The 72,089-nt window shown below is 41.8% G+C and overlaps 2 protein-coding genes across 6 annotated transcripts in view; both read left to right on the top strand.

Annotated features, from left to right (window-relative positions):
* CDC14A (cell division cycle 14A) overlaps positions 1–15,683 on the top strand; it is a 189,698-nt gene extending 174,015 nt beyond the window's left edge. For all 3 annotated transcript variants that reach the window (XM_070077983.1, XM_070077980.1, XM_070077981.1), the window contains one exon: positions 13,229–15,683. In XM_070077983.1, coding sequence (XP_069934084.1) covers positions 13,229–13,397 — 169 coding nt within the window. In that variant the 3' untranslated portion in view covers positions 13,398–15,683. The remainder of the gene's footprint in view (positions 1–13,228) is intronic.
* A 24,295-nt stretch (positions 15,684–39,978) lies between these two features.
* On the top strand, positions 39,979–44,584 carry GPR88 (G protein-coupled receptor 88). Of its 3 annotated transcripts, none has more exons than XM_070076935.1 (2): positions 39,979–41,050; positions 41,428–44,584. In XM_070076935.1, exon 2 carries the CDS (start codon positions 41,500–41,502, stop codon positions 42,652–42,654), a length of 1,155 nt encoding a protein of 384 aa, XP_069933036.1. In that variant the 5' UTR covers positions 39,979–41,050; positions 41,428–41,499; the 3' UTR covers positions 42,655–44,584. The 3 variants fall into 3 exon arrangements, with proteins under 3 accessions (XP_069933036.1, XP_008263043.1, XP_008263040.1); XM_008264821.4 differs by having other exon boundaries at positions 39,980–40,992; positions 41,424–44,584; XM_008264818.4 differs by having other exon boundaries at positions 39,980–41,050; positions 41,424–44,584.
* Positions 44,585–72,089: the final 27,505 nt, after the last annotated feature.

Raw genomic sequence — 72,089 nt, 5'->3', positions numbered from 1 at the left:
ACATAAATGATGGTGTGCCTGTGTTCAGCTAAACTTTGTTGACAAAAATAGATGACAGGCTGAATTTGGACGATGGGCTGGTATCTGGGGACCCCATGCTTTAATGTATCGCCAGACAGTTGATATCAACACCCCTTTTTCCTGTTCAGAAATCATCAGTGATCCTCTAATAGTAGAACCTTAATCCTGAATTACTCTGCTGAGCTTCACGCCTCTGTACTGTGTTCCCCTATTGTATCTTTGCATCTACATTTACCGTGTCTATCCCTCAACATGTATCCCCTTGTCCTCTTCTTATACCCTGCTCTCACATACTCGCTTTGGGGAAGTCCTTTCTTGGAAGCTCTGGCCCTCCTCATAAATTTCTCATCTGTAAAAACGTGTATGGCTTTCTGTCTCCATTATGCAGCTTTCCTTGATAAATTGAACCTGCCCAATGGAAAAAGAGGAAAACATTTCTTAAAAAATATTTATTTATTTATTTAGTATTTGAAAGGAAGAGAGACAGGCAGAGAGGGATTTTCTATGTTCTGACTCACTCCCCAAATGTCAGCACCAGCCAGGCCTGGGCCAGGCCAAAACCAGGAGCCTGGAACTCAATCCAGGTCTCCCACATGGGTTTTAGGGACCTGATTACTGGAGCCATCACCTGCTGTCTTCCATGTGTAGTAGCAGGAAGCAGGACTGGAAGGGTAGCCGGGACTTGAACCCAGGCATTTTGGTATGGGTTGAGATGTATCTCAAGAGGTGTCTTAACCCTGGCACAAAACACCCATTCCAGGAAAACCTTTATTGTCTTCTGTTCCCATCATGATGAATATTTAATAACTAATTTTATCAGCATGTAGTATTGCAATTATATACCCAAACATTTATATTTGTTTACATATATCCATGTACCAGACTTGTTTCCAAATTTTAGGCTTTCTTTGTGTAGACATTTCATTAAGTTTATTTATATTTCCTTGTGTCTTTTGCTTGTTTTTTTGTTTTCATTTTTAAAGCTTTATTTATATATGTATTTGAAAGGCAGAAACGCAACACATGGGTTGAGAGAGAGAGAGAGAGAGAGAGAGAGAGAGAGAGATCTTTCATCCATTGGTTTATTCCCCAAATGGCTGCAACAACTATGTCTGAGCCTGGCCAAAGTCAGGAGCCAGGAACTCCATCCTGGTCTCCCATATGGGTGGCCCAAGATGTTGGGCCAAGTCCTCTGCTGCCTCCACAGGAGCATTAGCAGGTAGCTGGATTGGAAGCAAAGCAGCCTGGACTTGCACTGGCTGTCTGATATGAGATGTTGGCATCACAAATGGTGGCTTAACCCACTGTGCCATAATGCCAGCCCCTGGTTCATGGTTTCTAACATAGTATTAGACATAGAAGGGAATTAAAAATTTAAATACTCATATATATAAAGTTTAAAGGAAAATTCAAGTTAAATATCATGTGCTTCTTCCTCTACCATAGCATTCTTATTCCATAGTTGAAATTGACTTTAATAGTATTCTCTGACCCAATGCTAGTAGCTGTTTTTACACCTGGCGGCTTGTTAGTGTTACTCTTTGGTTATTAAGACACTGAGGATAAGTTCTCTGTGTCACATTTGGCCAGTATCAGAACAGCTTTGATAAGCCTATGAATGGGTTAAGTTCAATTGAGTTCTAACATAAAGAGTAATATGTGTTTTTTTTTTTTTTTAAAAAGATTTATTTATTTATTTGAAAGGCAGAGTTACAGAGAGGCAGAGGCAGAGGTAGAGAGAGAGAGGTCTTCTATCTGCTGGTTCACTCCCCAGGTGGCTGCAGCGGCAGGAGCTGTGCCAATCCTAAGCCAGGAGCCAGGAGTCTCCTCCGGGTCTCCCAATCAGGTGCAGGGGCCCAAGGACTTGAGCCATCTTTCACTGCTTTCCTAGGCCACAGCAGAGAGCTGTATCAGAAGTGGAGCAGCTGGGACCCGAACTGGCACCATATAGGATTTGGGCCCTGCAGGTGGTGGCTTTACTGGCTATGCCACAGCACCACTCCCCAATATGTATATTTTAAGGAATTTTGGTCCTTAAAGTAGAACTTGAAATATGATCAGAATATTAGCTCTCAGCTCTGTACAATAGCCAGTTTAATGAAAATCTACTGAGTGATTGGCATGTGCATCAAACCGTGCTTCATTTTCACCTTAGAATGTTAGTGGTGACAGGATTGCACTTATTGTTTGAGCATCCATTCCCAGTAAAATGCTGTTTTCCAGTGGCATGTAATAGCTTTTTCTGATTTAAATGTGGCAAAGTTTCCCTTTACCCATTTTAAAAGCTCTCCTCTTTTCTTAATTTTAAATATTACTAATATTTAAATTATTTGATTAATAGATTTAATTAATACCTAATTAAAGCTTAAATATTATATTTAGCTTTGATGGCAAAGATTAGTATTAGATTTCTTTTTGTTGTATATTGAAATTTCTGTGCTCTTTTCATCTAATAATATAAAGAATATGGATATTGAACCACATCTTTGGAATTCATTCAATATTGCTATTCTTTTGTTCCCTACCCAAGGGTAGTTGGAAATGTTATTTGACAACACATCAAATAGTTCTGATGACTGCATGGTTCAAGTGATGACTTTAAATCTGTGTATGTGATATTTATATATATGTAGTCTTTACAGTCTGTACTTTGCTGTAATTTAAGTTTTCAGTGTCAAATAGTTTACATTAATTTCTGTACAAAGCCTATCAGCTATTTTTGGCTTTCCATTTTAAACAAAATTTGCTTTAAACGATAAAGTCAATCAGAAATATATAACAGGTAAGAATTGGTTTATATTCTCAAATGCAATGGGGCTGTTAATTAGTTTGTTCAATTGTATACCTTCTTTCCTATATAATACCAATAATATTGTAGGTCAATGGAAGAGTGCTGTTTTGGTATTAAGCTTGTCCTCTGCCCCATCCCCCCTTTTTTGGCCAGGAGTGAAAGAAAGTGCTTTTTATCTATGTATAAAAAGCTGTCCAATTTAAAAAAGTGCTTAATCTTTACATGAGTGTCTGTTGAGCTCACAGTGTTTTAGTGGGGCGAGGTAAGACAAAGATGAGCAAGCCACTGTTTCAGCAGTGTGAAGGCTGCACGAAGACATACTCTGGCCTAATTGTTCTTCGGCTGTCAGTTCTGTCTTGCCACAATGTAGGCTGCATCTCTGCGGCCTGCCATGCAAGACCTTAAGGAGGCTTTTGAGCCCAACTATTCTTACCCTTTTCCCTTTACTCCTGGGCATGAACCTTCTGCTGCTGTCCAGCAGTTTCTTATGTCCTTGACAAGCCTTGCTCCTCCAGCTCTATCCTTCACTTACAAGCCATTTCCCAGCCTGGTCTACCCTCCCTCTTCCCTTCTCAGACTCCTCATCTGGAGTTGGCCTACATCCTGCTTCCCCCTCTGTGAAGCCTTCCTTGACCTCAACTGACCGTAATAATCCCAATGTTTTCTCAAAGTCATCCTGCCTGCTTTGGTCGTTTGGTCTTCATCATCCTCACATTGAAGGTTATGAATGTAAGCCTTGCATAGCTCCTGAATTGGTCGGGAAAGCTGAGATTAGCAACATGAAGTTAGAAAACAAAGTCTTTGATTTTTGCTATCTCCCTAGCATCAAATTCTGGGCTATGCTTACCTCTTTGATTGTGGATTTAGTTATTCCATACTTTCATCTAGTATTGAATAGGTTATTTATTTCATCTAAAAGTCTGAAAGTCACTGTGTATACGTAAGATCTTTAATGTAGAAAGCTAGATTTTCATTGCAGCTTTCTCTTACACACAGACATGCATACATGTGGATGTATATGCATGTGCAGACAAGCCCAGACACCACATGGGCATTACTGGTAAGATGGTTGGATTTGCCCCTGATGAAAGGGGCAAATGAAAGTCTTTGGTAAATGAAAAGGCTCTCCTGGATAGTGAATAGTGTATCCCATTCAGTGGCTGGTACATGTGGGAGATAACTATTTTGTCTATACAAGCAAAGAGTTCCCTGTCTTGGGCTGTCTTGTGAGTTCCTTTGCCAGCTGTTATGAAAAAATTCAGTAAATCAAAAGTGAAAATTGAGAAGTATCCATTTGAAAGTGAGCAAATGAAGCTGATCCGTTCCAGCCCAATTCCTCTCGTTTATGCTTTAAGTATGAATTGCTTACTCTCGGGTGCCAAATCTTCACAGTGAGGATGCACTGGCTGTGTTTGGACTTATTCGATGCTCTGCTCCAACTTGCCTCCCTTTTCAACACACCATCAATGACATGAGGATCTTCTCACCTTCATTCCTGGAGGATCTTTGCTTATACGTTTTAGCTATCAGCTACTGCCAACATTCTGGACAACTTGAATTCATCACCATCATCTTCAACCATTTATTGAGTCCCTCCTATGTGCCAGGCGTTTTATTAGGTACTTGTACATTATCTTATTTATCTAACCCACAGTTGACAGATGAGGACATCAGGATCCAGAGACAGTAACTTGTCCAAGGGGTCTTACAACTGCTATGTTTGGAACTTTCTTAACACTAGGGATCTTTATTTTTATTCACTTAGAAATCTACTTAATAGACCTTCTTATGGCTTAAAGCATGGTTTCTTTTTTTTAGAAAATATTTATTTACTTGAAAGGGAGAGTTACAGAGAGGGATCAAGATCATTTGCTAGTTCACTCTCCAAATACTTGCCACAGCCACAATTCGGCCATGCTGAAACTAGAAGCCAGGAACTCTTATCTGGACCTCCCACATGAGTGGCAGGAGCACAAGTACTTGGCCACTGCTTCCCAGGCACATTAGTAGGAAGCTGGGCTTAGAAGCAAAGTAGCCTTGAATCAGCACTCCAGTATGGGATGTGGGCATCCCAAGCAGTGGCTTAACGTACTGCACCAAAATGCCTGTGCCCCATGCTCTGATACTAGAATCCTACAAAGCTCTTTGAGTATTATCTCCTAATTCTGCTCCTTGATCCCTTTCTTTAAAAACACTTTTTTTAAACCTGAGATTTTTAATTTTACTTGTTAAGATTCATTTGTTTCTTTGAAAGGCAGAGCAACACAGAGAGGGAGAGGGAGAAGAGGAGCAGGAGGGGGAGGGAGAGGGGGAGGGGAGAGGGAGGGGGACGGAGAGGGAGAGAGAGAAATTGATCCATCTTCCATCCACTGGTTGACTCCCTAAAGGACCACAGCAGCCAGGGCTGGGCCAGGCTGAAGCTAGGAGCCAGAGACTCCATTCTAGTTTTTCACAGGGTGGGAGGGGCCCTAGCAGTGCTTGGGGATCCTTTGCTGCCTTCCCAGGCCCATTAGCAGGGAGCTGGATAGGAAGCAAGTAGCCAGGACTCAAACTGGCACTCTGAAATCGGATGCTGGTGTGGCAAGTGGCAGCTTAAGCCGCTGAGCCACAGTGCTGGCTGGTCCTTCATCCTCTTCTGATCCCTGCCTGTTTCCTGAGCCTCTTCAGTTTACTTCTTTCTTTCTGTAGCTTGTTATAGTTTTTTTTTTTTTTTTTTTTTTTTTTTTGCTTCCTTTTCTGAATATTTGAAGCTCCGCTTGGATATGTCTTTAAATTAGTGGTCCCCACATGTCAGTCAGTTCAGCCATCTCGTGTATCTGTCCCTCATCTCTTCTAAGCACTATTGAAAAAAATACCATTGACTGCATTTCAAATGTGTTGCTAATTTACCTGGCCCTTCAGCACTCCTGATTGACTTATCTTTTTTGTTGCTCTTTCTCTTCCCCACACTACAATCAGTACAGTCCCTTCTGAGCTCCAGAGTCACTTGACCTTGCCTTGAGATCTGTTGTGAACGTAGTTTTCAGAAATTATTTCTAATTCTTTTCTTTGCTACCTCAAAAGCTTATTTGCATCTGGAGTCATCCTTTTTTCCTTCCCTTTTGGATAAAAAGAAACCCTATTATTTCCCAATGATGCCTCCATCTACCTGTAATTTGTTCCCAAACCAGTTGTCTACCTACTTCCTTCGTCTTCTGCCTTCTGTCTCTTCCCCTCCGCTTGCCTGTCTCCTCTCCTGCAACCATGCACATTCACACCAGGATGGCTGGTGGGGAATGGGGAGGCGTCTTCTCTCAGTCCACCTCTCTCATCTCCCTGTGCTCCTTTGTTCTGTACCTGGATGTGGTCCCCATTCTGGCCTACGGTCTCTCCCATGTTTACCACTGATGTCTCTAAGTCCAGATCTGATGGTCTCTTTTTGGTCATCATCTTTCTTAGGCTTTCTGCAGCATTTGACAATATTGCTCACTCCTTTTCCTGTAATTTTCTTCCCGTCTGATTTTGGAGTATTTTTTCCCCCTTAAATTATTATCAATTTTCCTCTGCCTGCCCCTTATAGCGGCTCTCCTCAGCTCTGAGCTCGGCCCCCTTACCTCTCTGGTAATCTGCACATTATGTCTACACTCTCAACTTCTTGAGAGCATTCCTTAGGATGGAGAAAATACATTTAAAAAAATTTTTTTTTCCAACTCTGTGTTTCTCTTTGGTTTCCTGGTTCCCTAATCCCACTTTGCTCATCCTATCATCCAAGGTAGACATTCAGAATCGTCTTTGAAAGTAAGCCTGCCTTTCAGTTCATTTTCTGTCACTCTGTTCTCACCCTTGCTGCCCTAATTGAGAACCTCACGATCTATTGTATAGCCCTTTTCATTTTCTCCCTGTCTTAGGTTTCTCTTGTCTTTGATCTCTCTCCTATACTGCTGAACATTCTCATCTGTGGCATTGTTCAGAGCTCCACTGCGCTCCCAGCATCAAGTCTGGATCCCTGGGCTTACAGTTCATGGCTCTTCCCTGTTGGACTGTGTACCTCCCTGCCTGCCTTCTCTCAGGCAGCTCTACCTGGCATCCTGCCCATGTGTTTCTCCAAGAGTGCCATGCTCTGCCTGGAACCTCACCCCTGCCAAACAAGTTTACTCCACTTTTCTTCCTTGCTCTGCTTGGTGTTGTATTTCCTGGCCCAGCTCAATAATTATCTTTCTGATAGAGCATTTGGGATCCATCCAGGGAGAATGTCTTTTGCTTCTTACTTCTTATAGGACTTTATTCATACCTCTGCCACTCTCGTATTTATAGACAGTTGCATGTGATGCTTTGTCTCCTCTTATCTTTTTTCCTGAGGTTCTATAGTGTAAGTGCCTAATACATATTTATTGCACCAGATCTTGGAGAACATGTCTGAATTCATGAATGCCAAGCTGCGTGCTTAGGAGCCCATGCATCATAGCGTATGAAGCACTCACCAAAAGCAAACTGAGTTTTCAGCTTTGACTTTAATATACAGTAATCTGGAAGTTGTATATTTTTCTGGAACTTTGCCTTTAGTAAAATAAGAGAAAATAAATTTAAACTGAGCTTGCATCAATATAATTTTGGTGTTCAGATGAACTGAAAACACTCATGTAATGGTTGGCTGAGTCAAACTGGGTGTCAACAATCTGTCATGTAACAATTGAGCTCTTTGTGATTGTTGAAAAGCACACATTAAATTCCCCCAGAAAAAAAGACTGTCTTAACAAGCATGTAGGAAGGTGAAAGAATATTTTCCATAGCATTTTAATTAAGCAAAATTGGCTTGTTAGATTTTGGGGCATCTGAAATTCATAGAGAACTCTATAGAAAAATGTGAACACCCTTTTAAAGCAGATTTTTATCATAAACCTTAGCCTTTTTGGGTTAACATGATGCCAGTTATACCTTAGCCAGCTATGTTTTGTCTAATGTTATTGAAGAAGTATGTAGTATATTAACAGAGGCTAATAATTTCAGTATTTCACATTTGTAGAAACATATTTCAGTGCACATATTTTGTGTATTAATTCTTAGGCAGTACCCTAACTTTATTCATACCTCTGCCACTCTCGTATTTATAGACAGTTGCATGTGATGCTTTGTCTCCTTTTATCTTTTTTCCTGAGGTTCTATAGTGTAAGTACCTAATACATATTTATTGCACCAGAACTTGGAAACTCTATTGTAAAAAGCATAAAGAGACAAAGAATATAGAAATTATAGGTAAATTAATATTTATTGATTATTATATTTGTTCATTAAAACTTAAAAGATTAGATTTATATATAAAATAGTGTATTGCCAAGCATAGGTTTTTTTCTGTAATCATGCCTACACAAGCCATTTTTTAGGTGCTTTTTTGCTTCTATGGTTGAACTCAAACTGAGTATAACTAATTGACTATATTTTCTTCTCCTAAGGACTTGGGAAAATGGGGAAATATGGGAAAGAAAAAGTCACTGTGGCAAAAGTCCATGAAGATTTTAAGCCAGGATTTTGACCAAGTAGGAAGCTAACATTCCATATCATCAGGCCCTTTTATTGAAGTATTCAAATTTTAAGCTACTGCATCATTCATTTACTGGCAAGGATCTGAATCTGTCATTGTTTACAAATTGCTGTTTTTGATAGTCAACTTGCATTTATTAACCATCTGTATCAATATTAACTATCTGTACCACCTTTTCCTACCATGATTAGGTAACGGGGCTGTTTCAAAAAGAAACACCTTAAGAATAGCTAAATTTTTAAAGTTAATACTTAACATCTGCCAAAACACATTAGTAGAAGATTTCCAGAACAGAACAAATTGTCTTGATCTCCTTACCTTATACTGTGTTTTATGTCAAATCTGCTTTCATGGAGGTATAAAATTTTGGAGGGCTACAAGTGTGAACCAATTTCATCATTATTTTCTAGGTTGAATATTGTTGCATTGTTACTTTTATGGTATTCGTATCATAATAATATTATATACTCATAACAAACTTGATTTGGTTTAATTCATTATAAATCCCTGGAACTTACTGTCCAGATGAACTGGAATATTGTATTTGAGAAATTAAAATCTCTTAGTTATATAAAAAAGTACTAATGTAAAATTATATTTATACCTCAGTCTCACTTTCTTCATAATCATCTTGATTATAATTGCTATTATATTTTGTATTTCAGATGCATTAGGTATTATCTTTTCATTATGGTAACAACAAAAACATTAGCCAAGCAGAATTAAAATTTTAATTAATCAAATATTCTTATAAAAATTTCTTTTTGAGAATATTTCTGAAAAGTCTTTTGGTTCTGATAAAAATAATTTTAAATTATATATTTTCTTTAACAAGTATACATTATGAATTTAATATTTCTTTATTCACTCAGGATCATGTCCTGCCTGAGATCATAATTTGGCCATGTCAGGTTGATAGAGAATGTTGGACTACATACGTGATGATCACTGGCCAAATGCCAGATGTCCTGAAACCTTGTTCTGTGATGGCCAAGGATTTGGGTTTCAGAGCTAGACTACTGGGGTTCAAATTCCAGCTCCACCAATTCCTAGTTGCTTGATCTTGGTCAGATTATCATTTTATACCTCAATTTTCCCATCTATAAAATGGGTTGTCTATAATATATATAAATAAGATATTTTGAACTATACCTACCATATAGAAAGTACTCATTAAATCTTAAAATCATTGATCTACCAAGTAATATATCTAATTTAGTAAGAACTCCAGATGGTTTTGCTCCAGTTAATCCATTTTTCAAATAGGAAAATCAGCAGTAATAACAATATTGTTTATGGAATAGAGAATTTCTTTTTTACTATAAAAATTAAAAATGCTAATAATTGGGTACCAACTTTTTTGAGATATTAATTTCATGGTACATGGACATTTGGAAAACGTTTTATATGGTTGGTAGATATACCTATGACAGCAAACAGAGCATGAAGTTGTGTGTTTTAGGATGTGTGTTAGGTCAAGCCAGAGATGAAGGAGGCTTATCAGTGTATCCTTCATGCTCAGATTTTAAGTGGGGAGGACTGGCATTTACCCGGAGAGGTCCTGAACTGTGTCTGAGTACAAATGACGTGACCTAGAGAGATCCTCCGTGCAAACCCTTTGTGTGAGCACACGTGCTCAAACTCTACATGTTCTCGTCATCCTGCGCCGATGCTCCCCGGAGAAAGGGGCTTGTGGTGATCTTTATAATTTTTTTTCAAGTGAATGTATCCTTGTAGCCTTCAGCAATTCTTCCCTGAGTCTATTTACATTAAGACTGAAACTGAAAGGAAATGAATTACAAAATATGGAAGGCAGAGATATATGCTAAACCTTTTTACCGATTTTTATGTCTTATAACTTTTTAAAAATGCTTTTTCTTTAAGATTTATTTTATTTATTTGAAAGGCCGAGTTACAGAGAGGGAGAGAGAGAGAGAGAAAGAGAGAGAGAATCTTCCATCTGATAGATAATTCACCCCCCAAATGGCTTCAATGGCCAGGGCTGGGCCAGGCCAAAGCCAGGAGCCAGGAGCTTTGTCTGGGCTTCCCACATGGGTGCAGGGGCCCAAGCACTTAGCCCATCCTCTGCTGCTTTCCCAGGCACATTAGCAGGGAGCTGAATGAGAAGTGAAGCAGCGGGGCCTTTAATTATTGCCCATATGGGAGGCCGGTGCTGCAGGTGGCAGCTTAACCTGTTGTGCTACAATGCCAGCCCTTGCTTTTTTTTTTTTTTTTAAGATTTATTTATTTATTTGAAAGGCAGTGTTACAGAGAGACAGAGGCCCAGAGAGAGTGAGAGAGAGAGATCTTTTGTCCACTGGTTCACTCCCCAGACAGCCAGCCACAAAGGCCAGAACTGTGCTGATCTAAAGCCAGGAGCCAGGAGCTTCTGGGTTTCCCATGTCGGTGTAGGGGCCCAAGTACTCAGGCCATCTTCTACTGCTCTCCCAGGCCATAGGAGAGAGCTGGACTGGAAGTGGAGAGTGGAGCTGCTGAGTGACTGGAACCAGTACCCATATGGGATGCTGGCACTGCAGGCCAGGGCTTTAACCCTGCCACCCCTTGTGTTTTAACTTTTTTTACACTGTAGAAAGAAACTGTGGCATATGTTTTGTTTGAATGCTTAGTTATCATTTTTTGTCCTCCAGGACCTGATATCTGTAACTGATGTTTAGTAATTGTTGAATGAATGAGCGTGATACTCATTCTTTCTCCAAAGTGTGCCTTCCTTTGCAGTGGCCTGCAGTATGAGTTATACAACACCTGAGAGCAGATTGGCTGGGTGGAAAGGAAGTGGTAGGGGCTGCCACGAACTGTATCTGAGGCTAGAATTTCTGAGCTCTGCTGTGTAAGAGCAAGGGCTTTGCCCAGGAGACTAACGGATATATTTCATATAAATGGTAGAAATCCTTGTGGTATTTTAGGCCATTTCTGTTTTCTGATTCAGTGGGTACCATGATTTACAAAATAAATAAGTATAAAATATACACATATTTACCCCCTTACATGGATGCACAGGTAGATTTTTACCCTAGAAGAAAGTTAAACAGAGATCACTTTTGTTGCATCTATTGGCCATATCTTTGTTTATTGAGAGCTGATGGAACATTAGAGATGTTTGCAAAATACAGCTTTGTTCCAAAATGTAGAAGCAGTATGAGGACTTTGTTGGTGATAACATTAACAACTTTTTGAGTTCAAACAAAAGCAAAAGTTAGCTCCGGCTGATACTTAAAAATGCACGTGTGACATCCCTGTAGCTTGGGAGACGTATCAGGCTGTGCCTCTGAATACTTGCTGGACTTAAGAAGAAATAGGGAAAAAGCAGCTAGAAAAAATGACAGCCTGTTGTTAAGCTCCAATTGTGAGTACAGCAACTGGTGTCCTACAAGTCAAATGTATGTGGCTTCCAGGTATTTGACCAGTTTCTCTGGACCTTCATTCTGTCTGCGGGTTCAGGTATATCCATATTATATTGCTCTAATTCTTGATCATTTCACTCTTGTTTTGAAGCCTCAGCATCAAGCACTTCTGGTAGAAAGGGACAGCCTGCCAAGCATTTTCCAAGCCTCCTAACGTTCTTGACATTTAAACTCTTCCTTGAAACTGCAGCCTGGAGAGCCCCTCCCTTTTCCTTACCACCCTCCTTACCCCGCTGCTACTGGTGCACAATGTTAGTTTTACACTGTGCATGTTGCTATTTCATGTTGAGTGCATGTTGCTATTTCATGTTGACACTTCTGTCTTTTCATTTAGTATCTTTTATGACCATGCGGTAGTCTATTGCCCTTTTTGGCTCATTGTGTTAATAGGTATTTAGTAAATGGCTGTTGATGGGATGTAAAATTCAGGGATCATGAAGCTAAACAAAATAGTTGAATTCCTTTTGTGTGTTCTTCGGAAAGTGAATGGAGTTTTATGTGCTGATAGCTATATCATCACCAAAATAGACTAGCCTCAGAATTGGTAAGACCTGTTAATAAAATGCTGCAGATTCATTTGAAAAATAATTATTTAATGGCAGAACAGGGCATTTAGTAGAGAATCAAATAAACTTTGTTGTTAAAAGGTATTTGATTAGAAGAATTATGTAAATAGGTACTGTTTAGATTAATTTATGGTCCTTCTTTCTCGTCATTATTTGCTCCTCGAAAATAACTGCTTGCATACTTTCTCCAGCTCTCTTCATCTTTTCCTGGTTTATATTTATAACCACGTTTTCTGATTATATATCTCAGTCTTGTTCCTTTTATATGTTAGTATCTAACGTGATAAAGGAGGAACGTGTGCTGTTTACCTGAGCATTGCTTTCTGTTTATTGAGCTATAATATTAATGCTTTTGGGTCTTAGGATCAAACTGCAAAATTGTTATTACTTTGTGTAATTATTTCCCTTAATGAAAAGAATTTGTACAGTATTTATTAAATTCAAGCATTCTTGAGGAACTTATTCAAATGGCTGCCAACTCTACTGCCTTAGAAGCATTAACATACCATTGACATGTATTGAATTAAAAGTAGGTATTGCCTCAAATTATATTCTAGTAATATCTAGTTACAAACATTTAACATCTTGAGTAAAACCCAACATTTCACAAAAGCTTAGCAACAAAATTAGGCTTTCAATTGTCAATTAATACTTAATTTTAATCACTTAAATTAGGAAACCTTTTAAAATATAAAGTTTTCTTGCAATCACTTTATGTACTTGGTTATGTCATTCTTATTTAGCAAATGCTTTGCTTCCCCCATCTTTTCCTGTTTTTTCGTAGCTTATTTCATTCGTCTTTTATATGCTAGTCCCAAACTGCCTTGTGTTGAAGGAAGAAGCTGCATGATTTGCTAGAAGTTTTACATGTGATAGAATTTAACCTCAGTTTATGTCTCTCCCTGTGCAGTCCCTTCAGTCTGAATATGTTCCTTACTAAGACCTTGCCACTCCAGGAAAACTGTACCGCTCTTAGAAACAATTTCTTCATCTGGACAAGCAATGTAGAGGGAAAGCAGCTGCTTGCTGGAAGAATATCTCTGCCTTCTTACCTTAAATTAAAGAAAGCACTCAGATAACACCTTCAAGAGACTTGAAACCAGAAACCTGGTTACTGACTACTATAGATGCACTGGAACTATGTTTATGGAGACTTCAACACTTTTTAAGAGAGTTTTCAATGCTGACTTTGGTATTTTGAAAGGTTATTTTTAATGTATTTCAATAATACATTTGTTATTACATTTACATGTACAGTGTTACATTATGTATGTATTGTGAACTTTAAAAGACTATTTTGATAAATTTATGAATATATAAAAACTAGACTATATTTTGATTTAGATTTTCCTGCTGTTTGTTACCAAAAATTTGTATATTCAATTTGTTTAGTTTTATTGTGGTTTTGTCTACAATGAATAAATAATTCCTCCTTATTAAGAAAAAGTAAGGGAGAATGTATTTAGAAAGTGATTTTTTTATCCTCCCATGATATACACAGCTGATCAGTTCATTGTTTTGGGAAGTCGTTCTAATTTACTGAGTTCCTTCAAGTTTACCTCTACCAAGAGGATCATTGTTGATGTGGCTTACTGAGGACAAAAACCTTTTCTTTTTATTTTCCGTTGTTGAGTTCTGCATCCTTGGGGCCTTTCAAAAATTTAGCATCCAGTTGAAGATCAAAATTCACTGAATGTTTCCTGGAAGCATGATTTTCCTCTGTGATATGACCGAACATTCCAAATGCTTTTATTTCTTTCCTTCTCTCAAAAGAGTTCTTTTTTGAAATGCCTTAAACAATTTATTTGGCTTATATTTTCTCTTTTACATATGCAGAAGACAGGGATATATATTTTAAATTCCACATCCAAAGTCTTTCAGCACTCTGTCATTAAATAAATGTACAATACTGATTTGAATTACTGAAAAAGCACTTCAAATAGTTTTCCCTAATTAGAATATCCTGCTTTTGGTACAAGGTCGTTGCCTTGTTATCATACATAGTCTGATGCCAGTTTTAAGTTACTGATGAGAAAAAAACCTAGAAAGATGCTGCTAAGTAGTGCTCTGTGTTCTGGGAGATATTTTACGAAGAGAGTGCAACTGCCTGGTGTGCACACTGTTATATCAGGAACCTAGCATGAAAGTGAAAGGACCCCCTTATGGGTACTCACAAGCCTTTTCATGTAAGTACGATCTGAAACTCACATCTCCAGAAGCCTGCAGGCGTCGTTTCTGTGAGGAGCTGGGAGCCTTAGATCCTGGTTCTCTCGCAGGCTGCTGAAGAAGGGACTGCTGAGATGCTGAAAGAGCTACTTACATGGCTTCCTCTGAAGTGCTTTGCCCTCCACCGTTGATTACTTAGGATGTATTTATTAGGCGGAGGCACCTTGAGACTATTACACATGCTTCAGCAAGGCGTCTTGTTCTTGTTTCATATTTTTAAAAGGCATTTGATTGAATGTTAGACTCAGGTTTGTTAACATAACCTTCAATAAATGCAGTACCAAATAATTGCACTCATCTGATGAGAAAATGAACTGTATGTTTTAAGAATCCAAACTTAAAATAAGTGGAATTAAATTGTGTATCTTTTCTAAAGCTGAAAATAAAATATTTTATTATGTTACTGTAAAAGAAATTGGTTAATTGTATAGGAAAATTATAGTATTTTTTCAAAGGATCATTGTAAAGAAATTCAGATGATGTTTGAGAAGTAAGGGAAAGGGAACCATGTTGATGTTTTTAGTTCTGTGAACACTAATTTGTGTGCAGCTATGAAAATGATTGTAAAGTTGACTACTGTAAATTTTCCAGAATTATGTGTGTATATAAGTCATATGTATCTACATGTGTATGTCTTAACATTAGTTATACACATGTGCATACATATACACCAAGAAGTGGATGTATATAATATAGAAAGTATATAGCAAAGTAATTCTACTCCAATAATAAAAATTGTTTGACATGTATTTTGTTATGAATAGTTTACCTTTCAAAAGATATTTTGTTCTATTTTAAAGTGTAGAAGAATACACTGCTAATAAATAATAAACTTTATGAAATTTATTTGTTCCTTGGCTTTTATAATTTGGATGTTGAGTTATCAATACACTGATGTCTCCCCATAATTTTATTTTTGATTCAGTCTGGTTGGTTCCTTTTAAGTTTCTCAAGATTTTCTTTCTGGATTTTTAGTTCATTTATTGACTTTCTAGCATAAGGCTATTGCCTGAAATATGTGACAGTGACCACAAAGAAAACGTATTCTTTGAATTTCACAAAAGTCAGATAATGTTAGATCCTCACTCTCTTTCCTTCTAATTTTCCTTTTTTGTTAATAAAACAATGATCATAATCAATGTTTTGGATTCTGCTTGGTCTTTTATGATTATTAATTATTATTGTGCGACAGAATGGGCATCAGTTCCTTTTGGGGAAGAGTACCCATTTGTTTTTTCCTGAGAGAAACTACAGAACTAAATCAGATGGAACAAATCTCACATCTGTGGATCCGGATCCTGAAAGATCAGCTTGTCAGGAAGAAACTGCACTATTTGTTGGAGATATTTTATGTACTAAACTTAAACTGTCTGGGTTGTGATATTTCAAGTGTATGTCCGTGTGTGTGTTTATATTTTTCAGAATGCACAGAAAAAGTTGTGGGTGGGAAGGCAGTTTTTCAGTCTTTCTGGAGTTGAGAACCTGCAATTTGCTGTTCTCACAACACTGAATGAAACAGTTGGGGTACCAAGTTTATGATGCTAGAAAAGGTGATTTCTTATGAATCTGTTTTGAAGGGAAGAAAAATGTTTTTTTTGCAGATTGAGCTCTTATGAAAAGAAAAACAATCAATTGTCTAGTTCCAACAAATTTTTCACATATTGGTCATTGAATTTACAGTGTTACCCTTAGGGATAAAGTGGTTTACAAATTTCAAAACACACCTGCAAAAGCCTCTCTCTCTCTCTCTCTCTCTCTCTCTCTCCCTCCCTCTTTCTGTGATGCAGAGTGAGCAGGAATAGGAACTTATCAACTATAAGTTACTCAAATGTATTTTTAAAATGATTTCCACTTACGTGACTTCTTTGGTAACACGTTAAACCATTACTAACATGTTAAAATTTCCTATTAACCCAACTGGTGCATAGGCTGAGAAGTACCCTCTGGTGTTTAGTATCACATATGAGGTCTCTGCTCATTCTCAAAATATCATCATATAGCAGAGTTAATGATACCTGTAAAAGCCTTGCAGCCCTCTTTGTGACATTCAGAAAAGCAAGAATTTGGTTGCTGTATGTCTCCTCAGAAGATTTAAAAATAATTCCAATTATAGCAGCATATGATTTATAGCATACGATGTAATACTTATTTACACATAGCTTGCATAGGAATGGCAACCATGACATATAAAGGAAAGTAGAAAATAATTGTATTAAGTTATTTTGGGCTGAATTGAAATGTTAATATATTCCCACCCAGTTCCTCTTCTATGGATTGAATTATGGTAATCATAGTAAGAAGGAGAAAAATAGATTTTTCTAGAGAATTTTAAACTTTTTTGGGTAAGTGCCAGTAGAAACATTTTAGAAACTACTTTTAATCAAAATATGTTTATGTGGAATTAGTTTGAAATGGACAGACATGAAGGAGCTGACCTATCCCGCTCCCCGAGCTTTGTTTTAACCCACATACCTTCAAAATTGAGGTGTAACACATCACTACCTGCATTTCTCCGTTGGATTAATTCAAGTTGACTGAAAACAGGTTTCAGAAGTTGGACTGCAAGTGAAACATGGAACATGGTAGTAACTAAGAATGACCCCAGCTACAAATACATATACTAAAACTTCAAAGTTTAGGATAATGTATACTCTGTTTATGACTCTCTTGAAAAGAGCCTGTCGAAATTTCAAAGAACAGCAGGTAGTTACTGCATAGGGGTGCCTGTAGGGACTTGGACCCTGAAATTTGAGACAACTGATACTGTTATTTAAATCTGAAATAGGCTCTTAAATTTCACAGTGTCAGTCTCTGCTCATACAGGTGGGCAAATTTATATTGAATACACACCTTTAGTCAACTCCAGAATTCCTCACTGGGATGTATTTTACTCCAACTTTAATAAAGAGATCTCCAAGTGAGATTGTCAAGCTTGACATCCAGAATGATTACGTAAAGTACATGGAATAGAAAGTTCAAGTGACAAGTTGAAACCCAAGATAAGAATAGTATAATGATAGTCTATCTTCTCTATCATCCATCTACCTTTCTATCTATCATCTACATCACCTGTCTCAATCATATACATGATCTTTACTAATGTAAATTTACTAGTGTTAAGGTAAATATAACATTTTCCTTTTTGTACTGGAAGTTAAATAAATCTTGAAAGACAGACTGGTCCCAGATTAAAGGGGGTAATTCATACTTAACAAAAGCAAAAGAATAAAACCTTGGATGAGATGGAACCATTTCCCTAAAATCTGTATTTCTTGCAGGTAGAGGGATTTTTAATGCCACATAACACATACTAAGAGAGGTATATCCCAAGAGGCTTGTTCCAGGCAGTTTTGTCAATTCTAGAAAAACGTAAGCAGTTAATTCTTCCAGCAGCTGTGGCATCTCTGAGTGTGACCAGTAGGGTCAGAAAGGCCAGACTTTTCCTGACTTGAGGAAATGTCTAATATTAACTTCTCCTTTCCCCAATACGAGTACAGCACCCAATCCTTGTCTTCTGTTGTTTGGAGTCTAGCTAGCAGCCTACTTTTCTATTTAGGTCACAACATCAAAGACCAAGGAATGAATGGCCAGGTGCCACGTCAAATGTCACCACTGCGGCAACAGTACAGCTAAGATTTGTTAGCAGAGACCCTGGGGGCAGAATCCTTGGCTTTGAAAAGTCTCACGTCCCATCATCACAGAGCCCCAGGCTCGTCTGATACTGCACCAGTGGCTTCAGCCTGTGACGGCTGCCCTGTCTTGACAAGAAGTGGAACTGCGCTGTGTGCCCTTGACAGCCCATGAGGCTGGCGAACTGAGCCGTCAGAATAGTTGAATCTATTTTAAAGTCAAATCTGTTGAGAAAATTATCCTTAATTAAAGACTACTCTTTAAGTGACAGGTAGTTAGGATTGTTAGTTTTTAAGGTAAAGCAAAAGAGGAAAAGTTCACTCATCTGGTCTGGAGGAGAGAGAAAAGTCAACTACTTAGCATCTAATTATTTGCTTGTAGAACAACAGAGAAGCCCTGTGTGTTGGGAGACCCCATGGCCACTGTCATGTTCAGTGATTTGCTGGGAGGATCACTGAGCATATATGAGTGTGTGCTAAGATTCATGGCAGTGAACAAATACAAAGCAAAGTCAGCAAAGGGAAGAGGCACACGGGGTGAGGTCTAGAGGAAACCTGCACTAATCTTCCACGAGTCCGCTCCTGGTGAAGTCACATAGGACGTGCTGAATTCCCGCAGGCATTCAGCTGTGGCAACACACGTGAAGTCTGCCAGGGAGCCTCATTAAAGACTAAGCAAAGTTTCTACTTGAAAGTTGGTCATGTAAGCACCCTGTGCCTAGCATGAACCAACATCCCCGACTCCCAGAAGAAAAGCGAGTGTTAGTCATGAACCACCATGTCTGCACAATCCAGCCCAGTGAGCCACTCTGCCTAGAGGAAGCTTTACACCAGTGTAGGGAATGTTTACCAGTCAAGTTCTAAGACACAAGCCAAGGCCAGACTTACAAGTTTGCAAATATGTGGTCTTAGGCCTGCTGTTCAAACATACTCCTGGTCACTTTGCATCCTAGCCAACTAATTCTGCAGTTACTAAAGCCCATTTAAATGAATGTGCACTTTTACCCCGTGAACTTGACCCCCAAAGCTCCTCCTTTTTTCAGAAAACTTTTTTGTGGAGGGAAGAGTGGTGGTCTTGGAGACTGCAGTTCTCTTAAGGACTCCAATGCTGCCGGAGTTTGAGATTCTGTTTTAGGTTTTTGTTTTATTTTGATTTTTTAGGATTGATTTATTTATTTGAAAGGCAGAGTTATAGACATGGAGAAGAAGAGGCAGAGAGAAAGGTCTTCCATCCACTGGTTCATTCCTCAAATGGTCACAATGGCCAGGGCTGGGCCGATCCGAAGCCAGGAGTCAGGAGCTTCATCTGGGTCTCCCACATGGTTGTAGGGACACAAGCACTTGGGCCATCTTCCACTGCTTTCCCACGCACAATAATCGGGAGCTGGATTGGAAGTGGAACAGCTGGGACTAGAGCCGTTGCCCATATGGGACGCCAGCACTTCAGGCCAGGGTGTTAACCTGCTGCACCACAGCACCGCCCCTGTTTTAAATACAGCGGTACAGCTTCTCCTAAAATGTTCTACTTGCTATAAACTTGCTATCACTCAATGTCTCCAAAATCTCAATCCATTTCAGACCTAACGAGAAGGAAAAACTTACATCTTTTTTTTTTATAAAGACTTATTTTTTATTTGAAAGTCAGAGTTACACAGAGAGAAGGAGACACGGAGAGAGAGAGAGAAAGAGGTCTTCTGTTCACTTGTTCACTCCCCAATTGGCTGCCACAGCCGGAGCTGCACTGATTCAAAGCCAGAAGCCAGCAGCCAGGAGCTTCTTCTTGGTCTCCCACTTCCCAGTCTCCCATATGGGTGGCAGGGGCCCAAGGGCTTTGGCCATCTTCTAGTGCTTTCCCAGGCCATAGCAGAGAGCTGGATCGGAAGTGGAGCAGCCGGGTCTTGAACCGGTGCCCACAGGGGTTGCCGGCACTGCAGATGGTGGTTTTACCCACTACACCACAGCCCCAGCCCCCACATCTTTCCTTTAAGAAAAGAATTGGGCCTGTGCCGTGGCTCAGTAGGCTAATCCTCTGCCTGCGTCATCAGCACACCGGGTTCTAGTCCTGGTCGGGGTGCCGGATTCTGTTCCGGTTGCTCCTCTTCCTGTCCAGCTCTCTGCTGTGGCCCAGGAGTGCAGTGGAGGATGGCCCAGGTCCTTGGGCCCTGCACCCGCATGGGAGACCAGGAGGAAACACCTGGCTCCTGGCTTCGGATCAGAGCGGTGCGCCGGCCACAGCACACTGCCACAGCGGCCATTGGGGGGTGAACCAAAAGGAAGGGGGTGAACGGAAAACGAGGACCTTTCTCTTTGTCTCTCTCTCTCACTGTCCACTCTGCCTGTCAAAAAAAAAAAAAAAAAAAAAAAAAAAAAAAAAAGAAAGAAAGAAAAGAAAAGAATTGGTCTAAAAATTTTCCTCTCAATATCTGTGACCCAATCTGTGCCTTAATAAGTAAAAGAAATAGAAATGGCTGTTGAGACAGCTTAAAAATATTGAAATTAAAATATTAAAAAAGCAATGAAAAAATTAAAATGTTTGCAAAACCAAAACATCACTCAAGTTTAAAATATATGTACTTAAAGTGATACAAGCTATAGATTAAAATGATAAAATACACAAATTGTCTCTGTCTATGACTTCAGATTTATAGTGCTTAGTACATTGCCTGATTACCCAAGGCTTCACAGCTTCCACAGGTCTACAGATGCTGGGCTGGCAATCTAAGTGGAACAATTTTGAGCTGACAAAATGTCTTTTTAAAAAGATTTACTTATTTGAAAGTCAGAGGTACACAGAGAGAGGAGAGGCAGAGAGAGAGAGAGAGAGAGAGAGAGAGTCTCTGTCCGCTGATTCACTCCCCAAATGGCAGCAACGACCGGAGCTGTGCCGATCTGAAGCCAGGAGCCAGGAGCTTCTTCCTGGTCTCCCACGCAGGTGCAGGGGCCCAAGGACTTGGGTCATCCTCTACTGCTTTCCCAGGCACAGCAGAGAGCTGGATTGGAAGTGGAGCTGCCGAGACTTGAACCAGTACCCATATGGGGTGCCGGCACTGCAGACGGTGGCTTTAGCTGCTACGCCCCAGACAAATGGCTTACCCTTAAACTATTCCATGTGGGGATTGTGACTCATAAGACCTTCGCATGGTGGTTCATCCTTGGGACCAGGCTGAACGAGAGGCCTGTGGGCATCTATCATTTTGTCTGCACAAGCATCCAAGTGTTTTAAATCTTTAATTACTTTAAAAATGTATCTCTAAAAAAAAAATCAAGTCTTTGAACCCCTTCCATTTTAAGTCACCTGCTCACATACTTTCACGTGCCATCTAAAGTCAGACACTTGGCAGCCATCTCCCCTCCACTTTCTTCAAGGAAGCCTTTCTCATGGAGCTTCGGGAAGCTTGGGAAGGCAGACACTTTTCCCCTCTCACTAAGCTCTGACATCCTTAATTCAGGTTGTATTTGTATTGCTGTAATGCAGGTAACTGCCACAAGATAAGCATAGCTTGGATTTTTTTTTCACATTTTCTTTGAGTTCTTAAAAATTAAGTGCTACCTAGATCCATTTTCTTGAGCAGACCTCTAACCATCGGAGCTAAGAGTTTGGGTGAAATCTGGTGTGGTGAAGCTTTCTTCAGGGAGCAGGGCTTTATCAGAAAGGATTTGGGGAGGATCAATTTGCCAAGGCCTCTTGCTGGTCCAAAAGGAGCTGAGACAGTGGGAAAACTCAGCAATAAGAACTCATATTTACCCACAGAGACGGGACAGTTGACTGTGCACTGATGTTCCTTCACTCTCTCAACAAAGTTGATTGAAAGGTGACTGTGGAACAACATATGACGTTCAAATTGGCGTGCTCATGCTCACAGGCGTCTCAGGAGACAGACCCCTAATTCAGGGAGAAATAGGGTGCTGTTGTTCAATGGGTGTAGAGTGACAGTCATGTAAGAGGAATACTGCATGGATATCTACTGTTCAGCAAAGCACCTGAAGTAACAATACAGTGCTAAGAGGATTCCGGCAAGATGGCGGAATAGGAAGGGAGCACACTGATAGTCTGGGGAGAGATAGTTTAATAAAAGTGGAGATACTGCAGGTTCAAGGAAGAGTAGGGGAGGAAACAGCAGAAGAAACTCTTCCGGAACGCGTGACTCACAGCGGACCTGCGTGGAGAGCGTGGGAGCCCACAGTTCGGGACATCAGCGGCAGACTCAACACACCAGCGCTGGAACGCGAGGTGAGCCGAACCTCAATAGCCCGAGACACCGGCAGGCAAGCGGAGAGAGGAGACTAGAGGGAACGACCCCCGGGGGGGGAAGTTCACAAGGCTAACTGGAAGAGAGAGAGAGAGAGAAAAAAGGGTGACTAGTACGGACACGGGTTTCTCTCTCTCCGCTCACCTCTCAAGGGCGAGCAAGACAAAGAGCAGGCGCCATCTTGGACATACGTCATAAGCAGAGCGACCTCAGGTCTGCACCGGCCCTGAGCCTAGCAGAAAAACCTGACTCTGGGCGGGGCGAATTAACAGGAGATTAGGACCTAGTAAATTTGTGGTGCTACTGAACTGAGACTGTGAAAAAAGAGACGGTGGGGGAGAGAACTCACGGAATTCACGTGAGCACTCTCCAGAGACGCTACAATTCCGTAACTTTGGCAACCCAGTGGGAGGCTGAAGGAGAATTTGAGCCCACTCTGAGGGCCGAACAGATTCCCTGTGGGGATCTTGGGAAAGAGCTTCTGATCTCTGGCTCCTGTGGGTATATCATTTGCCTGCTAACTACCTCCAACTTCGTTCAGCTGTGCGGAATTACTTCCCTTTTGAATCAAAAAAAAAAAAAGAGAGAGAGAGAGAGATTTACCACGCCTAACCTGGGAGTGTCACCTTAGGCACACCAAACAGAGCTCTCAGGCCACACCCATCTCAAGCCCTAAGGCTCCATCAAAAACAGATAGTCCACTTAATCTAGAGTCATAGTATAACAAGAAAAAGCACCACAGTGAAGAAACCAAATATCTCCAATATGCCAAATAACAAACGCAAAAACCGAGGTAATAAAAACAAGGAAGTCACCATGACGCCCTCAAATGAAAAAGACACCCCAATTCAAGATTATGAAGATGATGACATAGAAGAAATGCAAGAAGCAGATCTCAAAAAATTGATAAGAACATTAAGAAGTTCTCAAAAACAAATTCTTGAACTACAGAAATCCTTAATGGACAAGATAGAAAATCTCTCTCGTGAAAATGAAATATTAAGGAGGAATCAAAATGAAACGAAACAACTAGTACAACAGGAAACTGTGATAGTGACTGAAGTGAAGAATTCAATAGATCAAATGAAAAACACAATAAAGAGCCTTACAAACAGAATGGGTGAAGCAGAAGAGAGAATATCGGACTTAGAAGACAGAGAACAGGAAAGGATACAGTCAGACCAAAGAAAAGAAGAGGAAATTAGAAATCTGAAACATATTGTCGGGAATCTTCAGGATACTATTAAAAAACCCAACATTCGGGTTCTAGGAGTTCCTGAAGGCATGGAGAGGGAGAAAGGATTAGAAGGCCTTTTTAGTGAGATATTAGCAGAAAATTTCCCAGGTTTGGAGAAGGACAGAGAAATCCTAGTACAGGAAGCCCACAGAACCCCTAATAAACACGACCAAAAGAGATCCTCACCACGACACGTTGTAATTAAACTCTCCACAGTGAAACATAAAGAAAAGATCCTAAAATGTGCAAGAGAGAAACGTCAGATTACTCTCAGAGGATCTCCAATCAGACTCACAGCTGACTTCTCATCAGAAACTCTACAAGCTAGGAGGGAATGGCGAGATATAGCCCAGGTACTAAGAGAGAACAACTGCCAGCCCAGAATATTATATCCTGCAAAGCTATCATTTGTGAATGAAGGTGAAATAAAGACTTTTCATTGCAAACAGAAATTGAAAGAATTTGTTGCCACTCGTCCAGCCCTGCAAAAGATGCTTAAAGATGTGTTACACACAGAAACACAGAAACACGGTCATCAATATGAAAGAAGGTAAAGGAAGGAAACCAAGGAAGGAAACCTCACAGCAAAAGATCACAGGGAATTCAAAGCATATATTAGAACTTATCTTTGGCAAATGGCAGGGCAAAGTTACCACTTATCATTAGTCACTTTGAACGTGAATGGCCTGAACTGTCCAGTTAAAAGACACCGATTGGCTGATTGGGTTAAGGAACAAAACCCATCTATTTGCTGCTTACAAGAAACACATCTTTCCAACAAAGATCCATACAGACTGAAAGTGAAAGGCTGGAAAAAGATATACCATGCCAACAGAAATGAAAAAAGAGCGGGCGTAGCCATCTTAATATCGGACAACATAAACTTTACCACAAAAACTGTTAAGAGAGACAAAGAGGGACACTATATCATGATTAAGGGATCAATTCAACAGGAAGATATAACAATTATCAATGTATATGCACCTAACTACAGGGCACCAGTTTATCTAAAGGATTTATTAACGGACTTAAAGGGAGACTTAGACCCCAATACAGTAGTACTGGGGGACTTCAATACTCCACTCTCAGAAATAGACAGATCATCCGGTCAGAAGATCAACAAGGATACAGTAGATTTAAACGACACTATAGCCCAAATGGATCTAACAGATATATACAGAACTTTCAATCCTACAGCTAAAGATTTTACATTCTTCTCAGCAGTACATGGAAGCTTCTCTAGGATTGACCACATACTAGGCCATAAAGCGAGTCTCAGCAAATTCAAAAGAATTAGAATCATACCATGCAGCTTCTCAGACCATAAAGGAATGAAGTTGGAAATTACCAACTCAGGAATCCCTAGAGCATACGCAAACACATGGAGATTGAACAACATGCTCCTGAATCAACAATGGGTCATAGAAGAAATCAAAAGAGAAATCAAAAACTTTCTGGAAGTAAATGAGGATAACAGCACAACATACCAAAACTTATGGGACACAGCAAAAGCAGTGTTAAGAGGAAAGTTTATATCAATAGGTGCCTACATCAAGAAATTGGAAAGACACCAAATAGATGAGCTTTCAATTCACCTCAAGGATCTAGAAAACCTACAGCAAATCAGACCCAAATCTAGTAGGAGAAGAGAAATAATTAAAATCAGAGAAGAAATCAACAGGATTGAATCAAGAAAAACATTACAAAAAATCAGCCAAACGAAGAGCTGGTTTTTTGAAAAAATAAACAAAATTGACACCCCATTGGCCCAACTAACTAAAAAAAGAAGAGAAAAGACCCAAATTAATAAAATCAGAGATGAAAAAGGAAATGTAACAACAGACACCACAGAAATAAAAAGAATCATCAGAAATTACTACAAGGACTTGTATGCCAGCAAACAGGGAAACCTATCAGAAATGGATAGATTCCTGGACACATGCAACCTACCTAAATTGAACCAGGAAGACATCGAAAACCTAAACAGACCCATAACTGAGACAGAAATTGAAACAGTAATAAAGGCCCTCCCAACAAAGAAAAGCCCAGGACCAGATGGATTCACTGCTGAATTCTACCAGACGTTTAAAGAAGAACTAACTCCAATTCTTCTCAAACTATTCAGAACAATCGAAGAAGAGGGAGTCCTCCCAAATTCTTTCTATGAAGCCAGCATCACCTTAATTCCTAAGCCGGAAAAAGATGCAGCACTGAAAGAGAATTACAGACCAATATCCCTGATGAACATAGATGCAAAAATCCTCAATAAAATTCTCGCCAATAGAATGCAACAACACATCAGAAAGATCATCCACCCAGACCAAGTGGGATTCATCCCTGGTATGCAGGGATGGTTTAATGTGCGCAAGACAATCAATGTGATACACCACATTAATAGACTGCAGAAGAAAAACCATATGATTATCTCAATAGATGCCGAGAAAGCATTTGATAAAATACAACACCCGTTCATGATGAAAACTCTAAGCAAACTGGGTTTGGAAGGAACATTCCTCAATACAATCAAAGCAATCTATGAAAAACCCACAGCCAACATCCTATTGAATGGGGAAAAGTTGGAAGCATTTCCACTGAGATCTGGAACCAGACAGGGATGCCCACTCTCACCACTGCTATTCAATATAGTTCTGGAGGTTCTAGCCAGAGCTATTAGGCAAGAAAAAGAAATTAAAGGGATACAAATTGGGAAGGAAGAGCTCAAACTATCCCTCTTTGCAGATGACATGATTCTTTATTTAGAGAACCCAAAGAACTCTACTAAGAGACTATTGGAACTCATAGAAGAGTTTGGCAAAGTAGCAGGGTATAAAATCAATGCACAAAAATCAACAGCCTTTGTATACACAGACAATGCCATGGCTGAGGAAGAACTTCTAAGATCAATCCCATTCACAATAGCTACAAAAACAATCAAATACCTTGGAATAAACTTAACTAAAGACGTTAAAGATCTCTACGATGAAAATTACAAAACCTTAAAGAAAGAAATAGAAGAGGATACCAAGAAATGGAAAAATCTTCCATGCTCATGGATTGGAAGAATCAATATCATCAAAATGTCCATTCTCCCAAAAGCAATTTACAGATTCAATGCAATACCAATCAAGATACCGAAGACCTTCTTCTCAGATCTGGAAAAAATGGTGCTGAAATTTATATGGAGGCACAAGAGACCTCGAATAGCTAAAGCAATCTTGTACAACAAAAACAAAGCCGGAGGCATCACAATACCAGATTTCAGGACATACTACAGGGCAGTTGTAATTAAAACAGCATGGTACTGGTACAGAAACAGATGGATAGACCAATGGAACAGAATTGAAACACCAGAAATCAACCCAAACATCTACAGCCAACTTATATTTGATCAAGGATCTAAAACTAATTCCTGGAGCAAGGACAGTCTATTCAATAAATGGTGCTGGGAAAATTGGATTTCCACGTGCAGAATCATGAAGCAAGACCCCTACCTTACACCTTACACAAAAATCCACTCCACATGGATTAAAGACCTAAATCTACGACCTGACACCATCAAGTTACTAGAGAACATTGGAGAAACCCTTCAAGATATTGGCACAGGCAAAGAATTTCTGGAAAAGACCCGGGAGGCACAGGCAGTCAAAGCCAAAATCAACTATTGGGATTGCATCAAATTGAGAAGTTTCTGTACTGCAAAAGAAACAGTGAGGAGAGTGAAAAGACAACCGACAGAATGGGAAAAAATATTTGCAAACTATGCAACAGACAAAGGGTTAATAACCAGAATCTACAAAGAGATCAAGAAACTCCACAAAAACAAAACCAACAACCCACTTAAGAGATGGGCCAAGGACCTCAATAGACATTTTTCAAAAGAGGAAATCCAAATGGCCAACAGGCACATGAAAAAATGTTCAAGGTCATTAGCAATCAGGGAAATGCAAATCAAAACCACAATGAGGTTCCACCTCACCCCGGTTAGAATGGCTCACATGCAGAAATCTACCAACAACAGATGCTGGCGAGGATGTGGGGAAAAAGGGACACTAATCCACTGTTGGTGGGAATGCAAACTGGTGAAGCCACTATGGAAGTCAGTCTGGAGATTCCTCAGAAACCTGAAGATAACCCTACCGTTCGACCCAGCCATCCCACTCCTTGGAATTTACCCAAAGGAATTTAAATTGGCAAACAAAAAAGCGGTCTGCACCCTAATGTTTATTGCAGCTCAATTCACAATAGCTAAGACCTGGAACCAACCTAAATGCCCATCAACGATAGACTGGATAAAGAAATTATGGGATATGTACTCTTTAGAATACTATACCGCAGTAAGAAACAACGAAATCCAGTCATTTGCAACAAAATGGAGGAATCTGGAACACATCATGCTGAGTGAAATAAGCCAGTCCCAAAGGGACAAATACCATATATTCTCCCTGATCGGTGACGACTGACTGAACACCAAGAGGGAAACCTGTTGGAGTGAGGTGGACACTATGGGAAACGGTGGCTTGATCAGCATAGCCCTGACTGTTAATGAACAACTAAATACATTATCCCTCTTAGTAGTTTTTTTTATCTGTTCTACTTAATATGACTGGTTTAGATCTGTAATTGATGCACAGTTATTCTTAAGTGTTGAAAATTAACTGAAATGTGATCCCTGTTGAACATGGTGGTGGGAATGGGAGAGGGAAGAGATGTATAATTTGGGACATGCTCAGGCTGACTTGCCCCAAGTGGTGGAGTTGGAAGCATACCAGGGGATTCCAATTCAATCCCATCGAGGTGGCATGTACCAATGCCATCTCACTGTTCCAGGTGATCAGTTTCAGTTCACAGTTGGTCATGGTGAAGGGACTGGGAGTCAAAGGGAGCACATATACAAGTCTAGTACCTGCTAATGCTAACTGATGGAGTAAATAAAGGGGAGAGTGATCCAACATGGGAAGTGAGAATCTCAGCAGACTCATAGAATGGCAGATGTCCTAAATAGCACTCTGGCCTCAGAATCAGCCCTAAAGGCATTCGGAGCTGGCTGAAAAGCTCATGAGAGTATTTCAGGCATGGAAAGCCAAGACACTCTGGCAAAAGATCTCTGCGAGTGAGATCCCAGTGGAAAGAACAGGCCATCAAAGAAGGAGGTACCTTTCTCTGAAGGGAGGAGAGAACCTCCACTTTGACTATGACCTTGTCTAAACAAGATAAGAATCGGAGAACTCAGAGGGCTTCCATAGCCTTGGAAACTCATGACTGGAGCATAGGGAGATTACTGATGCCATAGACAGGAGTGTCAATTGGTAAAGTCAACAACAGGAGTCACTGTGCACTTACTCCTCATGTAGGATCTCTATCCTTAATGTGCTGTACATTGAGATTTAATGCTATAACGAGTACTCAAACAATATATTTCACTTTGTGTTTTTATGGGGGTGCAAACTGTTGAAATCCTTACTTAATGCATACTAAACTGATCCTCTGTAAAAAAAAAAAAAAAAGAAAAAGAAATTATCAATTCCCAACTTGACTCTCACTGGGATTAAACACGACAATAGGTCTGCTCTGATTTCAACATCATTTTAAAAAATCATCTATTATTTTTCACTTTATGTTTCTGTGTGGGAGCAAACTATTGAAATCCATACTTAATGTATACTAAGCTGATCTTCTGTATATTAAGATAATCGAAAATGAATCTTGATGTGAATGGAAGGGGAGAGGGAGTGGGAAAGGGGAGGGTTGTGGGTGGGAGGGACGGTATGGGGGGAAAACCATTGTAATCCATAAGTCGTACTTTGGAAATTTATATGCATTAAATAAAAGTTTAAAAAAAAAAAACAATACAGTGCTGAGAATTTAATAATTTGTTGAGGGCAGATCTCAAGTTGTCAAGCTTCTCAACACATGTGTACATGCACGAACACACAAATACACATGCAGTGGACACAGGAAACTTGGAGGTAATGGATATGTTTTTACCATGATTGTTGTGATGGTCTGATAGGTATATGCGTATGTCCCAATCAAATTCTGTCCATTAAATATGTAAATATGTGCAGCTTTTTTGTATACTGGCTCTATTTCAATAAAGCTGTTAAAAACTCCCCCCCCCCATTAGTTGAGAGACAAAAAGACTCCAAATGATGACAGTTTTATTTTTTTCCTAATAACAAATGTTTTAATGTCATTCAAAGGCAGTGTTGGAGATCAAACTTTCCAACCATTTAACATTGTCTCTTTAAGATCTGATTAATTCTTCAGGGTGGCTTTCAAAATCAAGACGTGATGCAACAGTTCCCGCATAGCTCTCAGTTAGTGTCTTGCTCGGTGGGGTGTGCTGGGAACTGCAGGGAATACAAAAAGGCAGGACAAGGATGAGCTGGGATCTTCTCCATGCCTTCATCCATGTCTTAAAGGAGTCACTAATCCAGAGGACTGCATAATCCTATATTGGCCAGTCTTTGTGAGGAAAAACCTAACTTCTCATTTGGGCCCCAAACACTTGTGGCACCCAGGAAATGGTAAGCCCTTGGGCCTCAGGCGCAGCAGGAACCCGGAGATCCTCAGCAGCAGGAACATCCCATCTGTTTCTCTGCACGTTGGGAAATGTGGCAGCTGACAGCAGTCACATGTTTCAGCTTAAGCTTCAGTCACCTGGAGAGACGCTGGCCTGACTCTGAGCCCAGGTCCACATGCCTACGAATTAGCTCATTAGGTCACCTGGGGACCTAGAAGCCAGGACTGGGGTGGAGAGTTTGGAAAACGTGGCTCACAAAGGAATAAGGGACCCTCTTTGAAATCAAGGGAACGATTCTGGTTTTTTGAACAATATGGTTTCTAGTTCCAAAAAAGCATGTGGATGGCATGTTCTGGGCAGACCAAACCAATTCTATGCAGGTGGCATACAGCAAGACACTGATGTTATGGGACGGCTCTGGAACACAGCGTGTGGTAAAAGCAAGGGCCCAATGAATGGTGCAGTATGTTGCTCTATCTGTCTGAGACGAGATTCTAAAGCTCAGGAGCAGCTTCTGCTCAGAGTTGGGTCTGTATGCACACACTTTGGACCTCCCACTGCCTGAGGAGTGTAGACGGTGAGGATGCAGTGAGGCAGTGCTGGGGCACAGCACACAGAGATTCAGAGCTCTGTGTAAGTGTGGGCGGATTTGCTTGCTCTTTTGTTGTCTGAGGGAATGGCTAAAGGTGCAGCAGAAATGGGGTAACATCTACATCTCTTAAATTCCATGGCAGAGCCTTCGAACATTTACCTGGCGGTTTCTTTCACGGAGGTTCAGAGCACCGGGCCTGTCATTTAGAGAAGGTCTTCCAGGATCATTAACTAAGGGGCTATGCTGAGAACGGGGCTTCTGGAAATCGGGAGGTCCACTGGCTCCCCCTGCAGGGAGCAGGCGCGCAGCTTCTGAGGGGAGGAAAACACCAATGTGGGGGAAAACACCAGTGTGGGAGAAACAGGATAGCCGTGTTGTCTTGTTCCCTAACAAATATAATTTGGACTTTACATGAACAGGGGAGGGAGTTGTTGTGCGGCAGTTAAACCACTGCTTGGTATGCCCACATCCCACCTAGGTTCAAATTCCACTTCCGCTTCTAATCCAGCTTCCCAATAATGTTCACCTTAGGAAGTAGCAGATAAAGGAAGGCTCAAGTACCTGAGTTTCTGCCACCTACCCAGAATTCTGGGCTCTTGGCTTCAGCCTGGCCTGATCCTGGCTATTGTGGGCATTTGAGGAGTAAACCAGCAGGGGGAAGATTCTGTCTCTGTCTCTTACTCTATCATTGTTTCAAAAAAAAAAAAAATTGCACAAACAGTTCCTTAGGTATTTCTTATTTTGTTTGTTATCTTCTCAGTCCTACTTAATCCTAAATCCAGGATGATGATAACTGTGGCCAAGTATCTAAAAGTGTATGATTGTGTTTCCCATCAGTGTTATATGTGAGCAAACACACACTCACACAAACTCAAACAACTCTTCTAAACCATTTTGCTCTCTTCACTTACATTACCAGAAATAATTCATACATGCTTGAAAACAGAAAGCCCTCTCCATCTACTTCCTATCTGTATCAAATAGAAATATTTTAAAGCAGATTTTAAAAAATAATCTACATTACACCCCTTACTGGAAAAAAGTCACTTTTGGACACAGACCAAGCCAAAGCAATTTGAGCTCAGATTGGTTTTCCCGGAAAAGCTGAAAATGTAGTTCAGAAAAGAAATGCCTTGGCAACTTTACAAGTCAACACTCGCAAACTAACAAGCTCAGCTGAAATATCCCTCACTTCGATGATTCTCAAGTACTAGCACGGAAAGGAGTTGCCTGCTTCTTGATTAACAACAAAGGTTGGTAAAATGCAGATTCTGGGGCCCAGCCAGTGTAGCTGAACCAAAGCAGCTTGGATAGAGTAGAGATTTGAAGTTCACAGCTCAGTCAACTCAGAATAGACAAAAGTGGAGATTTATGAATTAATAGGACTAGAACAAGGAACGGTATTAGGGAAACTATTTCCTAGACTATTCCAGTGGAGCCAGTCGTCTCTGGGACGTGAGACAACCTGACATGAGGTGCCCCTCCATCACTGAGTGTGTGATTTATGTACTTAAAATGGTCCCCAGGTGACCAAGAGCTAATTCCATGTGCATAACAATATCTAAGCCAGTGTTCATGTAATTTAAAGGTCTGTATAATATTGATAAGGAAACTAGTGAAAACATTCAGTGCCTTTGGATTTCAATTTTCTTTCCAGCAGAATGGGATCCCATGATGCCTTACTCTGGACTGCGATACCAAAATACCATAAACTGGGTAGTGTGCAAGCCACTGAAATTTATTATCCCAGTTCTGAAGCTGCAGAGTCCAAGGTTAAGGTTCCAGCAGGTCCATTATATGGTGAGTGCCTTGTTGCTCAAAGGCAGTGCCTCTGGCTGTGCCCTCACACAGCAGAAGGAGTCAGCTGGTTCTCCAGGGTCTCAAAAGGCATGGATCTATTCACAAAGACTTTGTCTCACAATTTCATCGCCACCCCAAAGATCCCACTTCCTGATACCATCACCTTAGGGTTTAGGACTTCAACATTTGGGGGGACACAAACATTCAGAGCTGCTATCAATGGTTCTTAACTTTTCTGAGATTACAAACTCCTGTAAGAGCCCAATAAATTCCTTAATCTTTTGTCCAGATAAAGATGTATATACACATTGTTGCAGGCAAATTTAGGGACAGTCTCAGTTCCCATAAAATGTTTGCATGGACTTCCTATTGCAGTGACTCTCCCAGGAGGACAACTGGGTTTAATCTAGTTTCTTTCAGGAACTTCCCCAGCCACAATTTCGAGTTTTCTCATTAAGGAATTGTGGCACTTCCTATCCCATGCTGGGAACCACCACTGTCACAATTGTGGCACATTTATACTAAGTGCTGGCCACTTTGTGCCTAGGTTTAATGATTTTAAGGCCACCACAGAGGTAGATGACATTACTTCTATTTTACAAGTGAGAAAACTGAGGTTTGTAAAGGTGCAATAACTTGCTCAAGGTCACATGGCTAACAGCAAACAGACCCTAGATTTGACTTTGCCCTCTTCAACACTGTGACAGAGTTTCTCAATCTTGGGGCTCAATAATGCTTTATTGTGGCTGCTGTCCTGTAGACTGTGTGTTGTGCAGCACCCCTGGCCTCTACCCAGTAGATGCCAATAACATTCCTGCCCTTAGGTTTCAAAAACCAAAAATGTCTCCAGAAATTGCCAAATGTACCTGGGGTCGGGGTTGGCGGAGGGCAAAGCCAGCCCCAGTTGAGAACTACTACTTCATGGGTCACTCCCCCCTTGTCATTCCCATCAGGGGTGGAAGTCTGGCAGAGCAGGAGGAGAGTGGAGAGCGGTCAGCACAAGGTTTCATGCACCCCAGGTAGAGATTTTCAGGAAAGACAAACAAGTCATTTTCAGCCTGATGATTCTCAGATTTTCCAGCTTTATAAATCTCTGGGTTTCTTGTGGTGGTGGATGCTTACATGCAGTTGAACTGCTCTCTAACCCAGTTGTAAAACCACATGACCATGTCATGCCTATGAGAAATGCACACAGTCCAAACTGGCCCATTCTAACACAACTCTCAATTGTGTAACATCTGAGAGACCAAGAGGTGAGGAAATGCAGCTGGGATTTGAAAGGAGGTTTTAGACACTCTCGGGATTATGCACAGTGAGGCTGCCCTGTGGCTTGGCCAACGGCAGCAAGGGAAGGCAACAGAAAATGAGGCATTTTTCACCACTACTGTTTATCCTTTGGTTTCCCCAAGTATGTGAACCAGTTGTGATAGCACGTTTTGGTGGCTCATGGAATTTAGTGCTAGGAAAAGTAACATTGGATCCTCTCGGGGTGGATGTGGGGTTCTATGAGGGTTTTTTTTTCTTGTAAACAAAAATTCTATTTAAAAATAATTTGGCAACATAAACCACAAGGATGTGGTTATGTGAAACTTTTAATGTTTTTTTAGGAAAAGAAATAACAACAGTGCTCTGCTGCCTGGATTCAATGCCAGCTCTGTCTCTTGAGAAACATAATTAAGAGTGAAATCTTTTTCTTTGTCTCTCTCTCTCTCACTGTCCACTCTGCCTGTCAAAAAAAAAAAAAAAAAAAAAAAAAAAGAGTGAAATCTTGATCCCACATAGCAAAGATTTCTGAGGGATCTGGTCAGCTCCTGGTTAAGTATTTATGATGTGTCAGGCACTCCTCACATTCCCCCCTTAATAAGAATGGACCCTAACATCTGTTGGGGGGGACTGGCCGATGATCCCTCTGGCTGCTTCGTGCTGAAAAGGGGCATTGTTGGGAACAGGAGTCAAGACAGGGTCCCAGCAGGACGTGGCTTCTCAGAAACAGGTGGCTTCTTAAAGGGGATGCAGTGCCAGCTTGCAGAAACTGCTTCCATTGGAGGTTTCATGTGCACGGCCATCTAGAATTTTACTTTTTTAAGTCTGAAGAAAATGAATCTAACAAGCAGTTAAAACTCACAAGACCTAAAACTGAGGACAGAGTCATTATTGAGCCACAAGCAAGTTTTCTCATTGAGAGGGAAATAGAAACTGACAGAAGGGGCTTGATAATAATCAGGTGGGCTTTAAGGCTTGCCAGTTATGAGGCTCAGGCCTATCTATCTCTTCACATGGGGTACATGAGAAGGGAGGTCCCCTGTTGACTTCCATTACCCAGGACAGCTAGGATTCTGATTTAGGCATCAGACTAATGATGATGTTGGTCATGAGATTCAGAACAAAAGCAAAGGAGGGACTGTTTAGGAAAGTAAAATGAGGAATCAGTTTTGAACACAGTGCTTTTGAAGTGTCCACAAAATACTGAGGTGGAGACACAGTAAGCAATTTTATACCCACGGGAACATATTGCCAACTGGCAAAGAGATATCTACCTCTTCTTTTGTCCTGTTCTTTTGGGTCTGCACACAGCGGTGTAGAAGTTTTGGGGGGAACATCTGGAAGCAGGCTAGCTGATAGTTTCATAGTGGATAAGAAGCCAATGGTGAGTGCATTTCTTAAACCAGTTCATACGCTTTCACATCTCTCTTCTTATCCCTCTATCATTTTGTAAATTTGCATTAAACATTCCAACCTGTTTCAGTCATGTACAGCAGAGGAAAGAAAGATAACATGTTCTTTTTTTTTCTTACAGATTTATTTATTCACCTGAAAGGCAGAGTTACATAGAGACAAAGACAGAAAGAACTCTTCCTCTTCCATCTGCTGGTTTACTCCCTAGTGGCCTCAGAGGTGGGCCAAGCTGAAGCTAGAAGCATCTTCCAGGTCTCCCACATGGGTGACCAATCATTCAGGCCAGCTTCCACTGCTTTCCCAGGTGCATTAGTAGGGCTGGATTGGAAGTGGAGCTGCCTGGTCTTGAACTGACATCCATGTGGGATGCCTGTGTTGCAGGCAGCAGCTTTACCTGCTGTCACAACACATGGCCCCTATATGTTTATTCTAGGGCCACAGTGCTAGGGGTGAGCAGTGTACCTCACCAACTCCCAAGGCTAAAGTGTAGTTGCAGTGGAAGTTAAAGAATAAACCCCCAAATTAAGGAGAATGACCTGGAAAAATCCAGAGCCCGAAATCTCCAGATGGGTATTGGTCTTCCTGGTTACTCTTGGGGAATTTGAGTTTTATCTCATTAGTGAAGGTAGGGGTTACTTTGCAGAAGGCTTCAGAAGATAAGAATGCATATGCTTTCATGCCTCTCTTCTTTGGACAGTATGGTTGGAACACCCTGCCTCCAGGAACATTTCCAAAGCCAAGTTCAATACTACTGTCTTTGAGAAACAGTCTCACCCTATCTTTCAGCTTCTGTATGGCACTTTGGACACTTTTTTTTTTTTTTTTAAATAACACTAACGCGTGCTTATGTCTAGGCTAGCAAGCCTGGGTCCTAGCTACTAACTCCAGGTGAGCTGTGATAGTGGTAGCAACAATTAGTTAAGCGTTGTAAGGGCTCAACCTTCAAAATTCAGCTCAGTTATCATCAGCATGTACTCTGTGAAGGCTTTCCTGACTTCTAGGCTTGATAAGATATTTCTTCTGTGCCAGTTTCATAGCATCTTATTTGTGTCTTCATTACAGCACTGAGTTCATTATCTGATGACAATTTTACTTGCTTATCTGTTTACTCCTGTAGACTAAGCTCACTGATGAGTTGGAATAGAGATTCCTTATCTTTACACTTTCAGTGTCCAGCACATAACAGAGGACCAATTCGTGTGTGTGAGTGTATTTGTATGTATTGGTAAAAGCAATATATCATAAAAACTTACAATTAGAATATATATTCATATAATATAGAATATATAATAATGATAAAATGAAATGAACACTATGAGAAATGGTGACTTGATCAGCCCTCACCCTGACTGTTGATGAGCAACTTGATATGTTATCCCTCTTAGTATTTTTTTTTGTTTGTTCTACTTAATATTTTTGGTTGAATACTGTAATCAATACACAATTCTTCTTAAGTGCTGAAACTTAACTGAAAAGTGATCGTTGTTAAATATAAGAGTGGGAATAAGAGAGGGAAGAGATGTGCAATTCGGGACATGCTCAAGCTGACTTACCTCAAATGGTAGAGTTAGAAACATACCAGGGGATTCCAATTCAATCCCATCAAGGTGGCATGTACCAATGCCATCTCACTAGTCCCAGTGATCAATTTCTGTTCACAATTGATCATAATGATAGGACTAAGAGCCAAAGGGATCACATAAACAAGAATAGTGTCTGCAAATACTAGCTGATAGAATCAAAAAGGGAGAGAATGATCCAACATGGGAAGTGAGATACACAGCAGACCCATAGAATGGCAGATGTCCTAAACAGCACTCTGGCCTCAGAATCAGCCCTTAAGGCATGCGGATCTGGCTGAAAAGCCCATGAGAGTATTTCAGGCATGGAAAGCCAAGACACTCTGGGGAAAAAAAAAAAACCTAAATGAAATCTCAGCGAGTGAGATCCCAGTGGAAAGAACGGGTCATCAAAGAAGGAGGTACCTTTCTCTGAAGGGAGGAGAGAACTTCCACTTTGACCATGGCCTTGTCTAAAAATTATCAGAGTCAGTGAACTCAGGGGGCTTCCATAGCCTTGGCAACTCATGACAAGAGCCTAGGGTGATTACTGAGGCCATAAACAAGAGTGTCAATTTGTTAAGTCAACAACAGGAGTCACTGTGCACTGACACCTCATGTAGGATCTCTGTCCTTAGTGTGCTGTACATTGAGATTTAATGCTATAACTAGTACTCAAACAGTATTTTTCACTTTATGTTTCTGTGTGGGAGCAAACTGTTGAAATCTTTACTTAATGTATGCTAAACTGATCTTTGGTATATAAAGAGAATCGAAAATGAATCTTGATGTGAATGGAAGGGGAGAGGGAGTGGGAAAGGGGAGGGTTGCGGGTGGGAGGGACGTTATGGGGGGGGAGCCATTGTAATCCATAAGCTGTACTTTGGAAATTTATATTCATTAAATAAAAGTTTAAAAAAATGGAAAAAAATAATGATAAAATGATAATGGAAATATATAATTATTTTTTATTTCAAAATATAGTCAAAATTTACTGCAAACTAATAGACTAATAGACTAATAACCTTAGGATAAATTGATATGGCAGTCATGGAACTCTGTATAAAAAGTCTCCAGTCCCAGACAATTGATACATAAGTTCCACAAGATCTATAAAACATTTTCCAGAAAAAGACAAAAATCTGTCATTAATTTTATGATTTTACATAATATTAATATCATGAAAGGACAATACAGTATAAGAAAATTAAACTAAATGGGTTTCACTTATGAGGCAAAAATATTAAATAGCACCAAAGAGAATTCTACAGTCTATTGAAATGACTATCATGACTAAATAGGATTTATCAAAGGAATGGAAGGATGACTCAACTTTTAGAAATATGTCAATTGTAGCCCACTATTATTAAAGGAAAATCATTCATTTCATATAAAAACTCTTCCTATAATTAGACACACATTTTCCCTACCCTAATGACAATAGATCAGAAGGCTACAACACATTTCATGTGAATTGTTAGAAACAATAGGGTAATGTCAAGGGCAGTTATCAAAGATGTGACCATGGGAGAAACAACAGGATGAGGAGGGAGATGAGCCAGCCTCATGCAGAGTTCCAAGCAGTCTGAAGATCTTAGAAGTAGAGTGGGAAGAGGCAAGAATGAAGGGCAAGGGGTTGGGTGAGATCAAGTAGAGAGAGAGAATAAGGTGAGAAGAGAACCTAGAGCACAGCACCAAGGAAAACCATAGTAAGGTAAAATCTTCAGTTTTCTAAATAGCAAAGTGCTGGTTTTCTATCATCCTTCCCAATCAATTCCACTGAGATATAGCTGAACTGGACTAAATCCATCAAGTGATGCTTAGCTTTATCCCCTGTTAGAGTTCTCAAGTCGTTAATTAAGCACTGGTTTTGAAAGAAAAGCAGAGGAATGTGTCTTGATCTCTTCCTGAGAAATTCTTAGGGACATACTGGAAAAGGCTCCTGCCATATGATTCAGGACTCCACAATACATGTTAGATAGAGGCCACATATGCCAGGTGTTATGTCACATGAAGCCCCAAGGGTTCATGGCTGGGAAGACCGGTCCCTAGTGTGCCAATGCTGAGAAGTGTAGGGATCTTTAAGAGGTAAGGCTCAGTGGGAGTTGGTTAGGGTGTTAGTGGTACTTCTCTCAGAAGGGATTAAAGTAGTTTTTATGGGATCCTGAGTTAGTCCTCTACAGAGTTGTTAGAAGACTGCCTCTCCCCATAATCTGGCTTCTTGTCCTGTTGTGTGATCACTTGCCCTTCATTTCTTCTTATCAAAATGGCATCTTTGATGATGTGAGGTAGCCAAGGGGACCCTCACCAAAGGGAGTACCATATTGTTCAGACTCTCAGACTCCATAACTGTGAGCTAAATAAATCTCCTTTCTTTATACTTTGCCCAGCCTCAGATATCTTATTATAGCAGCAGAAAACTAAGTATGGCAGGGATTCACAGACAATTTGAGCAGAAAGGGCTTCTGAAGCTCTCTAGTAGAAACTCCTCATCTCACAAGATGAGAACAACCCTGCACCAGGCCAGCTTATAGATACTTTGTTTAGAACCCAGTTGTCCTGAAGCCCCATATAGCATTTTCCCCACCATGTCACATTACCATATTCAGTGAATACCTTATTCAGTGAAAGTCTCAAATAAATGGGTTTCCCAGTGAAACATTATTTCTGTGGGAGGATCTCTTTACAAAAAACGTTCCATGTGGATTGGAGAAATGAGTGCTTGCCCCAGAGAAGCTTCCAACACCAAAATGAAAATCTCTAAGACTATAAGATAAGAAATTCTGAAGTAAAAAGCAACTTCGTTGTTTACACTGTTGATTATTCAAATTTCTTCCTTTCCTCCTGAAACAGATTAAAAAAAATAAAATTTACACCTCTGAGTTTTAAGTGAAAGGTACAGAGATAATACAATACTCTTGCCTGCCCCATGCGTAATCAACACCTGAGTGGTTCATTAGTTACAACTGGTGAGCATGCATGGACACATTATCATTCAGTCCATAGTTGACACTAGGATTCACTTTTAGTTGTTCATCCTGGGGCTTAGAAACATTCATAGTGACATATTTATTTGCCAATATAGGATCAGATAGTTTCACTGCCCTAAAAGTCCTCTGTGTTCTGCCCATGCGTCTTTCCCTTCTAACCCCTGTCAACCACTGATGTTTTTACTGACTCCAAGGTTTTGCCTTTCCCAGAGTGTCACACAGCTGGAGCCATATAGCATGTAGCCCTTTCAGACTGACTTCTTTTGCTTGGTAATACACATTAAAAGTTTCTTCGTGTCCTTTCATGGCTTGCTAGTTCATTTCTTTTCGGTGCTGAGCAATAATGCTTTGTCTGTGTTCCACTGACATCTACTTTGAAACTTCTACTTCATTTTTATCCTCTAGTCATTTTATTATTGAAACGCAACCACACCCTGGAGAGGAGCTGGGTGATGAGAAAAAAACTGGGAATTGTGTTTTCAACTGAAGCTTGGGGTCTTTCTGTGGATAATTACCCATGTCCCACTTTACCAAAGAAAAATAGATTTCAAGTAGGATACAAAGTAATTCTTTCTAAATATGTGACAATGAAGAGATTAGCCCTGGGTATTGGGAGTGTTTGCAGGAAAAATCTTGCCTCCCAAATGCATCAGACTGAGATGAATTATAACGGGGTTCATTAAATTTTATTCTAACATTGAAGAGGGGAAGGAAGGAAAGAAAAAAAGAAGAGTGAGTTACAAGAATAAGGTATCTGAGAAAAAGAAAAGACAGAAACATCATCCAAAGGACCTTTTGAGCAAGATATTTTTCTTCCTTTTACAAGTTGGAAGCTACTGAATAATTCATGCCAAGCGTGGAGAGGCTGCCTTTCCCTCGGCTGATGTATAACTGAGCAGGAGAGCGTTTCCAGTGGGTTCACCACATCAGCCACCGCTCTTGCCTCTGAGCACAGGGTGCTCTCCTGAGCTCAGCTTCTCTGCTTCTGCAGCCACGCACCCTTGCTGCTGCCTGCCTGCCTGCCTGCCTACCCACCCTGCCACTTCACTTTCCCCAGCGCTGCAGCTGCTGGCTCCTGCCTGGGACCATGTGTGTGGAGGCTGCTTGGAAGAAGCGGGCACTTACTTCTGGCACTGATCCCAGCTGAGGCTCTCCTGTTGCTTTCTGGACCACAGATGCGGCCGCTGAGGAGGTACTCCCTGGCATCCCTCCCTCTGCTATTGCCAGCCAAGGACCAGCCCCAAAGCAAGGTACCCTCCACTGCTTGCCCCTGGCATTTGTCCCAGCTGGGATATCCCTACCGTCTCTTGGAAACTAGGGACCCCAACTAGCAATATTCCCAACTGGTGTGTGTGTGTGTGTGTGTGTGTGTGTGTGATGTGTCTTGAGGAAGAAGAGGAGACCATTCCTGGCATTACTGTGCTCTAGGGCTTCCCTGTGCTGGCTGAACGCAAAAGGGACCTTTCCCCTGGCACTGGAGGCATCTCCCAGGCAGGCACCTGTCACCCGCCACCCCCGTTCTCCCGGAGCTCTCTTTCTGCCCCTCCTCCAGCCCGTGACTCTGCTCCAGCCCTTTGTGTGTCGGTGGCAGAGGGCTGAGGGGTGTCTTCGCCCTCCTGGCAGGCAGGCAGGTGTCAGGATGGGCCGCGCTGCGAGAAGCCGCCGTCGCTAGCGAGCGAGGTGTGAAGAGTCAGCCAGGATGACCAACTCCTCGTCCACGTCCACCTCCTCCACCACGGGGGGGTCGCTGCTGCTGCTCTGTGAGGAAGAGGAGTCGTGGGCGGGCCGACGCATCCCCGTGTCGCTCCTGTACTCCGGGCTGGCCATCGGGGGCACGCTGGCCAATGGCATGGTCATCTATCTCGTGTCGTCCTTCCGAAAGCTGCAGACCACCAGCAACGCCTTCATCGTCAACGGCTGCGCCGCCGACCTCAGCGTCTGCGCCCTCTGGATGCCGCAGGAGGCGGTGCTGGGGCTCCTGCCGGCCGGCTCTGCCGAGCCCCCCGGGGGCTGGGACGGCGCGGGGGGCAGCTACCGCCTGCTGCGGGGCGGGCTGCTGGGCCTCGGGCTCACCGTGTCCCTGCTGTCCCACTGCCTCGTGGCCCTGAACCGCTACCTGCTCATCACCCGGACGCCCGCCACCTACCAGGTGCTGTACCAGCGGCGCCACACGGCGGGCATGCTAGCGCTGTCGTGGGCGCTCGCCCTGGGCCTCGTGCTGCTGCTGCCGCCCTGGGCGCCGCGGCCCGGCGCCGCGCCCCCGCGCGTCCACTACCCAGCGCTGCTGGCCGCCGCGGCGCTGCTGGCGCAGACGGCGCTGCTGCTGCACTGCTACCTGGGCATCGTGCGCCGCGTGCGCGTCAGCGTCAAGCGGGTCAGCGTGCTCAACTTCCACCTGCTGCACCAGCTGCCCGGCTGCGCTGCCGCCGCCGCGGCTTTCCCCGCCGCCCCGCACGCCCCCGGCCCCGGCGGCGCCGCGCACCCGGCCCCGGCCCAGCCCCTGCCGCCCGCGTTGCAGCCGCGGCGGGCGCAGCGGCGTCTCAGCGGCCTGTCGGTGCTGCTGCTCTGTTGCGTGTTCCTGTTAGCCACGCAGCCACTGGTGTGGGTGAGCCTGGCCAGCGGCTTCTCGCTGCCAGTGCCCTGGGGCGTGCAGGCAGCCAGCTGGCTCATGTGCTGCGCCCTGTCCGCACTCAACCCGCTGCTCTACACGTGGAGGAACGAGGAGTTCCGCCGCTCCGTGCGCTCCGTCCTGCCCGGCGTCGGCGACGCGGCCGCAGCCGCTGTGGCCGCCACAGCCGTGCCAGCCGTGTCCCAGGCCCAGCTGGGCACCCGCGCCGCGGGCCAGCACTGGTGACCCCACCGCGGGGCTCGGGAGTCGGAGATTCCCGGTTTCCGACGTCCTTGGCCGCCATCGTCCTATTCCCCCTTGATGCGTCCCCTTGTTCCCGAGAAGACTCCCGCCGGGAAACCCAATAAACAGGTGCAAAGATTTGGCCTCGGACCCCAGTGGGATTCCCGAACCAAAGTCTCCCTGAATGGGGTTCCGTGAGTCCTTCTGGGAGGCCATCTGATTCTTACCCTTTGTATCTGTGTTTTAGAGAAATCCTAAGTCAGTAGTACACTGGAGACTTTAAGAATTTGAGAACTGGCGTCTTAACAGAATCGGTTCATTTATTTCAAAACTGTTTTTGCAAACGAGCTTTCATAACATGTAACTCTTCCCACTTTCATAGTCTTAGAATATGTATGAAGCGCCTTGAGTGTGCATGAGCCAAAGGAAATAATTATGAGGAAGGAAGTAATAGGGGAGAAGCCTTGTAGAAAGTAATCTGTCTTGAATGACGCTCCTGTTATAACTGAGTCTTTGTTATATTAACCTGGAAGGGTGCTGGAAGGTGAAGCTGCAACGCGTGCACCGCAGGATGAGCTGCCTTTAAGACCTGAAGCCCTTTATTTTTAAAAGGGGTTTTATAAAGTCATCATCGAGTAAGATGCATATTAGCCTGTGAGGAAAACAAATCACCGAAATTTATTACTTTAGACTTTTTTTTTTGGCACTCTTAAGATTAAAATTTGGTATTGGGTATTAAAGTGAAAATTTCTGGTTTGATAATGGATGGTCTGAGCCAGAATTGGGGTTTTGAAAAGGGATAAAGGGGTTATCTATTTTAGGTACCCATTTCACAGTTTCTGTAGCATGCACATTTGTTGCTACTCTTATTTTGTAACCAATTCATTTGCCTTATGAATGTGACTGCAGCTTTGAACATTCTGTACTACAATGGTTGTTTCGGAAAATAAATCCTTCTGTTTTCTCTTTAACATTTAAAATATCTCAATGCACATGATATAATTAAACACTAATGATACCATGACTGCATAGCTAACATTAGCTGCTAGTGCATGCTCCTAGATGCTAGAACTTATTGGGCATGTGGTGTGCTAAAGCAATACCCATTGGACAAGGACATTTTACTTCGTCACCAGAAGAAAAGCTCTCCATTATTTGAAAAGACACAGAAACACCTCTGGCTACCTAAAGTTCTTCTTGTCTTGACCCAATTTATGAGAACAATTCCCGTGTGGGACTCTATCTCATAAATGGGACCGCAGGCAAGATGGATCAATAATATGGTTTGGCTGGGCAAAGCCATCTACACTCTGTTAGAGTTTAAACAAGCCACACACTAGAAAGCATCACTGTTTTTGCGTAGTTCATGTAGGTTACTGTGACATTTAACTTTAACGTTGTATCATGTCTGTTGAAGGGGGCGTAATAAACTGTTATAGATAATGAACAGTTCAAATGGGAATCTGCTCTAAAATATGTCATCTGTGATTTCTCATTTTTGTCTCCAATTTACTAAATTTATTTGGAAATATTTGAAATGCAAAATCGTGTGAAACCACCTTATAATATTAAAATGGGAAGAAAACAGCTTTAATATTTGTATCAGTGTTCTGACTGCTAATTAAATCAAACATGCATCAAATATCCTCAATTGACTGTATAATTCAGGAACAAATTAGCTTGTTTTGCTGCACTCTTGGACATTTTAAGTCAGGATATAAGCAACACCTGTGCGTTTGAATACTCGTGGGAGTTGCAGGAAACTTTGGCATTTTTTGTAGTAAAATGAAAGAAAGATGTTCGTCACCAATAATCAGCAGTTGTTTTATTAATCTCTTCCCTTTGTGCATGCACCATTCCTTTCTTAAGGGTTCATCTGTTCCCATTTTCCTTGACTCAAATTTAATTAAAGTTTAGACAACTGTACTTCTGAGGTTTTTTTTTTTTTCCCTTCTGTCTCTGGTTTTCTTGCACACCTCCTTGGGAACACTGTAACAGAGAATACGACATTCCAAAGCACTAGGGATGACAGTGACTTCTTTTTACTGGCTTTAATTTTTATTTTTAGTTTCTAAAATTATCTCTACTTTATATAATTAAATAAGGTCCGTCTAGCAGCATTAAAAAACTTTGACAGGGACTGGAATTGTGGTGCAGCAGGTTAAGCTGCTGCCTGCTATGCCAGCATCCCATCCCATCCTCGCTATTCTACTTCTAATCCAGCTCACTGCTAATATACCTGGGAAAGCAGTAGAAGATGGCCCAAGTGCTTGGGCCCCTGCCACCCATGCTGGAACCCATGGTTCCGGGCTCCTAGCTTGGTTGTTGCCATTTAGGGATTGAGCCAGTGAATGAAACATCTCTCTCTTTATCTCTCCCTCTCTCTTAACTCTGGCTTTCAAACAAACAAAAATACATAGACCTTTCAAAAAAACAGGCAGAATTCCTTTCTTAAGCATTGAGAACAAGGCTACAACAACAGAGAGCTAAAGGTTTTCCTTTCCTAGGTGGAGATGGGGGGGCATTTTTCTAAATCTCTATCAAAAAGATCTTCTTTTAATAGGGATTTATCCTTATTTCTCAACGTAGATGCTGCTACTAATTCCCACTCTGTGCCTATCCACAATTGCCACACAGACAAGCTTAGCTTTTCCAGGGTTTACCTGGTATCTTGCAATGTTTCCTGCTAGCACTGAGAACCATCTTTTGCTGGCTCCATGCCATGTGGGAGACCTACTTTAGATTAATTTACTGGTAATTAACTCCGCAGGACTGATTCACTTTTAATTTCAAAGTAGCAATGATGTGTCTAAAAATGCCTTCTGAGGGCACTAGCTGTGAGTGTTGGAGCTACTGCTTTTACAAATTAAGTTAATGGAGATTGTGTCCTTATTTAAATGAAACCACATATTATCCACTCAGGAATAAAAAAATCATAATTGCTGTTGTGGGCTGCCCTACTTTGCTTTTTCTACTTTTTTTTTTCTCTTTTAGGAAATGCCTATTACAACATGAAGTACTTGCTGATGTATTTTAATGGCTAAATTCTAGATGTAACTCATATCATTCTTAGCACTTCCCTTCTTTGAAAACAAGGCGAATAAACACAAATCCTGTTTTGTACAGAGGCATCCTCAGATGTTCATAGTCTTAATGGCTATAGGGGAGTGCCAAGATCAGACACATGGCTATATCTCTGAATTAGAAAGATTTATAGAGTGGGAGTACTGTTCCATTCACAAGGACCCAGAGGGAGGGTGAAGTGGAAGTGAGGAAGGAGAGGGATCCTGAGCAAGTACTTGAAGAGATCTGCTCACTGATGGGATGCTGGTTTGCCTTGACCATAGAGTACAGGACAACTCTGTCCTGCTGCCAGTGGTATTGGCTGACACCACTATTTCATGCACAGCCTTTACTCCATCTCCCAAGAACTCAGACAATGCTCATGGGGTTTTTGGCAGTCCTGTGAGCTGACTTGAGAAAGGGCAGCAGTGGCATATGTTTCAGTGTGGGAATGTTGATAACAATTGTAGATGTCCTTATTTTTGAGGTCTGTCTTTAAGGTCTGTGAGTTGTAGGGCAAGAGAAAGAGCTCTACATGCACATGGAGCCTTTGGTCTGGGAGAATATGGGGGACCTTTTCTCCTCCTCCTCTCTCTTTTAATACCTGCCAGGATCCTATGCACATGAGTGCCACTCAGCCCACAGATCCAAGCTCCACCCACATCCCTCTCTCAGTCGGTCACCTTACCCACCTTTGGGCTCTGTTAGTACATGCATAAAGGTCAGAGAATGCCCTGGAAATAATAATAACATGGAGACAACTGGACAGGGAATTCCTGGGTTCCAGGTACCAGCACCTGTTGCAGAAGGCACAGGGCTCTTGTGGGTACATTTTCACAGGTCTCCTCTCCTTGTAGGAAAGGTGATCAGATGAGGGTGGATACAGGGTCTTCTTTTTAGTGAAACAATTATTTATTTGATAGAGAGAGAGGGAGAGGGAGAGAGGGAGAGAGGGAGAGAGGGAGAAGAAGAGAGAGAGAAAGAGAGAGAGAGAGAGAGAGAGAGAGAGAGAGAGAGAGAGAGGAGGAAGCCTGTTTATATCTGCTGCTTCACCTCCTAAATGCCCATGTTAGCCAGGATTGAGCCAGGTCAAAGCCTGGAACTGGAAACCCAAGCCAGGTATCCATAAGGGTTATTAGGGGCCCAAGTTTTTAAGCCATCACTGCTGTCTCTAAAGGTGTGCACTGGCAGGAGGCTGCAATCAGGAACTGAATCCAGGTACTTGGATGTGAGGCATGGGTGTTTTAACTGGAATCTTAACCACTGAACTAAATGCCCCCCGCACCCCCAGTAGGTCCTTTAAGGCATGAGACTAGGTTGGGACACCAGTTTCTCTAAGGGCAATATTTCTTCCACTGTTGTTTGTACATACGTCCTCTATGGCATGTTTTCTTAGTGTGTTCCATCTCCAGGAACTCCTCAAACAAGTGCCACACATTGAGTTTCCTTGGCTGTTTAATCACACAAGGCCAAATGCAACAGGTGAGGAGGGAGTGAGAAGATGTAGAAGAAATAAGAGGTTGGAGATTGATGGGCTCACGGTGATGCATTTCACTGTTCTATTTTGTGCATTTTTTGAAGTTTTAAGTAATGAAACATCCAAAAAATGAAACCAAACTAAATGAGAATAGAAGAAAGGAAGGAAGGAAGAAAGATAAAGAAGACCACAGAATGATTAAATATAGAAGGTAGAGTTGAAAACTTGGTCTGACTCCAGAGCATGAACTTGTAACTACTGCAATGGGTAATAAAATCAGTTTTTAGTGAGGTATGGAGCTCCCTCTGAAAGGTGACCATTTCCTGAGATCCTAACCCAATTTCTCCCTTTGCTGCAGCCTCAGGGGTGTGTATACTGCCTTCCAAACATGGCCCTTGTCCTGGGTGTGAGACTCTAACTCATTCAAGGACCTGCTTGGGGTGTCCTACTTTTCACCAGTCACCCCACCTCCATCCTTCCTTCTGGGGAGCTCATTTTGTTCCTTCACATTAGAGTCCCCCCACCCCAGCCATACACTCTGCACAGAACGCCCACCTCACTGTGCTCTTCCCACGCATTCCCTTGTGTCACCTCTTTCTTAATGTGTTTGCCTTGTCTTTAAAATGGGATAGGAAAATGTTTCTTTTTATTTTGGGGTGGTGTTATTTTCCATCCCTCCCTCTTTTTTAAGGAAAGATACTTTTATTCTTTTGTTACCGATTACCTGAAATAAATGTTGAACATACTTTTGCGATTGAAGACAGTACTTTTAAAAGGAAAAAGATTTAATTCTTTCTCTTGCATATTTATTTTCTCTTAATGAAATAGATCCAAGATAAATGCTAGTTTCCAACTCATGTCGTTTTTTTAAAAGATTTTATTTATTTATTTGAGAGGTAGAGTTATAGACAGTGAGAGGGAGAGAGAGAGAGGTCTTCCTTCTGTTGGGTCCCTCCCCAGATGGCCAGAGGTGGGCCGATCTGAAGCCAGAAGCCAGGCGCTTCTTCACCATCTCCCACCCACGTGGGGGCCCCAGGACTTGGGCCATCTTCTACTGCTTTCCCAGGCCATAGCAGAGAGCTGGATTGGAAGTGGAACAGCCGGGACTCAAACCAGCACCCATTTGGGATGCCAGCACCACAGGCAGAGGATTAACCTATTGTGCCATGGCGCTGGCCCCCCAACTCATATCTTGATATCTCAGAGTCATAATGTGTGGTATTACGGGCAAATATAGATCATCTGAGAGTGATTTGCTATCCAGCCATTCCCAAGCCCTGTTTACACCCACTAAAGTAGCAGTAAGTTTAAGTTCTAACTATATTAGATTTAAGCTTGGATTACTCAAGATGTATCATAATTTTTGGGGGTCTTGCATAGAAAAGTTGTATCACTTTGATATGTAAAAGCCTTAAACATTGATAATCAATAGTCAGGCAAGGCAATTTTCCTAGAACCCTGAGAGAATCAACCATAAGGATGTCTTTTAAAAATATTTTATTTGATGGAGGGGGTTGGGGAGAGAAAGGGTCTTCTATCTGCAGATTGACTTTCCAATGCCACTAACAGCCAGAGCTGGGCCAGGCAGAAGCCCAGAGCCAGGAACTCCATGGCAGGGACCCTCACAAGGTGAGTATTAGCAAGAAGTTGGATTGGAAGTGGAGGTGGAACTCATCCCAGGCACTCCAAGTGTGATGGTATCACAAAACTCCCCACCTCCGTAGGGATATCTATTCCTCTTTTCAGTTCACTGGATAAAAGATCCAGAAAAAAGTGCTAGAGATCACACAGGCCAACTTCTTACTATTTATATTCGATAGGAAGTGCTTTGATACTTAATCCTTTCTGATATAAATTAGGCCCATTGGCAATTTTCCTATTCTCAGAGGCAGAATGCTATGTGTATTATAATGCTATAGCAAATTCTGTTCTGTGAAATGTCAGAGTGGTAGAATCTCCCATTACTACAAAAATTTGCCTTCATGAAAGTTTTATTTACTTCAAGTTTATTTTTTTGACAATAAATACCTGTTTTCAAAGAAAATTTGTAAAATACATAAGCACAAAAGAAATGCTATCATCCACAGTTTCACTTCCAAAGATTAGCACCCTTAATGTGTGCTGCACTCACCACCTGTTTTCCTCTCTTTTCCTTGTCTATATACTTGATTATACACGATTACAGCCAGGAAGTATGGACTAACATAAATTTCTGTATGTGTGTGTATAGTTATCTATGAAACAGCAAACATAATCTAATGAAAGATGTTATAAAGTAGGGCAAAATGAGAGTGTTTGCCACATGTGTTGTAATACTTAGAATGTGTTCATCCACAAGTAACAGACTATCGAACAGGAAATAGCTGAAACAATGATGAGGTTTAATCATCGCAACAAAGAGAAGTCTGGAAATAGGTGCTTCCAGATTTTGCTCCTTACATAATGATGCCAGCAAGGACCCCAGGCCTTTGCAGTCTTCTGTGCTACCAACCTCAGTGCTGTTATGTGACTCCAAGAGGGCTACTGCAGCTTTTTTTTAAAAGATTATTTATTTGAAAGGCAGAGTTACAGAGACAGAGAGGAAAAGATGGACAGTCACACACACACACACACACACACACACACACACATCTTCCATTTGGCTGATTCAATCGCAAATGGCCTCTACGGCCAAGGCTGGGCCAGGCCAAAGCCAGGAGCCAAGAACCTCATCTGGGTCTCCCACGTGGGTGGCAAGCCCTTGTGCCATCTTCTGCTGCTTTCCCAAGCACATTAACAGGTAACGGAATTAGAAATGGAGAAACTGGAACTCAAGATGGCATCCATATAAAATGCTGATGCTGCAGGTGGTGGCTTAAATTTCTGTGCCACAATGCTGACCCCTTGGCTGCTGTAACTCTTAATTCTTACATGTTGTGGGATGGAAGTAGTTCATACAACCACCCCTACATGAATCTAGCTGTGAACACCTTGTATATTTTTTTTCCTATGTTTTAAGCCTTTTATTCAGTGAGAGAAATGCATAGGAAAGTGAGGGCCCTATCTAAAAGAGAGATAAATCTGGATTCATACCAAGTACCAGGAGCCAGCCATGTAGAGGAGCACGCAGGCCAGGAAGCATGAGGTGGGTGGCCCGAAGGCCATGTGCCCTGGAAGCACAGGGGTAGCAAGCCCCGAACTGGCAAAAGGCCAAAGAGAGGAAAGGGGCCAAGAAGGCCTGTCCCTCTTCTCGTTTTCTGTGGTTGTAGGAAGGGTCCTGATGCTGCTGCTTCTGAAGGTGGGGGAGGGGAAGGTGAAGGGGAGGGTACACTCAGTCTGCCTCCACTATGAGTATTCATACAGAAGAGAATGGACTGGGTTTGCAGGTGGGTGAATTTTGAGCCATAAGATAAACAGGAACACAAATTGTGCGTATGTGAAACCCAAATATCACCTCTATTATTGATAAAAATCATTGTTGGAGGATGCAATTTTATGTTAGTGCCAAAACGGGCCCACTAACTCCCTAACTACCATATTAATCCTTAGAATAAGCAGGTCAGCTTGTTGTCAGTGGTCCAGGTAGAGCGGGAAAGAGAAACAGATCACATACCTTACCCTGAAGACCATGTTCAACTAGCTCCGCTGTACTGGGAAATTTGGACTATTGTCTATCTACCAGGTAGCTCACTCACTCTCTGGTGGATGGATGAAAAGATACAACAAAAGTGTCTAGTGAAAAATCCCTTCCCATGGAGACCAGATGAGTGAGAGATGGCATTTTCTCTGCAAGTACAGACTCCATCTTTTTTAAAATTTATTTAAAAGACAGAACTTCAGAGAGAAAGAGCAAGAGATTCATCTTCTGCCTGTTGGCTCACTCCCCAAGTGACTGCCACAGCCAGGACTGGGCCAGGTTGAAGCCAGGAGCCAGGAACTCCATTTAGGTGAGGCCCAAGCATTTGGGCCTTCCTCCACTGCCTACCCAGGCATATGAGCAAGAAACTGAACCAGAAACAGAGCAACATAGGCTCAGACTGACACACAGGCATTGGCTTAACCTGCTGTGCCACAATGCAGGCCCCCCAGATCCTATGACTCTGGACTAGGATACTATTGGTTGGGACAGGTAGGTTTATCATGGAGTCCTTCAGATAAGCTATGAGCCTACATTTCTATCCACTGTTCTATTCCTTCCAGTTTCTAGCATAAGTAAACTGCCAGTTGTATCAGGGAGCATTAGCAAGGTATCATTTAAACTAAATTCTAAAAGAAAACTCAAGTTGTAAACAAATATGGTCTTCGCACATGTGAGAGAAAGGTCTTTTTTTTTGGCCACATTATGGGATAGGATTGAAGAACTGAAGAAGGGGATGATCAACTTGGAGAAGAAAAGATTGAATGGAAAAATAAGGTTGTTTTAAATGATCTGAAACATTGTCAAACAGAATAATAATGTCAGCTTCCATTTATGGATAATGGACTATGTGTCACACACTGTGCTTTGAACTTTATACTATCTCATCTAAATTTCACGATCAACCTATAAGGCAAGTATTGTGACTTTAGATTTGTGTTGAGAATCTTTTTTTTAAAATAAGATTTATTTATTTACTTGAAAGGCAGAGTTACAGAAAAAGGGAAAGACAGAGAGACAGAGAGATCTTCCATCTGCTGGTTCACTCCCCAAATGGCTGCAACCACCAGAGCTGGGCTAGGCTGAAGCCAGGAGCTGGAACTCCATCTGGATCTCTTACATCTGTGGCAGGAGCTCAAGCAGCCAGGCCATATTTGGCTGCTTTCCCAGGCACATGAGCAGGCAGCTGGATCAGAAACGGAGCAGTTGGGATTAGAACTGGCTCCTGAAGGGGGTACTGGCATTGCAGGCAGCAGCTTAGCCTGCTCTGCCACAATGCTGGCCCCCAGTGATGAGAATCTTGATTCCTTGAGAGGTGCTTGCCCAGTGTCATTGGCAAGGGAAAGAGTTGACTGTTGAACTGCAGACCAGTTGACTCCACAGCCTAGGCTTGTAAATGTAACACCAAACTGCAGAAAAGGGAGTAATGTAGACATTCTAGAAGCAAAAATTGTCTCATGGGGTGGCAGATAGATTTCAACTTAATATGAAAAACAACTTTTTCTCAATTATAGGGACTCAAAGTAGTCTGAGTTGTCTCTGGTGATTGTGGCTTCTCTGACACCTGAGAAATTCAAGCAGGGTGTGGAGGGTTAACTCCAAAAGGAAGCCTGTATTATGTGGGAAGTGTTATCACGTAGACTCTGAGATGTCTTTAGAATATAATTTCTTTGATTATATAGTACTTCTGCTTGAGGGGGTGACAAAATTTTTCTCGCTCTGGGTCTATAACATTTCAAAAGATTAGTCAGAAGGAATGTGCTTAGCAAAAACTTTACTCAGGCCAATTAACAGAGAAGCAAGACTGACCAAGAATGTTGCTCCTTGGGCACAGGGACATGAATGCGCCTCATTTTTAGTGACTTTGCCCCCACGTGACTTTCCCTGTATCTTTTTTGTGCCCAACTTATTCCCAAACATTTTAAGCAACATAGGCTAAAAGAAGTACACCTCATTTAAATCTTCTTAGGCTAAATATTGAGGCTTAATACACTATCTAATTCACTTAGTTTTATATGCACAGCACTTACAAAAATGTTTAAATTATTTTTTTTGGACAGGCAGAGTTAGACAGTGAGAGAGAGAGACAGAGAGGAAGGTCTTCCTTTTTCCATTGTTTCACCCCCCAAGTGGCCGCTACAGCCGGTGCGTTGTGGCTGGTGCGCTGTGCCGATCCGAAGCCCAGAGCTGGGTGCTTCCTCCTGGTCTCCCATGCGGGTGCAGGGTCCAAGGACTTGGGCCATCCTCCACTGCACTCCCGGGCCACAGCAGAGAACTGTACTGGAAGAGGAGCAACCAGGACAGAATCTGGCACCCCAGCGGGGACTAGAACTGGTGTGCCGGTGCCTCAGGTGGAGGATTAGCCTAGTGAGCCACGGTGCTGGCCTTAAATTATTTTTTAAACTAACCATCACATCTTCCAAGGTCAGTTTCAAAATATTTTTATTTATTCACTTGAAAGGCAGAGAGAGAGAGAGAGAGAGAGAGAGAGAGAGAGAATGTTCACCTATCCTCTGGTCACTCCCCAAATGCTTGCAACAGCTGGGGATGGGCCAGGCCAAAACCGGAAGCCCAGAACTCAGCTTGGGTCTTCCACATGGATGGCAGGAACTCAAATACGTGGTTCATCACTTGCTGCCTCCCAGGGTGTGCATTCGCAAGAAGCTGGAATCGGAAGCTGGGCCAGGACTCTAACACAGGCACTCTGATATGGCTTAACTGCTTTGCTAAACAGCTTCCCCTAGTACAATGCTTCTGATGACTTTGTTAGGAATTAAGTAGATTTTAAAGAAGACTACTTGGATGATAAGTAAGCCCTGGTTGGTTCCCAGGTATATGCTACTTTTGGCGATTGTTCTTGGCTGAGTTTTTCTCATGTGACAAAATGCCAAACAGATCTTAACCAACACCTACTTAATTGTGTGTTCAGAACTGGCACACTGCAGTGACAGTCTGGCTCTTCCCAGTGTTTTGACAGAATGAGAGATAAATTGATGTACTAACAGTCACCAATACAAAATCCTCACACAAAGCTATTTTTGATTTGTTAAAAGCCAATCATAGAGCCTAGTGCATGTAAACCTGAAGTCTTTAGACTCTGTGTTTTCCAGTTTACTTGAGCAAAAAAATTTGGAGCTTCTTAATTTACAAGTACTGGAATACCATGGAAATAGCATATAGAAATTGTCACTGATCTTGCTTTACTACTAAGAGTGAATATGGCTGTCATTATCATCTTTGTTACTGTTATTTTCATTATCATCATCATCAATCATCAAAATTTGTTCAAGAACAGCTCAGTACAGAGCACTGAGTTATGAATAAATTGCCTTTTGCCATTTAACAAAGTACTTCAAAATAATGACTTAAAATGACATTGATGAAATCATGAGCCTGTGGGTTAGTGATTTGGACGGTTCTTGTGCTGATCTCAGGGAACTCACTCATGGGTCTGGAGTCACCAGGTGGTCTACAGTCCACACAGCTGCTTGACATTTGACTGGCTGCTGGATGGACTACAGTACCTGAGCAGTTGGGCTAGTGTAGGCTTGTTCACATGATGGTGGTTTCAAGCTGACTACGTGCTTCTGCTACATTTACTAATGTACATTGTCCGAAGCACATCACAGGGCCAAACAAGATTAAAGGGGTGGAGAAATACACTCCACCTTTTGATGAGAATGTCTTCAAAACCACGTTGCAAGAATGTGGAGTGAAAGGATTTGTGGTCATTTAAAAAATGTACCATAGCTCTTAATATATCATATTTGTTTTTAACAGTCTTGCAATCTCATTATGAAGACTGAACTTAAGAATGGACATTGAACTGCCCTAACTATATATGCCAATAAAGAAAGACAGAGTAAGGAGAGATCAGTGATGTCAGGATTGCTTCATAGTGGCTGTGGATTTAGGTGAATGTAGGAGAAGGAAGGGCATTGCAAACACAGAGAAAGGTAGACATTGCATTAGTTTGCTATTGTTACTATAACACATTGCCAGGATCTTAGAGACTTGAAATAACATTTTATTGTTCTCTAGGCTGGAAAATCGGTGTGGCCTCAGATGTCGGAAGACTGTGTTCCTCTCTGGAAGTGGAAGGAAGGGGAAAATCTATTTTTCCCTCATTTAAGCTTCTGGCAGAATTCAGTTCCTTCCAATTGTTTTCTATCTGACTGAGAACTGAGGACATTCTTAGCTCCTAGAAGCTGCTGCTTCTTTGGTTCATGATCCCCTTCCTCCATCTTCAATGTCATTAATAGTGAGTTGTGTTCTTGCCATGTCACATCTCTTTAACCTATCCCTCTGCCTTGCATTTTTAAAAAAGATTTATTTATTTATTTGAAGGGCAGTGTTACAGAAAGGCAGAGGCAGAGGCAGAGGCAGAGAGAGAGAGAGAGAGAGAGAGATCTTCCATTCATGGTTCACTCTCCAAATGGCCCCAAGTGGCTGCAATGGCTGGGGCAGCACTGATCCGAAGCTAGGAGCCTAGCGCTTCTTCCATGTCTCCCAGATGGGTTCAGGGGCCAAAGCCCTTGGGCCATCTTCTACTGCTCTCCCAGGCCATTGCAGAGAGCTGGATTGGAAACGGAACAGCTGGGACTCTAACTTGCAGGTGATAGCTTTACCTGCTATGCCATAGCACCGTCCCCTGCCTTGCATTTTTTAAGAACTCATGAGGTTAGATTGGACCCACTGTGATAGTCCAGGATACTTTCAGCATCCCAAGGTCCTTAACCTTAAATCTTATTAAAAGTTTCCTTTTGTCAAGTAAAGAAATATCTCCTAGGTTCACAGGATTAGGATATGACATTTTTGGAGGAGTCATTATTCTGCACAGACACAAAAGCAAGGCTGTGCCTGATGTGTCTGACTGCAAAGAAAAAAGTTAAGCAGGGAAAAAGTAGTGGAAGGTAAGATTACACTGATCCAACCATTTTCTTGGTACTTACCCTACTTTTGAGCCAATTGTATGAGTGCTCTTTTTATACCTATGGCTTCTTTGACAAAACATAAAAATTTTAGGCCTTCTTTATGATTCTGAAATTTTCTTCATATTAGTCTAAGAAATGTACAGCAAATTTTCATTTTAATGCTTGTGTTATAAAGTAATATTTCTTAATAAAATGTGTTTCACATATACTTTTCAATTTTTATTTAAATTTTTTTTTGTAGTGTAATTTTTTAAATTTCAGGTTAACAAATTTTATGTATTTCATATATGCAGATTTAGGAACATAGTGATACTTCCCACCCTACCATCCCTCCCACCCACCTTCTCACTCTTCCTCCTCCTTCATGTCTAATTCCCTCTGATTTTTTACAGTGATCTACAATTGCACATCCCCTCCCCAAACTCAGTTTGCCTACCTTCTGGGAAAGCTGAAATAGAGGCCTGTTATTGTGCCCCACCTCCTTCTTGGCTCATGAAGTAAGATTCTCTCTCTGAAATGCCTCATCTGTGCTGATGTCACACTTCAGATGATGATTTTATTAACCATGGAAGCTACTAAATTTTCTTTAAACTCCCCCATCATTTTCAGGGCATTACGTAAACTGCATTGTGTGTGGGAACCTATAGCTGATTTTTACATGTCACAACTATATTTACAAATATAGTGAAAAGTCTATAACTATACAATGTTGGTTTCTTGTTTGCCAATTATATCATTGTAGAGCATCAAGTCTCATGTGACTAATATCACAGTCACATTTTATTTTATTCTCTTTGGACCGTCCCTCTACCCAAATTTAAGTCTGCAGTATCATTACAAAAAATATGGAAGACCATGACTAATCTCAGGAAAATCAACAGGAAAGTTCAATAAAGGCTCTTTGAACCTCTGAATTGGGGTGGAGATTAAAGGAAAAATGCTCTTTGTCTTAAAGACATCTTTCTTCATAAAAGAAAAAATCAGTCTCATTTTACTCTTTAAGAGCAAGAGAACTCATTTGCAGAGATGAAATCTGAAAACATAAAGGAATGGTAATTTGCTATATCTAAAAATACAACCTATCTTGATGCATTCCCATCATGTGGGTTATTAACAGCATGTCCAGGCTTCAAAGAAAGGTATCCTGTCAGAGACTGCAGTTAAGAATCAAATAAAGTTGGTTTTAATGCATTTTCCTTCTAAGTTGAACATGTTTTAGTGATTTTTCCATTAGACTCTCCCACAGAGATAGGAGGAGGCATAATTATTATGTTTTGGATTCTAGTCATTTATGGCAAGCCTAATGCACACCCATGCAAAGTATACAGTTGTAGTTCTTACCTGCAGGGGATATAAGTCTGGTCAAAGAGAGAAACATAAATAATTGCAGAGTTCTTTCATTATAGTTGTGATGAATGACAAAAAGCAAAAAATCTGAAGTCCTACGTAAATTTACAAAAGGGAGAACTCAATTAGTTTGAATTGTCAGGTATGACTTTCTACATGTCAAAAATCAAATAAAATTAAATTAGGAAAATTTAAAAATTGTATTTTCATAGAATAAAGGCAAATGCAGGTTGTGATCTTGGAGACCTCAAACTAGAAGTGGTAAGGAACTGAGAGGCATGTCATTGCGGGGTGGCTTAGAATGGGGAAACGAGGATGCCCTTTATTTTTTTTTTTTCGAGTCCCCTGATATCTTTTTTTTAAAATTTTTTTAAAAATTTATTTAATGAGCATAAATTTCCAAAGTACAGCTTATGGACCACAATAGCCCCCCCCCCCGTGTCTTCCCTCCCATCCACAACGCTCCCCTCTCCCACTCCCTCTTCCCTTCCCCTTCATATCACAATTAATTTTCAATTATCTTTATATACAGAAGATCAATTTAGCGTATATTAAGTAAAGATTACCACATTTTGCTCCCACACAGAAACATAAAGTGTAAAATACTATTTGAGTACTAGTTATAGCATTAATTAAACACCTAAGAGTAATTTTGTATTAATTACAGAGCTCAACCAATAGTTTTAAGTAGAATATAAAATGCATCTTTTGCATTGTTGTGGCTTCCCCCCGACCTCCCTCCCTCCCGTGGCCCTCCCCTCACCCACTTCCTCTCCCCTCTCCTCCCTTCATCACGTTTCATTTTCGGTTACCTTCATATACCGAAGATCAATTTAGTATATACTAAGCAGGGATTTCAACAGGTTGCACTCACACAACCGAACCAGGTATAGGGTATTGTTCGACTAGTAGTGTTGTTTTTGAGTTTCATAGATAAACATATTAAGGACAGAGATCCTGCGAGGGGAGCATGAACCCAGTGACTCCCGTTGTTGATTTAACAATTGGCACTCTTATTTATGACGTCAGCAATCACCCGAGACTCTTGCTATGAGCTGTCTAGGCTATGGAGGCCCCTTGAGTTCACCAACTCTGAATTTGTTTAGTCAAGGCCATATCACAGTGGAGGTTCCTTCCTCCCTTCAGAGAAAGGTGCCTCTCTCCTTGATGGCCTGATCCTTCTGCTGGAGTGTTGTTCGCCAGGAGAGGATGCCCTTTAAACTTTACGATGATTGGTTCTTACATCTGGGGTTTCCAGAGGTCAGGAGATTGGTTAAAAGTGATTGTCTTGGACCAGCACTATGGCATAACAGGTTAAGCCACCATCTTTGATGCAGGCATCCTATATGGGTGGCAGTTGGAATCCTGGCTGCTCCACCTTCCATGCAGCTCCCTGCTAAGGCACCCGCGTAAGTAGTGGGTGATGGCCCAAGTACTTGGACCTCAGCATCCATGTGGGAGACGCAGAAGAATTTCCTGGCTCCTGGCTTCAAATGGGCCCAGCTCCAGTCGTTGCCTCCATTTAGGAAGTGAACCAGTGGTTGGAAGCTCCTTCTCTCTGTCTCTCCCTTCCTCTCTCTGTAACTCTGTCTTTCAAATAAATAAAAATAAATCTATAAAAAAGTGATTGCCTTATACCATTTTTGGACGACAACTTAGGTTTTTACAACATGCCAAAATCATGAATTACCCCAAAAGCATATCTTTTATCATTATAAACATTTATAGTTTATCTTTGGCTAATTCACATGCTCTAGTGAGAGTAAAATAATTCTGCAGGTTGGGCTGTATTAAAACAAGGAAGAACTTCTCTTTTAATAATTATGTTGAGGAGCCTGGCATTGTGGAGCAGCTGGGTAAGCTGCTGCTTGTGACACAGGCATCCCATATTGGAGTGCCAGCTTGATTCCTAGTTGCTCCTGAAAAACAGCAGATGAAGGCCCATGTGCTTGGGCTCCTGCCAACAATGTGGGAGATCCAGATGGATTTCCAGGCTCCTGACTTCAGATGCCCAGTCCTGGTTGTTACAGCCTCCTGGGGAGTGAACCAATGGATGGAAGCTCTCACTCTGTCTCTCTCTGTCACTTTGCCTTTCAAATAAATATTTTTTTTATTTATTCATGTTGAGTTGTAATGACAAACCCAGTCAATATTTATCTTAAGAATTCCTAACATGGGTGCTATCAACATAAGTTATCAACTCTGGATTAGTCAATGCTGTGTTTTGTACATCCAATCTATGAGTGCAATTTTGGGAAACCAATTTAACATAATTGTAAGTTTCCGTTTCATTAGGCAAAGGCAAAGGGTAGCAGAATTTAGAGAATCACAGAAATGAAAATGACGTTTTGAAGAAGATAGAGGTAGAATCTTATAGAATGTCAGGCTGTCAGTTGAAAGATATTGGGTATGTTCTGTATTTAATAAGTATTTTTACAGCAGGAGGAACTTGCAAGGCATACGGTTTCCTTGAACAGACTATAAAGAGGACTCTACAATTTTAGCAGCTACAGCTTTTTACTTTTAAATTATTTGCTCTGGCTCCCGGGTCCAACTGGAGTTTGTAATAAGCTATAGGTATATAGTTTCCCTCTATATTGTTGAATGAAGATGCTTAAACCTGATCGTTCTACTCTTGGAAAACAATGAGAAGTATTTAGCATTACTGGAAGTCCTAGTGTGGGAAAAATTCATAAAACCTATTTAAGTTCAGTAAGTATCTCTTTATGTTTTGCATCCCAATGAAGAGTTTCATGCATTCCATCTTGGGTCAGTTCATAGAGCGGAGTAGACAACAAAGACAAATTGGGGACCTAGGATCTGCAATATGCTTTAAATGTGAAGAATCTTTTGCATTTCCTTTGAGTTATTAGTTTAAAATATTTTTGGACAGATTTTTCTTTTTTTCTGGAGATAGATTTATTTTGCAGATAAACCATAGCCTGGATAATGTACTACTTCTTGTAAGAGTTGGAATTTAACTTGGGAAACTTTATGACATCTGCAAACCAATTATTGTAGCAAATATATCTAATCAATTCCTGAGTCTTCTTTGAAAGGATGGCAAAGAAGACTCTCATCCACATTTTGAGTCAGAGTAGAATTTCTGGGAAATTGTTAGGCTTTAAAATTTTGGTGAAATTCTTGTGAGAAGTATCAGAGATTCAGTTCATCTCTGAGGCATTATTATCTAAGTGTATTGTTGGTTTTTCCAAGTAAACAAAAAGAGATACTGCCTCTCTTTGCCTGTTTGAATGCTTAAGATAAGTGGAACATCATTCTAGTACTGTAAAGCATGTGCAGTCAGTGGGTACACTTGCCAACATGTACTTGGAGTTAGGCACTACAGGAAATCTTGGGATAGCAATTTTACATATAGCTCTAAGATCTTACATACTTGTCATAAGTGTTTCTTACAGGTAGGATAGGGGTATTGTAAGGATTGATGCAAGACCAGTAAGTCTCAGTTTCATTAAATCTTTTATTATCAGTGTGAGCCCTTGTATGGCTTTAGGTTTTAAAACACACTGATACAACTTAGAAAGTGGTTTTGAAGGATCTGTCTGAACTTTGATAGGTTTTGTATTATTGATTTTTTTCACACCTGTTAAAAAAGAGGCCAAAAGAGTATCAGGAACTTCAAAAAATCTATAATATCTGTATTTCTATGAACTTAACAACTTTCTCAACACAATTGATTTAGGTCTGAAGAACATATGTTTCAGAGTCTGAAAAATCTGGGATTTCTAAGGTTATTTCTCTGGAAGAAAACTTGACTTGACCTTCCAGTTTCAAAGGCAGGTTTTGGGGTTGACATTGTGGCTTAGACAGTAAAGCTATCATCTGCAATGCTGGCATCCATATGAGCACCAGTTTGTGTTCTGGCTGCTCCACTTCTGATCCATCTCTTGAATGATGCACCTGGGAAAGCAGCAGAAAACAACCCAATGTTTGGGCCTTCCCATGTGGGAGACCCAGATGAAACTCCTTGATCCTGGCCCAGCCCTGGCTATTACAGCCAACTGATCTTTCCCTCTCTCTCTGTAATTTTGTCTTTCAAATAAATAAAATCAAACTTTTTTTTTAGAGGGCGGTTCTCTTTCTAGGGCAGTATCATATAATAGAAAAGAATGACTTTCAGAGAAAGGGTTTAGGGTGATGGTTATGATAAGTTCCAACAAAGCAAGTCAATGACTTGGATTGACAACTTCTACCACTGAGACTGTTGTTACTATAAAGAAACTCTTAATGTATCACACTGGGGTTTAAAGTGGACGGAGATGCCCCAGTTCCTACCAAACAAGTTTCTCCACTTATTGCAAGTTTATTCTCTCCTTGTTGATTAAAGGGCTTACTGGAAATTGCTTAACAGGTGATTCCTCAAGATCCTGTTAATACTGACTGTTCTCCTTTTCACTTCCAATCACATGGCCTGGAGTGTTGTTTTAAAGGGCTTAAAGGGAAATATTTTTTCCAGTAGCCTTTTTTCTGGCAGGAATACATGTCTTTGTTGAAATAGCTATTGGGCAAAAGTGATTTAAAATTAAGGTAGGATTCCTGCAATTGTAATCATTAATTTATTTGTCTTGTGGTTTCTTTTTGGTTCTATTTAAAATTCTCTCAAAGGGTTTTTGCTAAATGTTGTAACTCTGTCAAGGGAATCACTTCCAATTCTAGTTTATGTTTCTTTAATCATTTGTCTCTGTGAGCAGTCCATTACAAAATGGGCTAGGAACGACACTTTATAATTTTGGCCACCTGAGACTTGAATTATGTCCTAGTCCATGGTATATCCTAGAGAAAATTCCATGTACTGGTGAGAAGAAGGTATATCCTGCAACTGTGCAATGAAAAGTTTTTTAGATATCAGGTAGGTTTATTTGGTCTATAGTGTCGATTAGCTCTGTGTTTTTTTTTTTTTTTTTTCTGTCTAGTTGATCTGTCCATTGACAAAAGTGTGGTGTTGAAGTCCCCTGATACTATTGTATTGAAGTCTATGTCTCTCGTTAGATATATTAACATTTCTTTTAAATAGCCAGGTTCCCCATCATTGGGTGCATATACATTTATTATAGTTGCATCTTCCTGTTGAATTGGTCCCTTAATCATTGCATAGTGCCCTTCTTTGTCTCTTTTAATAGTTTTTGTGTTAAAATCTATTTATCTGTTATTCAGATGGCTACACCTGCCATTTTTTCCATCCTTTCACTTTCAGTCTGCACTTATCTTTGTTGGTGTTGTTTGTTTCTTGTAGGCAGAAAATAGATGGGTCTTCTATTTTAATCCACTCAGCCAGTCTGTATCTTTTTTTTTTTTTTTATTTTGATAGATAGAGTTAGACAGTGAGAGAGACAGAGGGAAATGTCTTCCTTCCGTTGGTTTACCCCCCAAATGCCCACCACAGCTGGAGCTACACTGATCCAAAGCCAGGAGCCAGGAGCTCCCACATGGGTGTAGGTACCCAAGCACTTGGGCCATCCTCCACTGCCTTCCTGGGCCACAGCAGAGATCTGGACTAGAAGAGGAGCAACTGGGACTAGAACCCGGCATCCATATGGGATGCCGGCGCCATAGGTGGAGGATTAACCCAGTGAGCCATGGTGCCAGCCCTGCCAGTCTACATCTTTTAACTTGAGAATTTAGGCCATTTACATTCAAGGTTATTATTGATAATAATGACTTGGCCCTGACATTTTCCTGTAAATATTTCTATTGTTTACTTTGGATTTCCATTGTACTTTTATTGGGAGATTTTTCTGCCTTCATATTCTTAAGTAAAGATGACTACCTTCCAGTGTTTCTGTGTGTAGCACATCCTTAAGCATCCTTTGTAAGGCTAGACGAGTGGTAACAAATTCTTTCAATTCCTGTTTGTTATGTAAGGTCTTTTTTTTTAAGATTTATTTATTTATTATTTGAAAGGCAGAGTTACAGAGAGGCAGAGGCAGAGAAAGAGAGAGGGAGATCTTTCATCCACTGGTTCACTCCTCAAATGGCCTCAATGGCTGGAGCTGGGCTGATCTGAAGCCAGGATCCAGGAGCTTCTTCTGGGTCTCCCACATGGGTGCAAGGGCCCAAACACTTGGGCCATCCTCTGCTGCTTTCGCAGGCCATAGCAGAGAGATAGATTGGAAGTGGAGTAGCCAGGACTCGAACTGGCACCCATATGGGATGCTGGCACTGTAGGTGGCAGTTTTACCTGCTATGCCACAGCACTAGCCCCTGGAAGGTCTTTATTTCACCTTCATTCATAAATGAGATTTTTACAGGGTTCAGCATTCTGGGTTGGCAGTTTCTCTTCCTCTCTCTCTTTTTTTTTTAAATTAAAGATTTGTATTTATTTATTTGAGAGGCAGAGTTAGAGAGAGAGAGAGAGAGAGAGAGAGAGAGAGAGAGAGAAAGGTCTCCTTCCATTGGTTCATTCCCCAAATGGCTGCAACAGCCGGAGCTGCGCCGATCTGAAGCCAAGAGCCAGGTGCTTCTTCCAGGTCTCCCATGTGGGTGCAGGGACCCAAGTACTTGGGCCATCTTCTACTGCTTTCCTAGGCCATAGTAGAGAGCTGGACTGGAAGAGGAGCAGCTGGGACTAGATCCGGCACCCACATGGGATGCCGGCACCGCAGGCAGAGGATTAACCTACTACACTACAGTGTAGGTCCCAGTTTTTCTCTTGTAACTCTTGGACCATGTCTTTATTCTCTCCCAGCCTATATAGTTTCTGATGAGAAGTTAGCTGTGAGTCTAATTGGAGATCCTCTGATATTAATCTGGCCTTTCTCTTGTGCACATTTTAGAATCTTTTCTTTATATTTTACTGCTGAAATTTTGACTACAATGTATTATGGTGAAGATCTTTTCTGATCATCTATTAGGAGTTCTATGTACTTCCTGTACTCGGATGTCCCTTTCTTTCTCCAAATTGGGGAATTTTTCTGTAATTATTTCACTAAATAGGCCTTCTTCTTTTTGTTTATTTGAGAGGTAGAATTGCAGACAAGAAAGGGATGGAGAGAGAGGAATGTCTTCCATCCGCTGATTCACTGCACAAATGGGCAGTATGGCCAGAGCTGGGCCAGTCTGAAGCCAGGAGCCAGGAGCTTTTTCCCAGTCTACAACATCAGTACAGGATCTTAAGCACTTGGGCCATCTTCCACTGCTTTCTCAGGCCATCAGTAGAGAGCTGGATTGGAAAAGGATCAACTGGGACACAAACTGGCACCCATATTGGATGCCAGCACTGCAGGCTGAGGCTTAGCCTACTATGCTACAGCACTGGTCCCTTTTAATCCATTCTCTCCTTCCATAATTTCGTGAACTCCTAAGTTCCATATGTTGGGTTGTTTTATAGTATCTATATATATCCAACGCTGTTTTTAATTTTTCCAATTTCTCCTTCTCCTTCTTCTTTTGTACCTCTCTGGCTGGTACAATTAGCACTGCTGATGTGCACTCCTGTTTTCCCCTCTTGTCCTCCTGTCTGCTCCCAGTAGAACTACCAGGAGTATTTTTTTGCAAATGAATCCAATCAGATTGCATCATATCAAGAACACTTTTACAGTTTTTAGTTAACTATGGGACAAAGTCCAGGCTACTTAGTACGATCTGGCCTCTCCTGACCTCACTAGTGTCATTTCCTGCCTTATCAAGAGAGAGAGAGAGAAAGAGAGAGAAATCTTCTATCCACTGCATTCACTGGCTCACTCCTCAAATGCCCACAACAGCCAGGGGTGTGCCACGCAAAGCCAGGAGCCAGGAACTCAATCCAGGTGTCCCACATGCCGGCAAGAACCCAAACACTTGAGCCTTCACCTATTATCTTCCAGATTGCACATTAGCAGGAAGCTCGACTGAAGTGGACCTGCGGGTGAAACCCAGAATGTCTGATTTGAAGTGGCATATTAACTGCTCTGTCACAGTGCCTTCCCCTAGAACAAAATCTTCTAGATCTTTTTTTAAAAAAGATTTATTTATATATTTGAAAGTCAGAGTTACACACAGAGAGAAGGAGAGGCAGAGAGAGAGAAAGGTCTTCCATCTGCTGGTTCACTCCCCAGATGGCTGCAAAGGCTGGAGCTGTGCCAATCTAAAGCCAGGAGCCGAGCCTCTTCCGGGTCTCCACTGAGTGCAGGGGCCCAAGGACTTGAGCCATCTTCCACTGCTTTCCCAGGCCATAGTAGAGAGCTGGATCGGAAGTGGAGCCGCCGGGACTAGAACCGGCGCCCATATGGGATGCTGGCACTTCAGGCCAGGGCGTTAATCCACTGTGCCACAGCGCTGGCTGCCTTCTAGATCTTGAACCCTTCACATTCTCCTAATATGCATCTCCCTGCCTTTCAGCTTTTTTCCGGTTCTAGTTTGGACAACAGGGTCTATCACTTCAAATCTCCTTGAAAACACCTTTATCTCAGCTTTGCCTGTTTTCACTTCCTTCATGCTTAACTGTCATACCATGCAAATGTTGGCTTCTACATGGCTGCACCTGTGATGATGACTGTTCATGGAAGGTTCCACATAGTCACAAAGAGTAATGCCATTATGAGTAGTGATTTTTACGTGCAAGTGAACTTTCTAACTAGTATAAAAATATTCTGTCTTTCCAGTGTCTGTCCTGTTCAGATATCTGTTTGTTATTGAAACAAAGGTGATCTTTGCTCTCTGCCAACGGACTCTCCTCACACAGCTATAATGAGCTGTCCAGTCTTAAACACGGTGTCTCTCAGGCTAAAACATTTTGATAACTACCCCCTTGCCTGCCTGAATTCAAAGCACTTGCAAGGTCCTTCATGAGCTGGCCTGTTCTCCAGCATGGTAAATGTGTCTAAGAGAATCAGTCAACTCCAGTCTCTTTAGTAAAGCCATTTCACCAAGTAAAGTGTCCCCATCCTTCCCACTGCTGGCAAATCTCTCCCAATCTCTTCTGTGTCTTCACTTTAGATTCTTCTCATCAGCAGAGGACATTAGCATGTTAAAGTTGATCCCATAGCAAAGAAGTTCTTTTTTTTTTTTTTTTTAAGATCTATTTATTTGAAAGGCAGAGTTACAGAGAGGCAAAGGCAGAGAGAGAGAGAGGTCGAGAGAAGTCGAGAGAAGTCGAGAGAGGGCGGTCTTCCATCTGCTGGTTTACTCCCCCTCCCCCCCTTCCTTCCTTCCTTCCTTCCTTCCTTCCTTCCTTCCTTCCTTCCTTCCTTCCTTCCTTCCTTCCTTCCTTCTCTCTCTCTTATTTTCAGATTTTATTTAATTGAGAGGTAGAGTTACAGACAGTGAAAGGGAGAGATAGAGAGAAAGGTCTTCCATCTGCTGGTTCACTCCCCAACAGCCAGAGCTGGGCCACAACAGCCAGAGCTGGGCCGATTCAAAGCCAGGAGCCAGGAGTTTCTTCCAGGTCTCCCAAGGACTGCTGGGGCCCAAGGACTTGGGCCATCTTCCACCGCTTTCTCAGGCCATAGCAGAGAGCTGGATTGGAAGAGGAGCAGCCAAGACTCGACCTGGCGCCCATATGGGATGCTGGTGCCTCAGGCAGAGGACCAACCCACTGTGCCACAGCATTGGCCCCTTAAGTCACTTTTTATCCTGCATCATACCAAAACTTCTAACTTATTAATGGCATCTTTGTGACAAAATATAATCACCTATCTTATGTGACTTCCGTGAGCATTTTACACTTTTAACATAATTTTGTTAGCATTCTTTCAACTTCTTCTCAGTCTCCTTGGTGGTCTTCTCTCTCTCTCTTTTTTTTTCTTCAAAGATTCCTATATTTATTTGAAAGGCAGAGTTACAGAGAGGCAGAGGCAGAGAGAGAGAGAGAGAGAGAGAGAGAGAGAGTCTTCCAAATGGCTGCAACAGCCAGAGCTGGGCCGATCAGAAGCCAGGAGCCAGGAGATTCTTCCGGGTCTTCCACGTGGGTGCAGGGGCCCAAGGACTTAGACCATCTTCTACTGCTTTTCCAAGCCATAGCAGAGAGCTGGATTGGGAGTGGAGCAGTTGGGACTCGAATTGGTGCCCATATGGGATGCCGGCACTACCAGCGATGGCTTTACTCGCTACACCACAGCACTGGCCCTGGTAGGCTTCTCTTTAGCTATCTTGGCTTTAAATACTAGTTTCCCCATATCTGCACTCTTGGCTCTCTCCCATTCCCATTGCACACAATATCTTTGAGTAATATTATTTGGGAATACATTCCAGTGAGTCAAACAGGCACTCATCTGTGTCCTGCTGATTCCAGCCGCAATGACTCTCCTAATTTTTAAATCTCTACTTATCTGCTGAGAAAACACACTTGGATATTCCATCAATTCTTTGCACTCAGATTTCCTAATTTGGAACTAATGATCATCCATCCCAACACTAGCCTTCTGTATTTTTCACCTCCATCAATAGAATTAGAGTTATCTAACCCTTGTTCTCCCTTAGCTTTCATACCTATTCCCATAAACAATCTGTAAGATTTATTTTCCCCTTTAAATCATATTTTCTTTCTTATGGTCTCCACTTGTCTACTGATGTGTCTCATTTGGTCTTACATGGTTTCCGTATCTTCTATTAGAGTCTTTAAATGTTAATCATTAAATTTCCAGTTCTAACATTATTTTGTCTCCCGGTGTTGTATTGTTTTTTCTTGCCTTCTCATAGGCGTCATGCCTTTTTGTTGTTGAAAGCTGTAATAGAGTAGATACTGAGGTAAATAATTTTAGACCTGGAAGCGGGCATGCCTTTTCTTCTTGAGGTTCTGTAGCGTGAGAATCGGAATTAACCCAGTTAAGGGGCTAAGCTGAGGCTGAGGTTTGCTGCCCCTAAGGTGGCCCCAGTGCATCCATGCTTCGGATCCGTCCAGCAGTGTCTGGAGCAGTGTTTCCTGTGGGACTGGGCTGGCAGAAGGTTCCCTCTGTGTCTGATCTACCCTCAGCCTTAGGTGTCCCTTTGAACTACACCTTCAGCCTGCTTGTCTCCATGCTCTGGCGACTCTCCCAGAAGTACTTCACTGTTGCTTGGTACTCAGTGTTTGTCGACGTGGTAGAAACAAGTGAGGGGAGCTTTCTGTACTTCGAATTAAACCCCAGCTCTGAGCACATCAATGCTCCCCAGTCTTGGGATATCATATATTCAGTGTCTCTACCTGTCCCCAGTTGTCTTTCTAGTTCGGTCGTGTATTGTTTTCCTCTCTGCAGGGCTCAGGGTTTTTCCTATTCCTTCTGCAGCTGTGACGGGCTTTCAGCAGCATCCTAAGAGTGACATACTCTCCCCTCTTCTTGGACACTGGGGGCTCTCGGTCTGCTTTCTTACTCCTTTACTTTATGGTGCTCCCCCTTTGCTGAGTTCTAGTAAGTCCTTTATAGCCAGTGTGTTAAATGAGTAATTTATACTCCATGAACCTCCTTTTGTAGCCCTCTCCCCCTTTAACCCCTTCTAATCTGTTCCCTTCTTTTCCTCTGACATTGTTCTTACAGAGCTTCCAAATGGCCTCCCTGTCACAAAATAGGAGAGATCCTTGTCAGTCTTGGTCTTGACTGGTTTATGGTCCATGTTTGGCACTATAGACCATGATGCTCACAGATGATATTTGATCTGGTTTACTTTTCTCAGATTATCTCTGCAAAATAGATTGAGAAGTAGGAAAACAACTGTCAGTTATAAACAGCACAGCATAATTTGCTTTCAGAAGTTAAAGATGGGGGCAGGCGCTGTGGTGCAGAGGGTTAACGCCCTGGCCTGAAGTGCCGGCATCCCATATAGACGCCGGTTCGAGTCCCAGCTTCTCCACTTGCGATCCAGCTCTTTGCTATGGCCTGAGATAGCAGTGGAAGATGGCCCAAGTCCTTGGGCCCCTGCACCCACGTGGGAGACCTGGAAGAAGCTCCTGATTCCTGGCTTCAGATCGGTGCAGCTCCGGCCATTGCAGCCTTCTGGGGAGTGAACCAGCAGATGGAAGACCTCTCTCTCTGTCTCTACCTCTCTCTGTAACTCTTTCAAATAAATAAAAATAAATCTTTAAAAAAAGAGAAGTTAAAGATAAAGAAAATAGTAGGTAGCCCTATATTTTCTAAGCCAACCAGAACACTAAGTCAAAATGTAAGCACTTCATTTACAGTTACCCCCATTTATTTATCATTCACATGTATCATTGATTTGAAATACTAAATGACTATGCTTTGCTTGTAGTTTAAGTAGATGTGAGTTTAAAGTCCTGTATACTTTCTTTCTTTCTTTTCTTTTTTCTGACAGGCAGAGTGGACAGTGAGAGAGACAGAGAGAAAGGTCTTCCTTTTATGTTGGTTCATCCCCCAAATGGCTGCCACAGCTGGCGCATCGCGCTTATCCGAAGCCAGGAGCCAGGTGCTTCTCCTGGTCTCCCATGTGGCTGCAGGGCCCAAGGACTTGGGCCACCCTCCACTGCACTCCTGGGCCACAGCAGAGAGCTGGACTGGAAGAGGAGCAACCGGGACAGAATCCGGTGCCCCAGCCGGGACTAGAACCTGGTGTGCTGGCGCCGCAGGTGGAGGATTAGCTTAGTGAGCCACCGCACAGGCCAAAAGTCTTATATACTTTCGCCCCCCACCTCCAACTGTGATTTAAATTTCAAACTCCTTTACCCCTTTATAATCTATGGTCAATGCAGCAGATAAAATACTTTTATCACACAAGTTTGATCATGTCTGGTGTCCTGGACTACCTGGCACCATGTGATGCAGCCACTTGTAATCTTGGTGATCGCATCTCTTATTAGATTTCTTGTGACTGGATTTTTTTCCCCTTACTGCCAGAAGGATTTGTTTTTCTTTTAATCTTTAAAGTGTGAATACTTTATGGGGATATTTTAGTGCTGATTAATTTTCCCTGATTCATAACATGTCCTTTCAATAGGTTAATTCAAATCTTGCTCTGTTTTAGCAGTTTTACCAAATTGTATTTTTTTTTTGACAGGCAGAGTGGACAGTGAGAGAGACAGAGAGAAAGGTCTTCCTTTGCCGTTGGTTCACCCTCCAATGGCCACCGGCGCTGGTGCGCTGCGGCTGGCACACCGCGCTGATCCGATGGCAGGAGCCAGGTACTTATCCTGGTCTCCCAAGGGGTGCAGGGCCCAAGTACTTGGGCCATCCTCCACTGCACTCCCTGGCCACAGCAGAGAGCTGGCCTGGAAGAAGGGCAACAGGGACAGACTCTGGCGCCCCGACCGGGACTAGAACCCGGTGTGCCAGCACCGCAAGGCGGAGGATTAGCCTAGTGAGCCGCAGCGCTGGCTACCAAATTGTATTTTTAAGTGTTTGCTTCATCTTTTGGGTTTTCTCTTTTTGGGATCCTGGGAGCTCCAAAGATGAGTAGGTTGTATCTTCTTCTTCTTTTTTTAATATATTTTTTTCACTAATGTCCTGCATCTCTTTGTTTCTGCTTTCTTTCTTTTTTAATTTTCAAAGGATTTGTTTCATTATTTGGGAGGCAGAGTTACAGACAGAGAGAGGGAGAGACGGAGAGAGAGGTCTTCCATCCGCTGGTTCACTCCCCAGATGGCCTCCGCTTCCTCTCAGGTTCTTACCCACTCAGGATGGCTTCTACACTCAGCCCTGCACGACCCAATTTACTACAGACTTTTGTCACCCAGGTGATACACTCACTCTTAGAAGGTGTATTTTGTTGAAGATTTTTGCAGTCTGCCTTGTGTAGGTTCCTGCAGTCACTTTTCAGGCCTTATCCTTGTTTCTTTCCATTAACATCTAATCGTATCTCTTATGCTGCGCCTATTTCCTGGAGATTTCCTAGTTGTGCTATTGCTAGGCCCTCTTCACCTTCCTTGTCCTTCCTTCAACAATTTTTCATTCATTATTTACATGCAATTTGAAGTTTGAAGTTTTTCTCTTTTAATTTTGCTGAAAAAAAAATAGTTTGTAGGGTCCCTCCCCCTCCCCCCATTCTTATTCCTGTGTGTGTTTGCCAGGAGGAAATGTGAGAAGACTCATTATTCAGCTGCCATGTTCCCTAGTGGAGATGGTTTCTGACTTCAAGGAATTATCACTGACATTTCCATGGGACAAATAATCAAACAAGTGTAATTGATTCAAACAGAATTCAAGTCACTGAAGACTGCCCTTTTCTACTGGTATGCAGGCCAGAGAGCATGGCCTGGGTTAATTCGTGGATTTAATTTTGAAGGTAGAAAAGCAGAAAAAACTCCCTCAGCAGGAGAAATAGAGATGGATTAGCAAGATTTGTTAGAGTCATAAAATTAATTTTTTAAAAAGATTTATTTCTTTTTTATTTGTAAGTAATAGTTACACAGAGAGAAGGAGAGAGAGAGAGAGAGAGAGAGAGAGAGATCTTCCATCTGCTCTTCATTCCCCAGATGGCCTTAATGACTGGGGCTGAGCCAGGCCAAAGCCAGGAGCCAGGAGCCAGGAGCCAGGAGCTTCTTCCAAGTCTCCCACATGGGTGGCCCAAGCACTGAACCATCTTCTACTGTTTTCCCTAGGCCGTTTGCAGAGAGCTAGATCAGAAGTGGAGCAGCCAGGACTTAAACTGGTGCCCACATTGGATACTGCTGTCCAGGCGGCAGCTTAACCTGCTACGCAAAAACACTGGCAAAAAAATATATTTAAAAATATTATCTTAGTGTATCTGAATATGGAAACCACCTTAGAGGCTAAATCTTTGTATTCACAACTGAAATTTTCTTGATTTTTATGTAAGGCTGGTTAAATTTATAAGCTCCAAGTGCATTATTTGAACAGAGCATTCTTTCAAGGAAATAACTGTTTATCTAGTTAACTTCATTTATGCTTCATAACAATGTACACACATTTGTTTGCATATGAACTTTGGTAAAAAGTGAGGAAATTTTTATCATCTGGATGAAAACATGAGACTCATTTTAATTTGAAGTTCATTTTCTAAGCTGAGAATAAATGCAGCCCCCTCAATGTTTTGTGCTGTTTTAGTATAGCCAGATGAAATGAACAACAAACAAATTAATTTCCACATACCTATTAGAATGGCAGAAATCCCAAAG

This window comes from Oryctolagus cuniculus, chromosome 7, assembly GCF_964237555.1.
Source record: "Oryctolagus cuniculus chromosome 7, mOryCun1.1, whole genome shotgun sequence".
Taxonomy (NCBI): Eukaryota; Metazoa; Chordata; class Mammalia; order Lagomorpha; family Leporidae; genus Oryctolagus; species Oryctolagus cuniculus.
The sequence above is the reverse complement of the archived record's forward strand: the minus strand, read 5'-3'. Positions and strand labels throughout refer to the sequence as shown.

Coding starts and splice junctions, on each gene's coding strand:
- GPR88 (XM_070076935.1), top strand. CDS start 41,500: ATGACCAACTCCTCGTCCACGTCCACCTCCTCCACCACGGGGGGGTCG.